Source organism: Leucopleurus acutus (assembly GCF_964270905.1).
Source record: "Leucopleurus acutus genome assembly, chromosome: 1".
In the NCBI taxonomy this organism is placed as follows: Eukaryota; Metazoa; Chordata; class Mammalia; order Artiodactyla; family Delphinidae; genus Leucopleurus; species Leucopleurus acutus.
In genome coordinates this window covers 110,258,028-110,330,116 of record NC_139142.1, presented here as the reverse complement: position 1 = coordinate 110,330,116, position 72,089 = coordinate 110,258,028, and positions in this window count along the sequence as shown.

Sequence of the window (72,089 nt, the reverse complement as noted above, 5' to 3'; positions counted from 1 at the left end):
TTGCAAACTGGGCCAAACAGGAGGTTAAAGGCACTGACTCTCCAAGTGGAAAGAGTGTTAGTAAAGCGTCTGGAGTTTGCACCCGAGTACCAGGGGACGAAAACTGAGACACATTTGAACACGTTTCCCGATCACACGGTGGATCATACTCTGGGTTCCACATGCATGTTTTAGCTGAAGGAAGAATCCCTTAAACCTGGAGAGTTGAGACCCATGGAATGGGTACCATGCAATATAACTTCAAAGGGTCTGCATTTGCTCACCGAACCTCACCAATCCTATCACTGCTGCGTTTATGCCGCTGTACACACGCTTGATTGTCTTTCGGAGACATATAAATCCGTAGGTTTTAAGATTATTTCTAGTCAGGTATATTCTTAGGCGTTTAATATGGGGTGTTGAGTCCACTTCGTTGAGCAAGGAGTAGCTCTTGTCTATTACATATTTGGCTTATGGAACGGTATCTGTGCTAATTTCAATCTCTGGTTTCATGCAGCACCCCAACTCACCTTTCCCCTTAAGCTAGCGTAAGTTGGTTTTCTACATTTGAGACCCTGTTCTGTTTTGTAATTCAGTTCCTGTGTAGCCAAGTTTACATTCCGTGTAGTAGTGATATCTTATGATGTTTCTTTTTCTGTGTGACTTATTTCACTTACAATCATCGTACCTTAATCCACTCATTATGCTGCTACGGGCCTGATGACATAGATTTCATTGCTGAGTGATATTGCATTGAACGTAAGTACCACAACTTCTTTATCCATTTTTCGCTTTCTGTGATATTGAACTTGTACCGTAAACAAGGTTCTTGTAAACAGAGCCGAACCCAAACTTTGGGGTGGCTGTGTCTTTTTGATTTTAATTTCCCTATGCTATAGGAACATAAGTGGAAGTGCCCTAGGCTCTGTTGCTTTGTTTTTTAGATGTTTCAGGAAACAGCATACACTTCTCCAGAGTGGCTGTTGGCAATTTACATCCCGCCCATCAGCATAACAAGGCTCCCAATTCTCCATGTCCTGTCTTGCCTTTCTGGATTTTACACTTTTTCAGATGGCCCTTTTGACCGGGGGGCAGTGAGACTTCATTGTAGTGCAGATTTCCTTTGCAAGCTTGCTTGGTTGGCCAAAAAGGGCGTATGCGTTTTTTCCTGAATATATTCAGGAAAAAACGCATACGCCCTTTTTGGCCAAGTGCATCATTGTGGACGTTCTGCCTCTTTTCCTATGCTTTACATGCAATTCCCGTCTACCTCCTGAAATCGGTTTCCTGCAATTCTGCCCCGCTTTCAAGTCCTCTTGGCAGCCTTACTTCAATATATTTATGGACGATAGCTGTCATTTATAACTCTGCAGGTTTGTGAATTACAGTGCCCCTGAGCTCCTTTCTTCAACTCGCTTTCTTGTGAGCTGGCCGCAACACCACAGGATTGCTTCAGGCCCTAGTGTGGTTCCGGCACGGCACGCTGAACCTTTGGTTAATTCCTCTTCCTGGTGGGAAATGAGAGTTAAATTTGCCCGTCCAGACACCTCCAGCTAGTCTCTCATTGGTTCTCCCTATTCCTGTACATTTTCCGCAGAAATTGCAAACTGGGCCAAACAGGAGTTTAAAGGCACTGACTCTCCAAGTGGGGAGAGTGTTAGTAAAGCGTCTTGAATGTTGCACCCGAGTACCAGGGGACGAAAACTGAGACACATTTGAACATGTTTCCCGATCACACGGTGGATCATACTCTGTGTTCCACATGCATGTTTTAGCTGAAGGAAGAATCCCTTAAACCTGGAGAGTTGAGACCCATGGAATGGGTACCATGCAATATGACTTCAAAGGGTCTGCATTTGCTCACCGAACCTCACCAATCCTATCACTGCTGCGTTTATGCCACCGTACACACGCTTGATTCTCTTTCGGAGACATATAAATCCACAGGTTTTAAGATTCTTACTAGTCAGGTGTATTCTTAGGCGTTTAATATGGGGTGTTGTGTACACTTCGTTTAGCAAGGAGTTGCTCTTGTCTATTACATATTTGGCTTATGGCACGGTATCTGTGCTAATTTCAATCTCTGGTTTCATGCAGCACCCCAACTCACCTTTCCCCTTAAGCTAGCGTAAGTTGGTTTTCTACATTTGAGACCCTGTTCTGTTTTGTAATTCAGTTCCTGTGTAGCCAAGTTTACATTCCGTGTAGTACTGATATCTTATGATGTTTCTTTTTCTGTGTGACGTATTTCACGTAGAATCATCGTACCTGAATCCACTCATTATGCTGCGACGGGCCTGATGACATAGATTTCATTGCTGAGTGATATTGCATTGTACGTAAGTACCACAACTTCTTTATCCATTTTTCGCTTTCTGTGATATTGAACTTGTACCGTAAACGAGGTTCTTGTAAACAGAGCCTGCCGAAACTTTGGGGTGGCTGTGTCTTTTTGATTTTAATATCCCTAAGCTATAGGACCATAAGTGGAAGTGCCCTAGGCTCTGTTGCTTTGTTTTTCAGATGTTTCAGGAAACAGCATACACTTCTCCAGAGTGGCTGTTGGCAATTTACATCCCGCCCATCAGCATAACAAGGCTCCCAATTCTCCATGTCCTGTCTTGCCTTTCTGGATTTTACACTTTTTTCAGATGGCCCTTTTGACCGGGGGGCAGTGAGACTTCATTGTAGTGCAGATTTCCTTTGCAAGCTTGCTTGGTTGGCCAAAAAGGGCGTATGCGTTTTTTCCTGAATATATTCAGGAAAAAACGCATACGCCCTTTTTGGCCAAGTGCATCATTGTGGACGTTCTGCCTCTTTTCCTATGCTTTACATGCAATTCCCGTCTACCTCCTGAAATCGGTTTCCTGCAATTCTGCCCCGCTTTCAAGTCCTCTTGGCAGCCTTACTTCAATATATTTTTGGACGATAGCTGTCATTTATAACTCTGCAGGTTTGTGAATTACAGTGCCCCTGAGCTCGTTTCTTAAACTCGCTTTCTTGTGAGCTGGCCGCAACACCGCAGGATTGCTTCAGGCCCTAGTGTGGTTCCGGCACGGCACGCTGAGCCTTTGGTTAATTCCTCTTCCTGGTGGGAAATGAGAGTTAAATTTGCCCGTCCAGACACCCCCAGCTAGTCTCTCATTGGTTCTCCCCATTCCTGTACATTTTCCGCAGAAATTGCAAACTGGGCCAAACAGGAGGTTAAAGGCACTGACTCTCCAAGTGGGGAGAGTGTTAGTAAAGCGTCTGGAGTTTGCACCCGAGTACCAGGGGACGAAAACTGAGACACATTTGAACACGTTTCCCGATCACACGGTGGATCATACTCTGGGTTCCACATGCATGTTTTAGCTGAAGGAAGAATCCCTTAAACCTGGAGAGTTGAGACCCATGGAATGGGTACCATGCAATATGACTTCAAAGGGTCTGCATTTGCTCACCGAACCTCACCAATCCTATCACTGCTGCGTTTATGCCGCTGTACACACGCTTGATTGTCTTTCGGAGACATATAAATCCGTAGGTTTTAAGATTATTTCTAGTCAGGTATATTCTTAGGCGTTTAATATGGGGTGTTGAGTCCACTTCGTTGAGCAAGGAGTAGCTCTTGTCTATTACATATTTGGCTTATGGAACGGTATCTGTGCTAATTTCAATCTCTGGTTTCATGCAGCACCCCAACTCACCTTTCCCCTTAAGCTAGCGTAAGTTGGTTTTCTACATTTGAGACCCTGTTCTGTTTTGTAATTCAGTTCCTGTGTAGCCAAGTTTACATTCCGTGTAGTAGTGATATCTTATGATGTTTCTTTTTCTGTGTGACTTATTTCACTTACAATCATCGTACCTTAATCCACTCATTATGCTGCTACGGGCCTGATGACATAGATTTCATTGCTGAGTGATATTGCATTGTACGTAAGTACCACAACTTCTTTATCCATTTTTCGCTTTCTGTGATATTGAACTTGTACCGTAAACGAGGTTCTTGTAAACAGAGCCGTCCCAAACTTTGGGGTGGCTGTGTCTTTTTGATTTTAATTTCCCTAAGCTATAGGACCATAAGTGGAAGTGCCCTAGGCTCTGTTGCTTTGTTTTTTAGATGTTTCAGGAAACAGCATACACTTCTCCAGAGTGGCTGTTGGCAATTTACATCCCGCCCATCAGCATAACAAGGCTCCCAATTCTCCATGTCCTGTCTTGCCTTTCTGGATTTTACACTTTTTTCAGATGGCCCTTTTGACCGGGGGGCAGTGAGACTTCATTGTAGTGCAGATTTCCTTTGCAAGCTTGCTTGGTTGGCCAAAAAGGGCGTATGCGTTTTTTCCTGAATATATTCAGGAAAAAACGCATACGCCCTTTTTGGCCAAGTGCATCATTGTGGACGTTCTGCCTCTTTTCCTATGCTTTACATGCAATTCCCGTCTACCTCCTGAAATCGGTTTCCTGCAATTCTGCCCCGCTTTCAAGTCCTCTTGGCAGCCTTACTTCAATATATTTTTGGACGATAGCTGTCATTTATAACTCTGCAGGTTTGTGAATTACAGTGCCCCTGAGCTCCTTTCTTCAACTCGCTTTCTTGTGAGCTGGCCGCAACACCGCAGGATTGCTTCAGGCCCTAGTGTGGTTCCGGCACGGCACGCTGAGCCTTTGGTTAATTCCTCTTCCTGGTGGGAAATGAGAGTTAAATTTGCCCGTCCAGACACCCCCAGCTAGTCTCTCATTGGTTCTCCCCATTCCTGTACATTTTCCGCAGAAATTGCAAACTGGGCCAAACAGGAGGTTAAAGACACTGACTCTCCAAGTGGGGAGAGTGTTAGTAAAGCGTCTGGAGTTTGCACCCGAGTACCAGGGGACAAAAACTGAGACACATTTGAACACGTTTCCCGATCACACGGTGGATCATACTCTGGGTTCCACATGCATGTTTTAGCTGAAGGAAGAATCCCTTAAACCTGGAGAGTTGAGACCCATGGAATGGGTACCATGCAATATGACTTCAAAGGGTCTGCATTTGCTCACCGAACCTCACCAATCCTATCACTGCTGCGTTTATGCCGCTGTACACACGCTTGATTGTCTTTCGGAGACATATAAATCCGTAGGTTTTAAGATTATTTCTAGTCAGGTATATTCTTAGGCGTTTAATATGGGGTGTTGAGTCCACTTCGTTGAGCAAGGAGTAGCTCTTGTCTATTACATATTTGGCTTATGGAACGGTATCTGTGCTAATTTCAATCTCTGGTTTCATGCAGCACCCCAACTCACCTTTCCCCTTAAGCTAGCGTAAGTTGGTTTTCTACATTTGAGACCCTGTTCTGTTTTGTAATTCAGTTCCTGTGTAGCCAAGTTTACATTCCGTGTAGTAGTGATATCTTATGATGTTTCTTTTTCTGTGTGACTTATTTCACTTACAATCATCGTACCTTAATCCACTCATTATGCTGCTACGGGCCTGATGACATAGATTTCATTGCTGAGTGATATTGCATTGTACGTAAGTACCACAACTTCTTTATCCATTTTTCGCTTTCTGTGATATTGAACTTGTACCGTAAACGAGGTTCTTGTAAACAGAGCCGTCCCAAACTTTGGGGTGGCTGTGTCTTTTTGATTTTAATTTCCCTAAGCTATAGGACCATAAGTGGAAGTGCCCTAGGCTCTGTTGCTTTGTTTTTTAGATGTTTCAGGAAACAGCATACACTTCTCCAGAGTGGCTGTTGGCAATTTACATCCCGCCCATCAGCATAACAAGGCTCCCAATTCTCCATGTCCTGTCTTGCCTTTCTGGATTTTACACTTTTTTCAGATGGCCCTTTTGACCGGGGGGCAGTGAGACTTCATTGTAGTGCAGATTTCCTTTGCAAGCTTGCTTGGTTGGCCAAAAAGGGCGTATGCGTTTTTTCCTGAATATATTCAGGAAAAAACGCATACGCCCTTTTTGGCCAAGTGCATCATTGTGGACGTTCTGCCTCTTTTCCTATGCTTTACATGCAATTCCCGTCTACCTCCTGAAATCGGTTTCCTGCAATTCTGCCCCGCTTTCAAGTCCTCTTGGCAGCTTTACTTCAATATATTTTTGGACGATAGCTGTCATTTATAACTCTGCAGGTTTGTGAATTACAGTGCCCCTGAGCTCCTTTCTTCAACTCGCTTTCTTGTGAGCTGGCCGCAACACCGCAGGATTGCTTCAGGCCCTAGTGTGGTTCCGGCACGGCACGCTGAGCCTTTGGTTAATTCCTCTTCCTGGTGGGAAATGAGAGTTAAATTTGCCCGTCCAGACACCCCCAGCTAGTCTCTCATTGGTTCTCCCCATTCCTGTACATTTTCCGCAGGAATTGCAAACTGGGCCAAACAGGAGGTTAAAGGCACTGACTCTCCAAGTGGGGAGAGTGTTAGTAAAGCGTCTGGAGTTTGCACCCGAGTACCAGGGGACGAAAACTGAGACACATTTGAACACGTTTCCCGATCACACGGTGGATCATACTCTGGGTTCCACATGCATGTTTTAGCTGAAGGAAGAATCCCTTAAACCTGGAGAGTTGAGACCCATGGAATGGGTACCATGCAATATGACTTCAAAGGGTCTGCATTTGCTCACCGAACCTCACCAATCCTATCACTGCTGCGTTTATGCTGCTGTACACACGCTTGATTGTCTTTCGGAGACATATAAATCCGTAGGTTTTAAGATTATTTCTAGTCAGGTATATTCTTAGGCGTTTAATATGGGGTGTTGAGTCCACTTCGTTGAGCAAGGAGTAGCTCTTGTCTATTACATATTTGGCTTATGGAACGGTATCTGTGCTAATTTCAATCTCTGGTTTCATGCAGCACCCCAACTCACCTTTCCCCTTAAGCTAGTGTAAGTTGGTTTTCTACATTTGAGACCCTGTTCTGTTTTGTAATTCAGTTCCTGTGTAGCCAAGTTTACATTCCGTGTAGTAGTGATATCTTATGATGTTTCTTTTTCTGTGTGACTTATTTCACTTACAATCATCGTACCTTAATCCACTCATTATGCTGCTACGGGCCTGATGACATAGATTTCATTGCTGAGTGATATTGCATTGTACGTAAGTACCACAACTTCTTTATCCATTTTTCGCTTTCTGTGATATTGAACTTGTACCGTAAACGAGGTTCTTGTAAACAGAGCCGTCCCAACCTTTGGGGTGGCTGTGTCTTTTTGATTTTAATTTCCCTAAGCTATAGGACCATAAGTGGAAGTGCCCTAGGCTCTGTTGCTTTGTTTTTTAGATGTTTCAGGAAACAGCATACACTTCTCCAGAGTGGCTGTTGGCAATTTACATCCCGCCCATCAGCATAACAAGGCTCCCAATTCTCCATGTCCTGTCTTGCCTTTCTGGATTTTACACTTTTTTCAGATGGCCCTTTTGACCGGGGGGCAGTGAGACTTCATTGTAGTGCAGATTTCCTTTGCAAGCTTGCTTGGTTGGCCAAAAAGGGCGTATGCGTTTTTTCCTGAATATATTCAGGAAAAAACGCATACGCCCTTTTTGGCCAAGTGCATCATTGTGGACGTTCTGCCTCTTTTCCTATGCTTTACATGCAATTCCCGTCTACCTCCTGAAATCGGTTTCCTGCAATTCTGCCCCGCTTTCAAGTCCTCTTGGCAGCCTTACTTCAATATATTTTTGGACGATAGCTGTCATTTATAACTCTGCAGGTTTGTGAATTACAGTGCCCCTGAGCTCCTTTCTTCAACTCGCTTTCTTGTGAGCTGGCCGCAACACCGCAGGATTGCTTCAGGCCCTAGTGTGGTTCCGGCACGGCACGCTGAGCCTTTGGTTAATTCCTCTTCCTGGTGGGAAATGAGAGTTAAATTTGCCCGTCCAGACACCCCCAGCTAGTCTCTCATTGGTTCTCCCTATTCCTGTACATTTTCCGCAGAAATTGCAAACTGGGCCAAACAGGAGGTTAAAGGCACTGACTCTCCAAGTGGGGAGAGTGTTAGTAAAGCGTCTGGAGTTTGCACCCGAGTACCAGGGGACGAAAACTGAGACACATTTGAACACGTTTCCCGATCACACGGTGGATCATACTCTGGGTTCCACATGCATGTTTTAGCTGAAGGAAGAATCCCTTAAACCTGGAGAGTTGAGACCCATGGAATGGGTACCATGCAATATGACTTCAAAGGGTCTGCATTTGCTCACCGAACCTCACCAATCCTATCACTGCTGCGTTTATGCTGCTGTACACACGCTTGATTGTCTTTCGGAGACATATAAATCCGTAGGTTTTAAGATTATTTCTAGTCAGGTATATTCTTAGGCGTTTAATATGGGGTGTTGAGTCCACTTCGTTGAGCAAGGAGTAGCTCTTGTCTATTACATATTTGGCTTATGGAACGGTATCTGTGCTAATTTCAATCTCTGGTTTCATGCAGCACCCCAACTCACCTTTCTCCTTAAGCTAGCGTAAGTTGGTTTTCTACATTTGAGACCCTGTTCTGTTTTGTAATTCAGTTCCTGTGTAGCCAAGTTTACATTCCGTGTAGTAGTGATATCTTATGATGTTTCTTTTTCTGTGTGACTTATTTCACTTACAATCATCGTACCTTAATCCACTCATTATGCTGCTACGGGCCTGATGACATAGATTTCATTGCTGAGTGATATTGCATTGTACGTAAGTACCACAACTTCTTTATCCATTTTTCGCTTTCTGTGATATTGAACTTGTACCGTAAACGAGGTTCTTGTAAACAGAGCCGTCCCAAACTTTGGGGTGGCTGTGTCTTTTTGATTTTAATTTCCCTAAGCTATAGGACCATAAGTGGAAGTGCCCTAGGCTCTGTTGCTTTGTTTTTTAGATGTTTCAGGAAACAGCATACACTTCTCCAGAGTGGCTGTTGGCAATTTACATCCCGCCCATCAGCATAACAAGGCTCCCAATTCTCCATGTCCTGTCTTGCCTTTCTGGATTTTACACTTTTTTCAGATGGCCCTTTTGACCGGGGGGCAGTGAGACTTCATTGTAGTGCAGATTTCCTTTGCAAGCTTGCTTGGTTGGCCAAAAAGGGCGTATGCGTTTTTTCCTGAATATATTCAGGAAAAAACGCATACGCCCTTTTTGGCCAAGTGCATCATTGTGGACGTTCTGCCTCTTTTCCTATGCTTTACATGCAATTCCCGTCTACCTCCTGAAATCGGTTTCCTGCAATTCTGCCCCGCTTTCAAGTCCTCTTGGCAGCCTTACTTCAATATATTTTTGGACGATAGCTGTCATTTATAACTCTGCAGGTTTGTGAATTACAGTGCCCCTGAGCTCCTTTCTTCAACTCGCTTTCTTGTGAGCTGGCCGCAACACCGCAGGATTGCTTCAGGCCCTAGTGTGGTTCCGGCACGGCACGCTGAGCCTTTGGTTAATTCCTCTTCCTGGTGGGAAATGAGAGTTAAATTTGCCCGTCCAGACACCCCCAGCTAGTCTCTCATTGGTTCTCCCTATTCCTGTACATTTTCCGCAGAAATTGCAAACTGGGCCAAACAGGAGGTTAAAGGCACTGACTCTCCAAGTGGGGAGAGTGTTAGTAAAGCGTCTGGAGTTTGCACCCGAGTACCAGGGGACGAAAACTGAGACACATTTGAACACGTTTCCCGATCACACGGTGGATCATACTCTGGGTTCCACATGCATGTTTTAGCTGAAGGAAGAATCCCTTAAACCTGGAGAGTTGAGACCCATGGAATGGGTACCATGCAATATGACTTCAAAGGGTCTGCATTTGCTCACCGAACCTCACCAATCCTATCACTGCTGCGTTTATGCTGCTGTACACACGCTTGATTGTCTTTCGGAGACATATAAATCCGTAGGTTTTAAGATTATTTCTAGTCAGGTATATTCTTAGGCGTTTAATATGGGGTGTTGAGTCCACTTCGTTGAGCAAGGAGTAGCTCTTGTCTATTACATATTTGGCTTATGGAACGGTATCTGTGCTAATTTCAATCTCTGGTTTCATGCAGCACCCCAACTCACCTTTCTCCTTAAGCTAGCGTAAGTTGGTTTTCTACATTTGAGACCCTGTTCTGTTTTGTAATTCAGTTCCTGTGTAGCCAAGTTTACATTCCGTGTAGTAGTGATATCTTATGATGTTTCTTTTTCTGTGTGACTTATTTCACTTACAATCATCGTACCTTAATCCACTCATTATGCTGCTACGGGCCTGATGACATAGATTTCATTGCTGAGTGATATTGCATTGTACGTAAGTACCACAACTTCTTTATCCATTTTTCGCTTTCTGTGATATTGAACTTGTACCGTAAACGAGGTTCTCGTAAACAGAGCCGTCCCAAACTTTGGGGTGGCTGTGTCTTTTTGATTTTAATTTCCCTAAGCTATAGGACCATAAGTGGAAGTGCCCTAGGCTCTGTTGCTTTGTTTTTTAGATGTTTCAGGAAACAGCATACACTTCTCCAGAGTGGCTGTTGGCAATTTACATCCCGCCCATCAGCATAACAAGGCTCCCAATTCTCCATGTCCTGTCTTGCCTTTCTGGATTTTACACTTTTTTCAGATGGCCCTTTTGACCGGGGGGCAGTGAGACTTCATTGTAGTGCAGATTTCCTTTGCAAGCTTGCTTGGTTGGCCAAAAAGGGCGTATGCGTTTTTTCCTGAATATATTCAGGAAAAAACGCATACGCCCTTTTTGGCCAAGTGCATCATTGTGGACGTTCTGCCTCTTTTCCTATGCTTTACATGCAATTCCCGTCTACCTCCTGAAATCGGTTTCCTGCAATTCTGCCCCGCTTTCAAGTCCTCTTGGCAGCCTTACTTCAATATATTTTTGGACGATAGCTGTCATTTATAACTCTGCAGGTTTGTGAATTACAGTGCCCCTGAGCTCCTTTCTTCAACTCGCTTTCTTGTGAGCTGGCCGCAACACCGCAGGATTGCTTCAGGCCCTAGTGTGGTTCCGGCACGGCACGCTGAGCCTTTGGTTAATTCCTCTTCCTGGTGGGAAATGAGAGTTAAATTTGCCCGTCCAGACACCCCCAGCTAGTCTCTCATTGGTTCTCCCTATTCCTGTACATTTTCCGCAGAAATTGCAAACTGGGCCAAACAGGAGGTTAAAGGCACTGACTCTCCAAGTGGGGAGAGTGTTAGTAAAGCGTCTGGAGTTTGCACCCGAGTACCAGGGGACGAAAACTGAGACACATTTGAACACGTTTCCCGATCACACGGTGGATCATACTCTGGGTTCCACATGCATGTTTTAGCTGAAGGAAGAATCCCTTAAACCTGGAGAGTTGAGACCCATGGAATGGGTACCATGCAATATGACTTCAAAGGGTCTGCATTTGCTCACCGAACCTCACCAATCCTATCACTGCTGCGTTTATGCCGCTGTACACACGCTTGATTGTCTTTCGGAGACATATAAATCCGTAGGTTTTAAGATTATTTCTAGTCAGGTATATTCTTAGGCGTTTAATATGGGGTGTTGAGTCCACTTCGTTGAGCAAGGAGTAGCTCTTGTCTATTACATATTTGGCTTATGGAACGGTATCTGTGCTAATTTCAATCTCTGGTTTCATGCAGCACCCCAACTCACCTTTCCCCTTAAGCTAGCGTAAGTTGGTTTTCTACATTTGAGACCCTGTTCTGTTTTGTAATTCAGTTCCTGTGTAGCCAAGTTTACATTCCGTGTAGTAGTGATATCTTATGATGTTTCTTTTTCTGTGTGACTTATTTCACTTACAATCATCGTACCTTAATCCACTCATTATGCTGCTACGGGCCTGATGACATAGATTTCATTGCTGAGTGATATTGCATTGTACGTAAGTACCACAACTTCTTTATCCATTTTTCGCTTTCTGTGATATTGAACTTGTACCGTAAACGAGGTTCTTGTAAACAGAGCCGTCCCAAACTTTGGGGTGGCTGTGTCTTTTTGATTTTAATTTCCCTAAGCTATAGGACCATAAGTGGAAGTGCCCTAGGCTCTGTTGCTTTGTTTTTTAGATGTTTCAGGAAACAGCATACACTTCTCCAGAGTGGCTGTTGGCAATTTACATCCCGCCCATCAGCATAACAAGGCTCCCAATTCTCCATGTCCTGTCTTGCCTTTCTGGATTTTACACTGTTTTCAGATGGCCCTTTTGACCGGGGGACAGTGAGACTTCATTGTAGTGCAGATTTCCTTTGCAAGCTTGCTTGGTTGGCCAAAAAGGGCGTATGCGTTTTTTCCTGAATATATTCAGGAAAAAACGCATACGCCCTTTTTGGCCAAGTGCATCATTGTGGACGTTCTGCCTCTTTTCCTATGCTTTACATGCAATTCCCGTCTACCTCCTGAAATCGGTTTCCTGCAATTCTGCCCCGCTTTCAAGTCCTCTTGGCAGCCTTACTTCAATATATTTTTGGACGATAGCTGTCATTTATAACTCTGCAGGTTTGTGAATTACAGTGCCCCTGAGCTCGTTTCTTCAACTCGCTTTCTTGTGAGCTGGCCGCAACACCGCAGGATTGCTTCAGGCCCTAGTGTGGTTCCGGCACGGCACGCTGAGCCTTTGGTTAATTCCTCTTCCTGGTGGGAAATGAGAGTTAAATTTGCCCGTCCAGACACCCCCAGCTAGTCTCTCATTGGTTCTCCCCATTCCTGTACATTTTCCGCAGAAATTGCAAACTGGGCCAAACAGGAGGTTAAAGGCACTGACTCTCCAAGTGGGGAGAGTGTTAGTAAAGCGTCTGGAGTTTGCACCCGAGTACCAGGGGACGAAAACTGAGACACATTTGAACACGTTTCCCGATCACACGGTGGATCATACTCTGGGTTCCACATGCATGTTTTAGCTGAAGGAAGAATCCCTTAAACCTGGAGAGTTGAGACCCATGGAATGGGTACCATGCAATATGACTTCAAAGGGTCTGCATTTGCTCACCGAACCTCACCAATCCTATCACTGCTGCGTTTATGCCGCTGTACACACGCTTGATTGTCTTTCGGAGACATATAAATCCGTAGGTTTTAAGATTATTTCTAGTCAGGTATATTCTTAAGCGTTTAATATGGGGTGTTGAGTCCACTTCGTTGAGCAAGGAGTAGCTCTTGTCTATTACATATTTGGCTTATGGAACGGTATCTGTGCTAATTTCAATCTCTGGTTTCATGCAGCACCCCAACTCACCTTTCTCCTTAAGCTAGCGTAAGTTGGTTTTCTACATTTGAGACCCTGTTCTGTTTTGTAATTCAGTTCCTGTGTAGCCAAGTTTACATTCCGTGTAGTAGTGATATCTTATGATGTTTCTTTTTCTGTGTGACTTATTTCACTTACAATCATCGTACCTTAATCCACTCATTATGCTGCTACGGGCCTGATGACATAGATTTCATTGCTGAGTGATATTGCATTGTACGTAAGTACCACAACTTCTTTATCCATTTTTCGCTTTCTGTGATATTGAACTTGTACCGTAAACGAGGTTCTCGTAAACAGAGCCGTCCCAAACTTTGGGGTGGCTGTGTCTTTTTGATTTTAATTTCCCTAAGCTATAGGACCATAAGTGGAAGTGCCCTAGGCTCTGTTGCTTTGTTTTTTAGATGTTTCAGGAAACAGCATACACTTCTCCAGAGTGGCTGTTGGCAATTTACATCCCGCCCATCAGCATAACAAGGCTCCCAATTCTCCATGTCCTGTCTTGCCTTTCTGGATTTTACACTTTTTTCAGATGGCCCTTTTGACCGGGGGGCAGTGAGACTTCATTGTAGTGCAGATTTCCTTTGCAAGCTTGCTTGGTTGGCCAAAAAGGGCGTATGCGTTTTTTCCTGAATATATTCAGGAAAAAACGCATACGCCCTTTTTGGCCAAGTGCATCATTGTGGACGTTCTGCCTCTTTTCCTATGCTTTACATGCAATTCCCGTCTACCTCCTGAAATCGGTTTCCTGCAATTCTGCCCCGCTTTCAAGTCCTCTTGGCAGCCTTACTTCAATATATTTTTGGACGATAGCTGTCATTTATAACTCTGCAGGTTTGTGAATTACAGTGCCCCTGAGCTCCTTTCTTCAACTCGCTTTCTTGTGAGCTGGCCGCAACACCGCAGGATTGCTTCAGGCCCTAGTGTGGTTCCGGCACGGCACGCTGAGCCTTTGGTTAATTCCTCTTCCTGGTGGGAAATGAGAGTTAAATTTGCCCGTCCAGACACCCCCAGCTAGTCTCTCATTGGTTCTCCCTATTCCTGTACATTTTCCGCAGAAATTGCAAACTGGGCCAAACAGGAGGTTAAAGGCACTGACTCTCCAAGTGGGGAGAGTGTTAGTAAAGCGTCTGGAGTTTGCACCCGAGTACCAGGGGACGAAAACTGAGACACATTTGAACACGTTTCCCGATCACACGGTGGATCATACTCTGGGTTCCACATGCATGTTTTAGCTGAAGGAAGAATCCCTTAAACCTGGAGAGTTGAGACCCATGGAATGGGTACCATGCAATATGACTTCAAAGGGTCTGCATTTGCTCACCGAACCTCACCAATCCTATCACTGCTGCGTTTATGCCGCTGTACACACGCTTGATTGTCTTTCGGAGACATATAAATCCGTAGGTTTTAAGATTATTTCTAGTCAGGTATATTCTTAGGCGTTTAATATGGGGTGTTGAGTCCACTTCGTTGAGCAAGGAGTAGCTCTTGTCTATTACATATTTGGCTTATGGAACGGTATCTGTGCTAATTTCAATCTCTGGTTTCATGCAGCACCCCAACTCACCTTTCCCCTTAAGCTAGCGTAAGTTGGTTTTCTACATTTGAGACCCTGTTCTGTTTTGTAATTCAGTTCCTGTGTAGCCAAGTTTACATTCCGTGTAGTAGTGATATCTTATGATGTTTCTTTTTCTGTGTGACTTATTTCACTTACAATCATCGTACCTTAATCCACTCATTATGCTGCTACGGGCCTGATGACATAGATTTCATTGCTGAGTGATATTGCATTGTACGTAAGTACCACAACTTCTTTATCCATTTTTCGCTTTCTGTGATATTGAACTTGTACCGTAAACGAGGTTCTTGTAAACAGAGCCGTCCCAAACTTTGGGGTGGCTGTGTCTTTTTGATTTTAATTTCCCTAAGCTATAGGACCATAAGTGGAAGTGCCCTAGGCTCTGTTGCTTTGTTTTTTAGATGTTTCAGGAAACAGCATACACTTCTCCAGAGTGGCTGTTGGCAATTTACATCCCGCCCATCAGCATAACAAGGCTCCCAATTCTCCATGTCCTGTCTTGCCTTTCTGGATTTTACACTGTTTTCAGATGGCCCTTTTGACCGGGGGACAGTGAGACTTCATTGTAGTGCAGATTTCCTTTGCAAGCTTGCTTGGTTGGCCAAAAAGGGCGTATGCGTTTTTTCCTGAATATATTCAGGAAAAAACGCATACGCCCTTTTTGGCCAAGTGCATCATTGTGGACGTTCTGCCTCTTTTCCTATGCTTTACATGCAATTCCCGTCTACCTCCTGAAATCGGTTTCCTGCAATTCTGCCCCGCTTTCAAGTCCTCTTGGCAGCCTTACTTCAATATATTTTTGGACGATAGCTGTCATTTATAACTCTGCAGGTTTGTGAATTACAGTGCCCCTGAGCTCGTTTCTTCAACTCGCTTTCTTGTGAGCTGGCCGCAACACCGCAGGATTGCTTCAGGCCCTAGTGTGGTTCCGGCACGGCACGCTGAGCCTTTGGTTAATTCCTCTTCCTGGTGGGAAATGAGAGTTAAATTTGCCCGTCCAGACACCCCCAGCTAGTCTCTCATTGGTTCTCCCCATTCCTGTACATTTTCCGCAGAAATTGCAAACTGGGCCAAACAGGAGGTTAAAGGCACTGACTCTCCAAGTGGGGAGAGTGTTAGTAAAGCGTCTGGAGTTTGCACCCGAGTACCAGGGGACGAAAACTGAGACACATTTGAACACGTTTCCCGATCACACGGTGGATCATACTCTGGGTTCCACATGCATGTTTTAGCTGAAGGAAGAATCCCTTAAACCTGGAGAGTTGAGACCCATGGAATGGGTACCATGTAATATGACTTCAAAGGGTTTGCATTTGCTCACCGAACCTCACCAATCCTATCACTGCTGCGTTTATGCCGCTGTACACACGCTTGATTGTCTTTCGGAGACATATAAATCCGTAGGTTTTAAGATTATTTCTAGTCAGGTATATTCTTAGGCGTTTAATATGGGGTGTTGAGTCCACTTCGTTGAGCAAGGAGTAGCTCTTGTCTATTACATATTTGGCTTATGGAACGGTATCTGTGTTAATTTCAATCTCTGGTTTCATGCAGCACCCCAACTCACCTTTCCCCTTAAGCTAGCGTAAGTTGGTTTTCTACATTTGAGACCCTGTTCTGTTTTGTAATTCAGTTCCTGTGTAGCCAAGTTTACATTCCGTGTAGTAGTGATATCTTATGATGTTTCTTTTTCTGTGTGACTTATTTCACTTACAATCATCGTACCTTAATCCACTCATTATGCTGCTACGGGCCTGATGACATAGATTTCATTGCTGAGTGATATTGCATTGTACGTAAGTACCACAACTTCTTTATCCATTTTTCGCTTTCTGTGATATTGAACTTGTACCGTAAACGAGGTTCTTGTAAACAGAGCCGTCCCAAACTTTGGGGTGGCTGTGTCTTTTTGATTTTAATTTCCCTAAGCTATAGGACCATAAGTGGAAGTGCCCTAGGCTCTGTTGCTTTGTTTTTTAGATGTTTCAGGAAACAGCATACACTTCTCCAGAGTGGCTGTTGGCAATTTACATCCCGCCCATCAGCATAACAAGGCTCCCAATTCTCCATGTCCTGTCTTGCCTTTCTGGATTTTACACTTTTTTCAGATGGCCCTTTTGACCGGGGGGCAGTGAGACTTCATTGTAGTGCAGATTTCCTTTGCAAGCTTGCTTGGTTGGCCAAAAAGGGCGTATGCGTTTTTTCCTGAATATATTCAGGAAAAAACGCATACGCCCTTTTTGGCCAAGTGCATCATTGTGGACGTTCTGCCTCTTTTCCTATGCTTTACATGCAATTCCCGTCTACCTCCTGAAATCGGTTTCCTGCAATTCTGCCCCGCTTTCAAGTCCTCTTGGCAGCCTTACTTCAATATATTTTTGGACGATAGCTGTCATTTATAACTCTGCAGGTTTGTGAATTACAGTGCCCCTGAGCTCCTTTCTTCAACTCGCTTTCTTGTGAGCTGGCCGCAACACCGCAGGATTGCTTCAGGCCCTAGTGTGGTTCCGGCACGGCACGCTGAGCCTTTGGTTAATTCCTCTTCCTGGTGGGAAATGAGAGTTAAATTTGCCCGTCCAGACACCCCCAGCTAGTCTCTCATTGGTTCTCCCCATTCCTGTACATTTTCCGCAGAAATTGCAAACTGGGCCAAACAGGAGGTTAAAGGCACTGACTCTCCAAGTGGGGAGAGTGTTAGTAAAGCGTCTGGAGTTTGCACCCGAGTACCAGGGGACGAAAACTGAGACACATTTGAACACGTTTCCCGATCACACGGTGGATCATACTCTGGGTTCCACATGCATGTTTTAGCTGAAGGAAGAATCCCTTAAACCTGGAGAGTTGAGACCCATGGAATGGGTACCATGCAATATGACTTCAAAGGGTCTGCATTTGCTCACCGAACCTCACCAATCCTATCACTGCTGCGTTTATGCCGCTGTACACACGCTTGATTGTCTTTCGGAGACATATAAATCCGTAGGTTTTAAGATTATTTCTAGTCAGGTATATTCTTAGGCGTTTAATATGGGGTGTTGAGTCCACTTCGTTGAGCAAGGAGTAGCTCTTGTCTATTACATATTTGGCTTATGGAACGGTATCTGTGCTAATTTCAATCTCTGGTTTCATGCAGCACCCCAACTCACCTTTCCCCTTAAGCTAGCGTAAGTTGGTTTTCTACATTTGAGACCCTGTTCTGTTTTGTAATTCAGTTCCTGTGTAGCCAAGTTTACATTCCGTGTAGTAGTGATATCTTATGATGTTTCTTTTTCTGTGTGACTTATTTCACTTACAATCATCGTACCTTAATCCACTCATTATGCTGCTATGGGCCTGATGACATAGATTTCATTGCTGAGTGATATTGCATTGTACGTAAGTACCACAACTTCTTTATCCATTTTTCGCTTTCTGTGATATTGAACTTGTACCGTAAACGAGGTTCTTGTAAACAGAGCCGTCCCAACCTTTGGGGTGGCTGTGTCTTTTTGATTTTAATTTCCCTAAGCTATAGGACCATAAGTGGAAGTGCCCTAGGCTCTGTTGCTTTGTTTTTTAGATGTTTCAGGAAACAGCATACACTTCTCCAGAGTGGCTGTTGGCAATTTACATCCCGCCCATCAGCATAACAAGGCTCCCAATTCTCCATGTCCTGTCTTGCCTTTCTGGATTTTACACTTTTTTCAGATGGCCCTTTTGACCGGGGGGCAGTGAGACTTCATTGTAGTGCAGATTTCCTTTGCAAGCTTGCTTGGTTGGCCAAAAAGGGCGTATGCGTTTTTTCCTGAATATATTCAGGAAAAAACGCATACGCCCTTTTTGGCCAAGTGCATCATTGTGGACGTTCTGCCTCTTTTCCTATGCTTTACATGCAATTCCCGTCTACCTCCTGAAATCGGTTTCCTGCAATTCTGCCCCGCTTTCAAGTCCTCTTGGCAGCCTTACTTCAATATATTTTTGGACGATAGCTGTCATTTATAACTCTGCAGGTTTGTGAATTACAGTGCCCCTGAGCTCGTTTCTTCAACTCGCTTTCTTGTGAGCTGGCCGCAACACCGCAGGATTGCTTCAGGCCCTAGTGTGGTTCCGGCACGGCACGCTGAGCCTTTGGTTAATTCCTCTTCCTGGTGGGAAATGAGAGTTAAATTTGCCCGTCCAGACACCCCCAGCTAGTCTCTCATTGGTTCTCCCCATTCCTGTACATTTTCCGCAGAAATTGCAAACTGGGCCAAACAGGAGGTTAAAGGCACTGACTCTCCAAGTGGGGAGAGTGTTAGTAAAGCGTCTGGAGTTTGCACCCGAGTACCAGGGGACGAAAACTGAGACACATTTGAACACGTTTCCCGATCACACGGTGGATCATACTCTGGGTTCCACATGCATGTTTTAGCTGAAGGAAGAATCCCTTAAACCTGGAGAGTTGAGACCCATGGAATGGGTACCATGCAATATGACTTCAAAGGGTCTGCATTTGCTCACCGAACCTCACCAATCCTATCACTGCTGCGTTTATGCCGCTGTACACACGCTTGATTGTCTTTCGGAGACATATAAATCCGTAGGTTTTAAGATTATTTCTAGTCAGGTATATTCTTAGGCGTTTAATATGGGGTGTTGAGTCCACTTCGTTGAGCAAGGAGTAGCTCTTGTCTATTACATATTTGGCTTATGGAACGGTATCTGTGCTAATTTCAATCTCTGGTTTCATGCAGCACCCCAACTCACCTTTCCCCTTAAGCTAGCGTAAGTTGGTTTTCTACATTTGAGACCCTGTTCTGTTTTGTAATTCAGTTCCTGTGTAGCCAAGTTTACATTCCGTGTAGTAGTGATATCTTATGATGTTTCTTTTTCTGTGTGACTTATTTCACTTACAATCATCGTACCTTAATCCACTCATTATGCTGCTACGGGCCTGATGACATAGATTTCATTGCTGAGTGATATTGCATTGTACGTAAGTACCACAACTTCTTTATCCATTTTTCGCTTTCTGTGATATTGAACTTGTACCGTAAACGAGGTTCTTGTAAACAGAGCCGTCCCAACCTTTGGGGTGGCTGTGTCTTTTTGATTTTAATTTCCCTAAGCTATAGGACCATAAGTGGAAGTGCCCTAGGCTCTGTTGCTTTGTTTTTTAGATGTTTCAGGAAACAGCATACACTTCTCCAGAGTGGCTGTTGGCAATTTACATCCCGCCCATCAGCATAACAAGGCTCCCAATTCTCCATGTCCTGTCTTGCCTTTCTGGATTTTACACTTTTTTCAGATGGCCCTTTTGACCGGGGGGCAGTGAGACTTCATTGTAGTGCAGATTTCCTTTGCAAGCTTGCTTGGTTGGCCAAAAAGGGCGTATGCGTTTTTTCCTGAATATATTCAGGAAAAAACGCATACGCCCTTTTTGGCCAAGTGCATCATTGTGGACGTTCTGCCTCTTTTCCTATGCTTTACATGCAATTCCCGTCTACCTCCTGAAATCGGTTTCCTGCAATTCTGCCCCGCTTTCAAGTCCTCTTGGCAGCCTTACTTCAATATATTTTTGGACGATAGCTGTCATTTATAACTCTGCAGGTTTGTGAATTACAGTGCCCCTGAGCTCCTTTCTTCAACTCGCTTTCTTGTGAGCTGGCCGCAACACCGCAGGATTGCTTCAGGCCCTAGTGTGGTTCCGGCACGGCACGCTGAGCCTTTGGTTAATTCCTCTTCCTGGTGGGAAATGAGAGTTAAATTTGCCCGTCCAGACACCCCCAGCTAGTCTCTCATTGGTTCTCCCCATTCCTGTACATTTTCCGCAGAAATTGCAAACTGGGCCAAACAGGAGGTTAAAGGCACTGACTCTCCAAGTGGGGAGAGTGTTAGTAAAGCGTCTGGAGTTTGCACCCGAGTACCAGGGGACGAAAACTGAGACACATTTGAACACGTTTCCCGATCACACGGTGGATCATACTCTGGGTTCCACATGCATGTTTTAGCTGAAGGAAGAATCCCTTAAACCTGGAGAGTTGAGACCCATGGAATGGGTACCATGCAATATGACTTCAAAGGGTCTGCATTTGCTCACCGAACCTCACCAATCCTATCACTGCTGCGTTTATGCCGCTGTACACACGCTTGATTGTCTTTCGGAGACATATAAATCCGTAGGTTTTAAGATTATTTCTAGTCAGGTATATTCTTAGGCGTTTAATATGGGGTGTTGAGTCCACTTCGTTGAGCAAGGAGTAGCTCTTGTCTATTACATATTTGGCTTATGGAACGGTATCTGTGCTAATTTCAATCTCTGGTTTCATGCAGCACCCCAACTCACCTTTCCCCTTAAGCTAGCGTAAGTTGGTTTTCTACATTTGAGACCCTGTTCTGTTTTGTAATTCAGTTCCTGTGTAGCCAAGTTTACATTCCGTGTAGTAGTGATATCTTATGATGTTTCTTTTTCTGTGTGACTTATTTCACTTACAATCATCGTACCTTAATCCACTCATTATGCTGCTATGGGCCTGATGACATAGATTTCATTGCTGAGTGATATTGCATTGTACGTAAGTACCACAACTTCTTTATCCATTTTTCGCTTTCTGTGATATTGAACTTGTACCGTAAACGAGGTTCTTGTAAACAGAGCCGTCCCAACCTTTGGGGTGGCTGTGTCTTTTTGATTTTAATTTCCCTAAGCTATAGGACCATAAGTGGAAGTGCCCTAGGCTCTGTTGTTTTGTTTTTTAGATGTTTCAGGAAACAGCATACACTTCTCCAGAGTGGCTGTTGGCAATTTACATCCCGCCCATCAGCATAACAAGGCTCCCAATTCTCCATGTCCTGTCTTGCCTTTCTGGATTTTACACTTTTTTCAGATGGCCCTTTTGACCGGGGGGCAGTGAGACTTCATTGTAGTGCAGATTTCCTTTGCAAGCTTGCTTGGTTGGCCAAAAAGGGCGTATGCGTTTTTTCCTGAATATATTCAGGAAAAAACGCATACGCCCTTTTTGGCCAAGTGCATCATTGTGGACGTTCTGCCTCTTTTCCTATGCTTTACATGCAATTCCCGTCTACCTCCTGAAATCGGTTTCCTGCAATTCTGCCCCGCTTTCAAGTCCTCTTGGCAGCCTTACTTCAATATATTTTTGGACGATAGCTGTCATTTATAACTCTGCAGGTTTGTGAATTACAGTGCCCCTGAGCTCCTTTCTTCAACTCGCTTTCTTGTGAGCTGGCCGCAACACCGCAGGATTGCTTCAGGCCCTAGTGTGGTTCCGGCACGGCACGCTGAGCCTTTGGTTAATTCCTCTTCCTGGTGGGAAATGAGAGTTAAATTTGCCCGTCCAGACACCCCCAGCTAGTCTCTCATTGGTTCTCCCCATTCCTGTACATTTTCCGCAGAAATTGCAAACTGGGCCAAACAGGAGGTTAAAGGCACTGACTCTCCAAGTGGGGAGAGTGTTAGTAAAGCGTCTGGAGTTTGCACCCGAGTACCAGGGGACGAAAACTGAGACACATTTGAACACGTTTCCCGATCACACGGTGGATCATACTCTGGGTTCCACATGCATGTTTTAGCTGAAGGAAGAATCCCTTAAACCTGGAGAGTTGAGACCCATGGAATGGGTACCATGCAATATGACTTCAAAGGGTCTGCATTTGCTCACCGAACCTCACCAATCCTATCACTGCTGCGTTTATGCCGCTGTACACACGCTTGATTGTCTTTCGGAGACATATAAATCCGTAGGTTTTAAGATTATTTCTAGTCAGGTATATTCTTAGGCGTTTAATATGGGGTGTTGAGTCCACTTCGTTGAGCAAGGAGTAGCTCTTGTCTATTACATATTTGGCTTATGGAACGGTATCTGTGCTAATTTCAATCTCTGGTTTCATGCAGCACCCCAACTCACCTTTCCCCTTAAGCTAGCGTAAGTTGGTTTTCTACATTTGAGACCCTGTTCTGTTTTGTAATTCAGTTCCTGTGTAGCCAAGTTTACATTCCGTGTAGTAGTGATATCTTATGATGTTTCTTTTTCTGTGTGACTTATTTCACTTACAATCATTGTACCTTAATCCACTCATTATGCTGCTACGGGCCTGATGACATAGATTTCATTGCTGAGTGATATTGCATTGTACGTAAGTACCACAACTTCTTTATCCATTTTTCGCTTTCTGTGATATTGAACTTGTACCGTAAACGAGGTTCTTGTAAACAGAGCCGTCCCAACCTTTGGGGTGGCTGTGTCTTTTTGATTTTAATTTCCCTAAGCTATAGGACCATAAGTGGAAGTGCCCTAGGCTCTGTTGCTTTGTTTTTTAGATGTTTCAGGAAACAGCATACACTTCTCCAGAGTGGCTGTTGGCAATTTACATCCCGCCCATCAGCATAACAAGGCTCCCAATTCTCCATGTCCTGTCTTGCCTTTCTGGATTTTACACTTTTTTCAGATGGCCCTTTTGACCGGGGGGCAGTGAGACTTCATTGTAGTGCAGATTTCCTTTGCAAGCTTGCTTGGTTGGCCAAAAAGGGCGTATGCGTTTTTTCCTGAATATATTCAGGAAAAAACGCATACGCCCTTTTTGGCCAAGTGCATCATTGTGGACGTTCTGCCTCTTTTCCTATGCTTTACATGCAATTCCCGTCTACCTCCTGAAATCGGTTTCCTGCAATTCTGCCCCGCTTTCAAGTCCTCTTGGCAGCCTTACTTCAATATATTTTTGGACGATAGCTGTCATTTATAACTCTGCAGGTTTGTGAATTACAGTGCCCCTGAGCTCCTTTCTTCAACTCGCTTTCTTGTGAGCTGGCCGCAACACCGCAGGATTGCTTCAGGCCCTAGTGTGGTTCCGGCACGGCACGCTGAGCCTTTGGTTAATTCCTCTTCCTGGTGGGAAATGAGAGTTAAATTTGCCCGTCCAGACACCCCCAGCTAGTCTCTCATTGGTTCTCCCCATTCCTGTACATTTTCCGCAGAAATTGCAAACTGGGCCAAACAGGAGGTTAAAGGCACTGACTCTCCAAGTGGGGAGAGTGTTAGTAAAGCGTCTGGAGTTTGCACCCGAGTACCAGGGGACGAAAACTGAGACACATTTGAACACGTTTCCCGATCACACGGTGGATCATACTCTGGGTTCCACATGCATGTTTTAGCTGAAGGAAGAATCCCTTAAACCTGGAGAGTTGAGACCCATGGAATGGGTACCATGCAATATGACTTCAAAGGGTCTGCATTTGCTCACCGAACCTCACCAATCCTATCACTGCTGCGTTTATGCCGCTGTACACACGCTTGATTGTCTTTCGGAGACATATAAATCCGTAGGTTTTAAGATTATTTCTAGTCAGGTATATTCTTAGGCGTTTAATATGGGGTGTTGAGTCCACTTCGTTGAGCAAGGAGTAGCTCTTGTCTATTACATATTTGGCTTATGGAACGGTATCTGTGCTAATTTCAATCTCTGGTTTCATGCAGCACCCCAACTCACCTTTCCCCTTAAGCTAGCGTAAGTTGGTTTTCTACATTTGAGACCCTGTTCTGTTTTGTAATTCAGTTCCTGTGTAGCCAAGTTTACATTCCGTGTAGTAGTGATATCTTATGATGTTTCTTTTTCTGTGTGACTTATTTCACTTACAATCATCGTACCTTAATCCACTCATTATGCTGCTACGGGCCTGATGACATAGATTTCATTGCTGAGTGATATTGCATTGTACGTAAGTACCACAACTTCTTTATCCATTTTTCGCTTTCTGTGATATTGAACTTGTACCGTAAACGAGGTTCTTGTAAACAGAGCCGTCCCAACCTTTGGGGTGGCTGTGTCTTTTTGATTTTAATTTCCCTAAGCTATAGGACCATAAGTGGAAGTGCCCTAGGCTCTGTTGCTTTGTTTTTTAGATGTTTCAGGAAACAGCATACACTTCTCCAGAGTGGCTGTTGGCAATTTACATCCCGCCCATCAGCATAACAAGGCTCCCAATTCTCCATGTCCTGTCTTGCCTTTCTGGATTTTACACTTTTTTCAGATGGCCCTTTTGACCGGGGGGCAGTGAGACTTCATTGTAGTGCAGATTTCCTTTGCAAGCTTGCTTGGTTGGCCAAAAAGGGCGTATGCGTTTTTTCCTGAATATATTCAGGAAAAAACGCATACGCCCTTTTTGGCCAAGTGCATCATTGTGGACGTTCTGCCTCTTTTCCTATGCTTTACATGCAATTCCCGTCTACCTCCTGAAATCGGTTTCCTGCAATTCTGCCCCGCTTTCAAGTCCTCTTGGCAGCCTTACTTCAATATATTTTTGGACGATAGCTGTCATTTATAACTCTGCAGGTTTGTGAATTACAGTGCCCCTGAGCTCCTTTCTTCAACTCGCTTTCTTGTGAGCTGGCCGCAACACCGCAGGATTGCTTCAGGCCCTAGTGTGGTTCCGGCACGGCACGCTGAGCCTTTGGTTAATTCCTCTTCCTGGTGGGAAATGAGAGTTAAATTTGCCCGTCCAGACACCCCCAGCTAGTCTCTCATTGGTTCTCCCCATTCCTGTACATTTTCCGCAGAAATTGCAAACTGGGCCAAACAGGAGGTTAAAGGCACTGACTCTCCAAGTGGGGAGAGTGTTAGTAAAGCGTCTGGAGTTTGCACCCGAGTACCAGGGGACGAAAACTGAGACACATTTGAACACGTTTCCCGATCACACGGTGGATCATACTCTGGGTTCCACATGCATGTTTTAGCTGAAGGAAGAATCCCTTAAACCTGGAGAGTTGAGACCCATGGAATGGGTACCATGCAATATGACTTCAAAGGGTCTGCATTTGCTCACCGAACCTCACCAATCCTATCACTGCTGCGTTTATGCCGCTGTACACACGCTTGATTGTCTTTCGGAGACATATAAATCCGTAGGTTTTAAGATTATTTCTAGTCAGGTATATTCTTAGGCGTTTAATATGGGGTGTTGAGTCCACTTCGTTGAGCAAGGAGTAGCTCTTGTCTATTACATATTTGGCTTATGGAACGGTATCTGTGCTAATTTCAATCTCTGGTTTCATGCAGCACCCCAACTCACCTTTCCCCTTAAGCTAGCGTAAGTTGGTTTTCTACATTTGAGACCCTGTTCTGTTTTGTAATTCAGTTCCTGTGTAGCCAAGTTTACATTCCGTGTAGTAGTGATATCTTATGATGTTTCTTTTTCTGTGTGACTTATTTCACTTACAATCATCGTACCTTAATCCACTCATTATGCTGCTACGGGCCTGATGACATAGATTTCATTGCTGAGTGATATTGCATTGTACGTAAGTACCACAACTTCTTTATCCATTTTTCGCTTTCTGTGATATTGAACTTGTACCGTAAACGAGGTTCTTGTAAACAGAGCCGTCCCAAACTTTGGGGTGGCTGTGTCTTTTTGATTTTAATTTCCCTAAGCTATAGGACCATAAGTGGAAGTGCCCTAGGCTCTGTTGCTTTGTTTTTTAGATGTTTCAGGAAACAGCATACACTTCTCCAGAGTGGCTGTTGGCAATTTACATCCCGCCCATCAGCATAACAAGGCTCCCAATTCTCCATGTCCTGTCTTGCCTTTCTGGATTTTACACTTTTTTCAGATGGCCCTTTTGACCGGGGGGCAGTGAGACTTCATTGTAGTGCAGATTTCCTTTGCAAGCTTGCTTGGTTGGCCAAAAAGGGCGTATGCGTTTTTTCCTGAATATATTCAGGAAAAAACGCATACGCCCTTTTTGGCCAAGTGCATCATTGTGGACGTTCTGCCTCTTTTCCTATGCTTTACATGCAATTCCCGTCTACCTCCTGAAATCGGTTTCCTGCAATTCTGCCCCGCTTTCAAGTCCTCTTGGCAGCCTTACTTCAATATATTTTTGGACGATAGCTGTCATTTATAACTCTGCAGGTTTGTGAATTACAGTGCCCCTGAGCTCCTTTCTTCAACTCGCTTTCTTGTGAGCTGGCCGCAACACCGCAGGATTGCTTCAGGCCCTAGTGTGGTTCCGGCACGGCACGCTGAGCCTTTGGTTAATTCCTCTTCCTGGTGGGAAATGAGAGTTAAATTTGCCCGTCCAGACACCCCCAGCTAGTCTCTCATTGGTTCTCCCTATTCCTGTACATTTTCCGCAGAAATTGCAAACTGGGCCAAACAGGAGGTTAAAGGCACTGACTCTCCAAGTGGGGAGAGTGTTAGTAAAGCGTCTGGAGTTTGCACCCGAGTACCAGGGGACGAAAACTGAGACACATTTGAACACGTTTCCCGATCACACGGTGGATCATACTCTGGGTTCCACATGCATGTTTTAGCTGAAGGAAGAATCCCTTAAACCTGGAGAGTTGAGACCCATGGAATGGGTACCATGCAATATGACTTCAAAGGGTCTGCATTTGCTCACCGAACCTCACCAATCCTATCACTGCTGCGTTTATGCCGCTGTACACACGCTTGATTGTCTTTCGGAGACATATAAATCCGTAGGTTTTAAGATTATTTCTAGTCAGGTATATTCTTAGGCGTTTAATATGGGGTGTTGAGTCCACTTCGTTGAGCAAGGAGTAGCTCTTGTCTATTACATATTTGGCTTATGGAACGGTATCTGTGCTAATTTCAGTCTCTGGTTTCATGCAGCACCCCAACTCACCTTTCCCCTTAAGCTAGCGTAAGTTGGTTTTCTACATTTGAGACCCTGTTCTGTTTTGTAATTCAGTTCCTGTGTAGCCAAGTTTACATTCCGTGTAGTAGTGATATCTTATGATGTTTCTTTTTCTGTGTGACTTATTTCACTTACAATCATCGTACCTTAATCCACTCATTATGCTGCTACGGGCCTGATGACATAGATTTCATTGCTGAGTGATATTGCATTGTACGTAAGTACCACAACTTCTTTATCCATTTTTCGCTTTCTGTGATATTGAACTTGTACCGTAAACGAGGTTCTTGTAAACAGAGCCGTCCCAACCTTTGGGGTGGCTGTGTCTTTTTGATTTTAATTTCCCTAAGCTATAGGACCATAAGTGGAAGTGCCCTAGGCTCTGTTGCTTTGTTTTTTAGATGTTTCAGGAAACAGCATACACTTCTCCAGAGTGGCTGTTGGCAATTTACATCCCGCCCATCAGCATACCAAGGCTCCCAATTCTCCATGTCCTGTCTTGCCTTTCTGGATTTTACACTTTTTTCAGATGGCCCTTTTGACCGGGGGGCAGTGAGACTTCATTGTAGTGCAGATTTCCTTTGCAAGCTTGCTTGGTTGGCCAAAAAGGGCGTATGCGTTTTTTCCTGAATATATTCAGGAAAAAACGCATACGCCCTTTTTGGCCAAGTGCATCATTGTGGACGTTCTGCCTCTTTTCCTATGCTTTACATGCAATTCCCGTCTACCTCCTGAAATCGGTTTCCTGCAATTCTGCCCCGCTTTCAACTCCTCTTGGCTGCCTTACTTCAATATATTTTTGGACGATAGCTGTCATTTATAACTCTGCAGGTTTGTGAATTACAGTGCCCCTGAGCTCCTTTCTTCAACTCGCTTTCTTGTGAGCTGGCCGCAACACCGCAGGATTGCTTCAGGCCCTAGTGTGGTTCCGGCACGGCACGCTGAGCCTTTGGTTAATTCCTCTTCCTGGTGGGAAATGAGAGTTAAATTTGCCCGTCCAGACACCCCCAGCTAGTCTCTCATTGGTTCTCCCTATTCCTGTACATTTTCCGCAGAAATTGCAAACTGGGCCAAACAGGAGGTTAAAGGCACTGACTCTCCAAGTGGGGAGAGTGTTAGTAAAGCGTCTGGAGTTTGCACCCGAGTACCAGGGGACGAAAACTGAGACACATTTGAACACGTTTCCCGATCACACGGTGGATCATACTCTGGGTTCCACATGCATGTTTTAGCTGAAGGAAGAATCCCTTAAACCTGGAGAGTTGAGACCCATGGAATGGGTACCATGCAATATGACTTCAAAGGGTCTGCATTTGCTCACCGAACCTCACCAATCCTATCACTGCTGCGTTTATGCCGCTGTACACACGCTTGATTGTCTTTCGGAGACATATAAATCCGTAGGTTTTAAGATTATTTCTAGTCAGGTATATTCTTAGGCGTTTAATATGGGGTGTTGAGTCCACTTCGTTGAGCAAGGAGTAGCTCTTGTCTATTACATATTTGGCTTATGGAACGGTATCTGTGCTAATTTCAATCTCTGGTTTCATGCAGCACCCCAACTCACCTTTCCCCTTAAGCTAGCGTAAGTTGGTTTTCTACATTTGAGACCCTGTTCTGTTTTGTAATTCAGTTCCTGTGTAGCCAAGTTTACATTCCGTGTAGTAGTGATATCTTATGATGTTTCTTTTTCTGTGTGACTTATTTCACTTACAATCATCGTACCTTAATCCACTCATTATGCTGCTACGGGCCTGATGACATAGATTTCATTGCTGAGTGATATTGCATTGTACGTAAGTACCACAACTTCTTTATCCATTTTTCGCTTTCTGTGATATTGAACTTGTACCGTAAACGAGGTTCTTGTAAACAGAGCCGTCCCAACCTTTGGGGTTGCTGTGTCTTTTTGATTTTAATTTCCCTAAGCTATAGGACCATAAGTGGAAGTGCCCTAGGCTCTGTTGCTTTGTTTTTTAGATGTTTCAGGAAACAGCATACACTTCTCCAGAGTGGCTGTTGGCAATTTACATCCCGCCCATCAGCATAACAAGGCTCCCAATTCTCCATGTCCTGTCTTGCCTTTCTGGATTTTACACTTTTTTCAGATGGCCCTTTTGACCGGGGGGCAGTGAGACTTCATTGTAGTGCAGATTTCCTTTGCAAGCTTGCTTGGTTGGCCAAAAAGGGCGTATGCGTTTTTTCCTGAATATATTCAGGAAAAAACGCATACGCCCTTTTTGGCCAAGTGCATCATTGTGGACGTTCTGCCTCTTTTCCTATGCTTTACATGCAATTCCCGTCTACCTCCTGAAATCGGTTTCCTGCAATTCTGCCCCGCTTTCAAGTCCTCTTGGCAGCCTTACTTCAATATATTTTTGGACGATAGCTGTCATTTATAACTCTGCAGGTTTGTGAATTACAGTGCCCCTGAGCTCGTTTCTTCAACTCGCTTTCTTGTGAGCTGGCCGCAACACCGCAGGATTGCTTCAGGCCCTAGTGTGGTTCCGGCACGGCACGCTGAGCCTTTGGTTAATTCCTCTTCCTGGTGGGAAATGAGAGTTAAATTTGCCCGTCCAGACACCCCCAGCTAGTCTCTCATTGGTTCTCCCCATTCCTGTACATTTTCCGCAGAAATTGCAAACTGGGCCAAACAGGAGGTTAAAGGCACTGACTCTCCAAGTGGGGAGAGTGTTAGTAAAGCGTCTGGAGTTTGCACCCGAGTACCAGGGGACGAAAACTGAGACACATTTGAACACGTTTCCCGATCACACGGTGGATCATACTCTGGGTTCCACATGCATGTTTTAGCTGAAGGAAGAATCCCTTAAACCTGGAGAGTTGAGACCCATGGAATGGGTACCATGCAATATGACTTCAAAGGGTCTGCATTTGCTCACCGAACCTCACCAATCCTATCACTGCTGCGTTTATGCCGCTGTACACACGCTTGATTGTCTTTCGGAGACATATAAATCCGTAGGTTTTAAGATTATTTCTAGTCAGGTATATTCTTAGGCGTTTAATATGGGGTGTTGAGTCCACTTCGTTGAGCAAGGAGTAGCTCTTGTCTATTACATATTTGGCTTATGGAACGGTATCTGTGCTAATTTCAATCTCTGGTTTCATGCAGCACCCCAACTCACCTTTCCCCTTAAGCTAGCATAAGTTGGTTTTCTACATTTGAGACCCTGTTCTGTTTTGTAATTCAGTTCCTGTGTAGCCAAGTTTACATTCCGTGTAGTAGTGATATCTTATGATGTTTCTTTTTCTGTGTGACTTATTTCACTTACAATCATCGTACCTTAATCCACTCATTATGCTGCTACGGGCCTGATGACATAGATTTCATTGCTGAGTGATATTGCATTGTACGTAAGTACCACAACTTCTTTATCCATTTTTCGCTTTCTGTGATATTGAACTTGTACCGTAAACGAGGTTCTTGTAAACAGAGCCGTCCCAAACTTTGGGGTGGCTGTGTCTTTTTGATTTTAATTTCCCTAAGCTATAGGACCATAAGTGGAAGTGCCCTAGGCTCTGTTGCTTTGTTTTTTAGATGTTTCAGGAAACAGCATACACTTCTCCAGAGTGGCTGTTGGCAATTTACATCCCGCCCATCAGCATAACAAGGTTCCCAATTCTCCATGTCCTGTCTTGCCTTTCTGGATTTTACACTTTTTTCAGATGGCCCTTTTGACCGGGGGGCAGTGAGACTTCATTGTAGTGCAGATTTCCTTTGCAAGCTTGCTTGGTTGGCCAAAAAGGGCGTATGCGTTTTTTCCTGAATATATTCAGGAAAAAACGCATACGCCCTTTTTGGCCAAGTGCATCATTGTGGACGTTCTGCCTCTTTTCCTATGCTTTACATGCAATTCCCGTCTACCTCCTGAAATCGGTTTCCTGCAATTCTGCCCCGCTTTCAAGTCCTCTTGGCAGCCTTACTTCAATATATTTTTGGACGATAGCTGTCATTTATAACTCTGCAGGTTTGTGAATTACAGTGCCCCTGAGCTCGTTTCTTCAACTCGCTTTCTTGTGAGCTGGCCGCAACACCGCAGGATTGCTTCAGGCCCTAGTGTGGTTCCGGCACGGCACGCTGAGCCTTTGGTTAATTCCTCTTCCTGGTGGGAAATGAGAGTTAAATTTGCCCGTCCAGACACCCCCAGCTAGTCTCTCATTGGTTCTCCCCATTCCTGTACATTTTCCGCAGAAATTGCAAACTGGGCCAAACAGGAGGTTAAAGGCACTGACTCTCCAAGTGGGGAGAGTGTTAGTAAAGCGTCTGGAGTTTGCACCCGAGTACCAGGGGACGAAAACTGAGACACATTTGAACACGTTTCCCGATCACACGGTGGATCATACTCTGGGTTCCACATGCATGTTTTAGCTGAAGGAAGAATCCCTTAAACCTGGAGAGTTGAGACCCATGGAATGGGTACCATGCAATATGACTTCAAAGGGTCTGCATTTGCTCACCGAACCTCACCAATCCTATCACTGCTGCGTTTATGCCGCTGTACACACGCTTGATTGTCTTTCGGAGACATATAAATCCGTAGGTTTTAAGATTATTTCTAGTCAGGTATATTCTTAGGCGTTTAATATGGGGTGTTGAGTCCACTTCGTTGAGCAAGGAGTAGCTCTTGTCTATTACATATTTGGCTTATGGAACGGTATCTGTGCTAATTTCAATCTCTGGTTTCATGCAGCACCCCAACTCACCTTTCCCCTTAAGCTAGCGTAAGTTGGTTTTCTACATTTGAGACCCTGTTCTGTTTTGTAATTCAGTTCCTGTGTAGCCAAGTTTACATTCCGTGTAGTAGTGATATCTTATGATGTTTCTTTTTCTGTGTGACTTATTTCACTTACAATCATCGTACCTTAATCCACTCATTATGCTGCTACGGGCCTGATGACATAGATTTCATTGCTGAGTGATATTGCATTGTACGTAAGTACCACAACTTCTTTATCCATTTTTCGCTTTCTGTGATATTGAACTTGTACCGTAAACGAGGTTCTTGTAAACAGAGCCGTCCCAACCTTTGGGGTGGCTGTGTCTTTTTGATTTTAATTTCCCTAAGCTATAGGACCATAAGTGGAAGTGCCCTAGGCTCTGTTGCTTTGTTTTTTAGATGTTTCAGGAAACAGCATACACTTCTCCAGAGTGGCTGTTGGCAATTTACATCCCGCCCATCAGCATAACAAGGCTCCCAATTCTCCATGTCCTGTCTTGCCTTTCTGGATTTTACACTTTTTTCAGATGGCCCTTTTGACCGGGGGGCAGTGAGACTTCATTGTAGTGCAGATTTCCTTTGCAAGCTTGCTTGGTTGGCCAAAAAGGGCGTATGCGTTTTTTCCTGAATATATTCAGGAAAAAACGCATACGCCCTTTTTGGCCAAGTGCATCATTGTGGACGTTCTGCCTCTTTTCCTATGCTTTACATGCAATTCCCGTCTACCTCCTGAAATCGGTTTCCTGCAATTCTGCCCCGCTTTCAAGTCCTCTTGGCAGCCTTACTTCAATATATTTTTGGACGATAGCTGTCATTTATAACTCTGCAGGTTTGTGAATTACAGTGCCCCTGAGCTCCTTTCTTCAACTCGCTTTCTTGTGAGCTGGCCGCAACACCGCAGGATTGCTTCAGGCCCTAGTGTGGTTCCGGCACGGCACGCTGAGCCTTTGGTTAATTCCTCTTCCTGGTGGGAAATGAGAGTTAAATTTGCCCGTCCAGACACCCCCAGCTAGTCTCTCATTGGTTCTCCCTATTCCTGTACATTTTCCGCAGAAATTGCAAACTGGGCCAAACAGGAGGTTAAAGGCACTGACTCTCCAAGTGGGGAGAGTGTTAGTAAAGCGTCTGGAGTTTGCACCCGAGTACCAGGGGACGAAAACTGAGACACATTTGAACACGTTTCCCGATCACACGGTGGATCATACTCTGGGTTCCACATGCATGTTTTAGCTGAAGGAAGAATCCCTTAAACCTGGAGAGTTGAGACCCATGGAATGGGTACCATGCAATATGACTTCAAAGGGTCTGCATTTGCTCACCGAACCTCACCAATCCTATCACTGCTGCGTTTATGCCGCTGTACACACGCTTGATTGTCTTTCGGAGACATATAAATCCGTAGGTTTTAAGATTATTTCTAGTCAGGTATATTCTTAGGCGTTTAATATGGGGTGTTGAGTCCACTTCGTTGAGCAAGGAGTAGCTCTTGTCTATTACATATTTGGCTTATGGAACGGTATCTGTGCTAATTTCAATCTCTGGTTTCATGCAGCACCCCAACTCACCTTTCCCCTTAAGCTAGCGTAAGTTGGTTTTCTACATTTGAGACCCTGTTCTGTTTTGTAATTCAGTTCCTGTGTAGCCAAGTTTACATTCCGTGTAGTAGTGATATCTTATGATGTTTCTTTTTCTGTGTGACTTATTTCACTTACAATCATCGTACCTTAATCCACTCATTATGCTGCTACGGGCCTGATGACATAGATTTCATTGCTGAGTGATATTGCATTGTACGTAAGTACCACAACTTCTTTATCCATTTTTCGCTTTCTGTGATATTGAACTTGTACCGTAAACGAGGTTCTTGTAAACAGAGCCGTCCCAAACTTTGGGGTGGCTGTGTCTTTTTGATTTTAATTTCCCTAAGCTATAGGACCATAAGTGGAAGTGCCCTAGGCTCTGTTGCTTTGTTTTTTAGATGTTTCAGGAAACAGCATACACTTCTCCAGAGTGGCTGTTGGCAATTTACATCCCGCCCATCAGCATAACAAGGCTCCCAATTCTCCATGTCCTGTCTTGCCTTTCTGGATTTTACACTTTTTTCAGATGGCCCTTTTGACCGGGGGGCAGTGAGACTTCATTGTAGTGCAGATTTCCTTTGCAAGCTTGCTTGGTTGGCCAAAAAGGGCGTATGCGTTTTTTCCTGAATATATTCAGGAAAAAACGCATACGCCCTTTTTGGCCAAGTGCATCATTGTGGACGTTCTGCCTCTTTTCCTATGCTTTACATGCAATTCCCGTCTACCTCCTGAAATCGGTTTCCTGCAATTCTGCCCCGCTTTCAAGTCCTCTTGGCAGCCTTACTTCAATATATTTTTGGACGATAGCTGTCATTTATAACTCTGCAGGTTTGTGAATTACAGTGCCCCTGAGCTCCTTTCTTCAACTCGCTTTCTTGTGAGCTGGCCGCAACACCGCAGGATTGCTTCAGGCCCTAGTGTGGTTCCGGCACGGCACGCTGAGCCTTTGGTTAATTCCTCTTCCTGGTGGGAAATGAGAGTTAAATTTGCCCGTCCAGACACCCCCAGCTAGTCTCTCATTGGTTCTCCCCATTCCTGTACATTTTCCGCAGAAATTGCAAACTGGGCCAAACAGGAGGTTAAAGGCACTGACTCTCCAAGTGGGGAGAGTGTTAGTAAAGCGTCTGGAGTTTGCACCCGAGTACCAGGGGACGAAAACTGAGACACATTTGAACACGTTTCCCGATCACACGGTGGATCATACTCTGGGTTCCACATGCATGTTTTAGCTGAAGGAAGAATCCCTTAAACCTGGAGAGTTGAGACCCATGGAATGGGTACCATGCAATATGACTTCAAAGGGTCTGCATTTGCTCACCGAACCTCACCAATCCTATCACTGCTGCGTTTATGCCGCTGTACACACGCTTGATTGTCTTTCGGAGACATATAAATCCGTAGGTTTTAAGATTATTTCTAGTCAGGTATATTCTTAGGCGTTTAATATGGGGTGTTGAGTCCACTTCGTTGAGCAAGGAGTAGCTCTTGTCTATTACATATTTGGCTTATGGAACGGTATCTGTGCTAATTTCAATCTCTGGTTTCATGCAGCACCCCAACTCACCTTTCCCCTTAAGCTAGCGTAAGTTGGTTTTCTACATTTGAGACCCTGTTCTGTTTTGTAATTCAGTTCCTGTGTAGCCAAGTTTACATTCCGTGTAGTAGTGATATCTTATGATGTTTCTTTTTCTGTGTGACTTATTTCACTTACAATCATCGTACCTTAATCCACTCATTATGCTGCTACGGGCCTGATGACATAGATTTCATTGCTGAGTGATATTGCATTGTACGTAAGTACCACAACTTCTTTATCCATTTTTCGCTTTCTGTGATATTGAACTTGTACCGTAAACGAGGTTCTTGTAAACAGAGCCGTCCCAACCTTTGGGGTGGCTGTGTCTTTTTGATTTTAATTTCCCTAAGCTATAGGACCATAAGTGGAAGTGCCCTAGGCTCTGTTGCTTTGTTTTTTAGATGTTTCAGGAAACAGCATACACTTCTCCAGAGTGGCTGTTGGCAATTTACATCCCGCCCATCAGCATAACAAGGCTCCCAATTCTCCATGTCCTGTCTTGCCTTTCTGGATTTTACACTTTTTTCAGATGGCCCTTTTGACCGGGGGGCAGTGAGACTTCATTGTAGTGCAGATTTCCTTTGCAAGCTTGCTTGGTTGGCCAAAAAGGGCGTATGCGTTTTTTCCTGAATATATTCAGGAAAAAACGCATACGCCCTTTTTGGCCAAGTGCATCATTGTGGACGTTCTGCCTCTTTTCCTATGCTTTACATGCAATTCCCGTCTACCTCCTGAAATCGGTTTCCTGCAATTCTGCCCCGCTTTCAAGTCCTCTTGGCAGCCTTACTTCAATATATTTTTGGACGATAGCTGTCATTTATAACTCTGCAGGTTTGTGAATTACAGTGCCCCTGAGCTCCTTTCTTCAACTCGCTTTCTTGTGAGCTGGCCGCAACACCGCAGGATTGCTTCAGGCCCTAGTGTGGTTCCGGCACGGCACGCTGAGCCTTTGGTTAATTCCTCTTCCTGGTGGGAAATGAGAGTTAAATTTGCCCGTCCAGACACCCCCAGCTAGTCTCTCATTGGTTCTCCCTATTCCTGTACATTTTCCTCAGAAATTGCAAACTGGGCCAAACAGGAGGTTAAAGGCACTGACTCTCCAAGTGGGGAGAGTGTTAGTAAAGCGTCTGGAGTTTGCACCCGAGTACCAGGGGACGAAAACTGAGACACATTTGAACATGTTTCCCGATCACACGGTGGATCATACTCTGGGTTCCACATGCATGTTTTAGCTGAAGGAAGAATCCCTTAAACCTGGAGAGTTGAGACCCATGGAATGGGTACCATGCAATATGACTTCAAAGGGTCTGCATTTGCTCACCGAACCTCACCAATCCTATCACTGCTGAGTTTATGCCGCTGTACACACGCTTGATTGTCTTTCGGAGACATATAAATCCGTAGGTTTTAAGATTATTTCTAGTCAGGTATATTCTTAGGCGTTTAATATGGGGTGTTGAGTCCACTTCGTTGAGCAAGGAGTAGCTCTTGTCTATTACATATTTGGCTTATGGAACGGTATCTGTGCTAATTTCAATCTCTGGTTTCATGCAGCACCCCAACTCACCTTTCCCCTTAAGCTAGCGTAAGTTGGTTTTCTACATTTGAGACCCTGTTCTGTTTTGTAATTCAGTTCCTGTGTAGCCAAGTTTACATTCCGTGTAGTAGTGATATCTTATGATGTTTCTTTTTCTGTGTGACTTATTTCACTTACAATCATCGTACCTTAATCCACTCATTATGCTGCTACGGGCCTGATGACATAGATTTCATTGCTGAGTGATATTGCATTGTACGTAAGTACCACAACTTCTTTATCCATTTTTCGCTTTCTGTGATATTGAACTTGTACCGTAAACGAGGTTCTTGTAAACAGAGCCGTCCCAAACTTTGGGGTGGCTGTGTCTTTTTGATTTTAATTTCCCTAAGCTATAGGACCATAAGTGGAAGTGCCCTAGGCTCTGTTGCTTTGTTTTTTAGATGTTTCAGGAAACAGCATACACTTCTCCAGAGTGGCTGTTGGCAATTTACATCCCGCCCATCAGCATAACAAGGCTCCCAATTCTCCATGTCCTGTCTTGCCTTTCTGGATTTTACACTTTTTTCAGATGGCCCTTTTGACCGGGGGGCAGTGAGACTTCATTGTAGTGCAGATTTCCTTTGCAAGCTTGCTTGGTTGGCCAAAAAGGGCGTATGCGTTTTTTCCTGAATATATTCAGGAAAAAACGCATACGCCCTTTTTGGCCAAGTGCATCATTGTGGACGTTCTGCCTCTTTTCCTATGCTTTACATGCAATTCCCGTCTACCTCCTGAAATCGGTTTCCTGCAATTCTGCCCCGCTTTCAAGTCCTCTTGGCAGCCTTACTTCAATATATTTTTGGACGATAGCTGTCATTTATAACTCTGCAGGTTTGTGAATTACAGTGCCCCTGAGCTCCTTTCTTCAACTCGCTTTCTTGTGAGCTGGCCGCAACACCGCAGGATTGCTTCAGGCCCTAGTGTGGTTCCGGCACGGCACGCTGAGCCTTTGGTTAATTCCTCTTCCTGGTGGGAAATGAGAGTTAAATTTGCCCGTCCAGACACCCCCAGCTAGTCTCTCATTGGTTCTCCCTATTCCTGTACATTTTCCGCAGAAATTGCAAACTGGGCCAAACAGGAGGTTAAAGGCACTGACTCTCCAAGTGGGGAGAGTGTTAGTAAAGCGTCTGGAGTTTGCACCCGAGTACCAGGGGACGAAAACTGAGACACATTTGAACACGTTTCCCGATCACACGGTGGATCATACTCTGGGTTCCACATGCATGTTTTAGCTGAAGGAAGAATCCCTTAAACCTGGAGAGTTGAGACCCATGGAATGGGTACCATGCAATATGACTTCAAAGGGTCTGCATTTGCTCACCGAACCTCACCAATCCTATCACTGCTGCGTTTATGCCGCTGTACACACGCTTGATTGTCTTTCGGAGACATATAAATCCGTAGGTTTTAAGATTATTTCTAGTCAGGTATATTCTTAGGCGTTTAATATGGGGTGTTGAGTCCACTTCGTTGAGCAAGGAGTAGCTCTTGTCTATTACATATTTGGCTTATGGAACGGTATCTGTGCTAATTTCAATCTCTGGTTTCATGCAGCACCCCAACTCACCTTTCCCCTTAAGCTAGCGTAAGTTGGTTTTCTACATTTGAGACCCTGTTCTGTTTTGTAATTCAGTTCCTGTGTAGCCAAGTTTACATTCCGTGTAGTAGTGATATCTTATGATGTTTCTTTTTCTGTGTGACTTATTTCACTTACAATCATCGTACCTTAATCCACTCATTATGCTGCTACGGGCCTGATGACATAGATTTCATTGCTGAGTGATATTGCATTGTACGTAAGTACCACAACTTCTTTATCCATTTTTCGCTTTCTGTGATATTGAACTTGTACCGTAAACGAGGTTCTTGTAAACAGAGCCGTCCCAAACTTTGGGGTGGCTGTGTCTTTTTGATTTTAATTTCCCTAAGCTATAGGACCATAAGTGGAAGTGCCCTAGGCTCTGTTGCTTTGTTTTTTAGATGTTTCAGGAAACAGCATACACTTCTCCAGAGTGGCTGTTGGCAATTTACATCCCGCCCATCAGCATAACAAGGCTCCCAATTCTCCATGTCCTGTCTTGCCTTTCTGGATTTTACACTTTTTTCAGATGGCCCTTTTGACCGGGGGGCAGTGAGACTTCATTGTAGTGCAGATTTCCTTTGCAAGCTTGCTTGGTTGGCCAAAAAGGGCGTATGCGTTTTTTCCTGAATATATTCAGGAAAAAACGCATACGCCCTTTTTGGCCAAGTGCATCATTGTGGACGTTCTGCCTCTTTTCCTATGCTTTACATGCAATTCCCGTCTACCTCCTGAAATCGGTTTCCTGCAATTCTGCCCCGCTTTCAAGTCCTCTTGGCAGCCTTACTTCAATATATTTTTGGACGATAGCTGTCATTTATAACTCTGCAGGTTTGTGAATTACAGTGCCCCTGAGCTCCTTTCTTCAACTCGCTTTCTTGTGAGCTGGCCGCAACACCGCAGGATTGCTTCAGGCCCTAGTGTGGTTCCGGCACGGCACGCTGAGCCTTTGGTTAATTCCTCTTCCTGGTGGGAAATGAGAGTTAAATTTGCCCGTCCAGACACCCCCAGCTAGTCTCTCATTGGTTCTCCCCATTCCTGTACATTTTCCGCAGAAATTGCAAACTGGGCCAAACAGGAGGTTAAAGGCACTGACTCTCCAAGTGGGGAGAGTGTTAGTAAAGCGTCTGGAGTTTGCACCCGAGTACCAGGGGACGAAAACTGAGACACATTTGAACACGTTTCCCGATCACACGGTGGATCATACTCTGGGTTCCACATGCATGTTTTAGCTGAAGGAAGAATCCCTTAAACCTGGAGAGTTGAGACCCATGGAATGGGTACCATGCAATATGACTTCAAAGGGTCTGCATTTGCTCACCGAACCTCACCAATCCTATCACTGCTGCGTTTATGCCGCTGTACACACGCTTGATTGTCTTTCGGAGACATATAAATCCGTAGGTTTTAAGATTATTTCTAGTCAGGTATATTCTTAGGCGTTTAATATGGGGTGTTGAGTCCACTTCGTTGAGCAAGGAGTAGCTCTTGTCTATTACATATTTGGCTTATGGAACGGTATCTGTGCTAATTTCAATCTCTGGTTTCATGCAGCACCCCAACTCACCTTTCCCCTTAAGCTAGCGTAAGTTGGTTTTCTACATTTGAGACCCTGTTCTGTTTTGTAATTCAGTTCCTGTGTAGCCAAGTTTACATTCCGTGTAGTAGTGATATCTTATGATGTTTCTTTTTCTGTGTGACTTATTTCACTTACAATCATCGTACCTTAATCCACTCATTATGCTGCTACGGGCCTGATGACATAGATTTCATTGCTGAGTGATATTGCATTGTACGTAAGTACCACAACTTCTTTATCCATTTTTCGCTTTCTGTGATATTGAACTTGTACCGTAAACGAGGTTCTTGTAAACAGAGCCGTCCCAACCTTTGGGGTGGCTGTGTCTTTTTGATTTTAATTTCCCTAAGCTATAGGACCATAAGTGGAAGTGCCCTAGGCTCTGTTGCTTTGTTTTTTAGATGTTTCAGGAAACAGCATACACTTCTCCAGAGTGGCTGTTGGCAATTTACATCCCGCCCATCAGCATAACAAGGCTCCCAATTCTCCATGTCCTGTCTTGCCTTTCTGGATTTTACACTTTTTTCAGATGGCCCTTTTGACCGGGGGGCAGTGAGACTTCATTGTAGTGCAGATTTCCTTTGCAAGCTTGCTTGGTTGGCCAAAAAGGGCGTATGCGTTTTTTCCTGAATATATTCAGGAAAAAACGCATACGCCCTTTTTGGCCAAGTGCATCATTGTGGACGTTCTGCCTCTTTTCCTATGCTTTACATGCAATTCCCGTCTACCTCCTGAAATCGGTTTCCTGCAATTCTGCCCCGCTTTCAAGTCCTCTTGGCAGCCTTACTTCAATATATTTTTGGACGATAGCTGTCATTTATAACTCTGCAGGTTTGTGAATTACAGTGCCCCTGAGCTCCTTTCTTCAACTCGCTTTCTTGTGAGCTGGCCGCAACACCGCAGGATTGCTTCAGGCCCTAGTGTGGTTCCGGCACGGCACGCTGAGCCTTTGGTTAATTCCTCTTCCTGGTGGGAAATGAGAGTTAAATTTGCCCGTCCAGACACTCCCAGCTAGTCTCTCATTGGTTCTCCCCATTCCTGTACATTTTCCGCAGAAATTGCAAACTGGGCCAAACAGGAGGTTAAAGGCACTGACTCTCCAAGTGGGGAGAGTGTTAGTAAAGCGTCTGGAGTTTGCACCCGAGTACCAGGGGACGAAAACTGAGACACATTTGAACACGTTTCCCGATCACACGGTGGATCATACTCTGGGTTCCACATGCATGTTTTAGCTGAAGGAAGAATCCCTTAAACCTGGAGAGTTGAGACCCATGGAATGGGTACCATGCAATATGACTTCAAAGGGTCTGCATTTGCTCACCGAACCTCACCAATCCTATCACTGCTGCGTTTATGCCGCTGTACACACGCTTGATTGTCTTTCGGAGACATATAAATCCGTAGGTTTTAAGATTATTTCTAGTCAGGTATATTCTTAGGCGTTTAATATGGGGTGTTGAGTCCACTTCGTTGAGCAAGGAGTAGCTCTTGTCTATTACATATTTGGCTTATGGAACGGTATCTGTGCTAATTTCAATCTCTGGTTTCATGCAGCACCCCAACTCACCTTTCCCCTTAAGCTAGCGTAAGTTGGTTTTCTACATTTGAGACCCTGTTCTGTTTTGTAATTCAGTTCCTGTGTAGCCAAGTTTACATTCCGTGTAGTAGTGATATCTTATGATGTTTCTTTTTCTGTGTGACTTATTTCACTTACAATCATCGTACCTTAATCCACTCATTATGCTGCTACGGGCCTGATGACATAGATTTCATTGCTGAGTGATATTGCATTGTACGTAAGTACCACAACTTCTTTATCCATTTTTCGCTTTCTGTGATATTGAACTTGTACCGTAAACGAGGTTCTTGTAAACAGAGCCGTCCCAACCTTTGGGGTTGCTGTGTCTTTTTGATTTTAATTTCCCTAAGCTATAGGACCATAAGTGGAAGTGCCCTAGGCTCTGTTGCTTTGTTTTTTAGATGTTTCAGGAAACAGCATACACTTCTCCAGAGTGGCTGTTGGCAATTTACATCCCGCCCATCAGCATAACAAGGCTCCCAATTCTCCATGTCCTGTCTTGCCTTTCTGGATTTTACACTTTTTTCAGATGGCCCTTTTGACCGGGGGGCAGTGAGACTTCATTGTAGTGCAGATTTCCTTTGCAAGCTTGCTTGGTTGGCCAAAAAGGGCGTATGCGTTTTTTCCTGAATATATTCAGGAAAAAACGCATACGCCCTTTTTGGCCAAGTGCATCATTGTGGACGTTCTGCCTCTTTTCCTATGCTTTACATGCAATTCCCGTCTACCTCCTGAAATCGGTTTCCTGCAATTCTGCCCCGCTTTCAAGTCCTCTTGGCAGCCTTACTTCAATATATTTTTGGACGATAGCTGTCATTTATAACTCTGCAGGTTTGTGAATTACAGTGCCCCTGAGCTCCTTTCTTCAACTCGCTTTCTTGTGAGCTGGCCGCAACACCGCAGGATTGCTTCAGGCCCTAGTGTGGTTCCGGCACGGCACGCTGAGCCTTTGGTTAATTCCTCTTCCTGGTGGGAAATGAGAGTTAAATTTGCCCGTCCAGACACCCCCAGCTAGTCTCTCATTGGTTCTCCCCATTCCTGTACATTTTCCGCAGAAATTGCAAACTGGGCCAAACAGGAGGTTAAAGGCACTGACTCTCCAAGTGGGGAGAGTGTTAGTAAAGCGTCTGGAGTTTGCACCCGAGTACCAGGGGACGAAAACTGAGACACATTTGAACACGTTTCCCGATCACACGGTGGATCATACTCTGGGTTCCACATGCATGTTTTAGCTGAAGGAAGAATCCCTTAAACCTGGAGAGTTGAGACCCATGGAATGGGTACCATGCAATATGACTTCAAAGGGTCTGCATTTGCTCACCGAACCTCACCAATCCTATCACTGCTGCGTTTATGCCGCTGTACACACGCTTGATTGTCTTTCGGAGACATATAAATCCGTAGGTTTTAAGATTATTTCTAGTCAGGTATATTCTTAGGCGTTTAATATGGGGTGTTGAGTCCACTTCGTTGAGCAAGGAGTAGCTCTTGTCTATTACATATTTGGCTTATGGAACGGTATCTGTGCTAATTTCAATCTCTGGTTTCATGCAGCACCCCAACCCACCTTTCCCCTTAAGCTAGCGTAAGTTGGTTTTCTACATTTGAGATCCTGTTCTGTTTTGTAATTCAGTTCCTGTGTAGCCAAGTTTACATTCCGTGTAGTAGTGATATCTTATGATGTTTCTTTTTCTGTGTGACTTATTTCACTTACAATCATCGTACCTTAATCCACTCATTATGCTGCTACGGGCCTGATGACATAGATTTCATTGCTGAGTGATATTGCATTGTACGTAAGTACCACAACTTCTTTATCCATTTTTCGCTTTCTGTGATATTGAACTTGTACCGTAAACGAGGTTCTTTTAAACAGAGCCGTCCCAAACTTTGGGGTGGCTGTGTCTTTTTGATTTTAATTTCCCTAAGCTATAGGACCATAAGTGGAAGTGCCCTAGGCTCTGTTGCTTTGTTTTTTAGATGTTTCAGGAAACAGCATACACTTCTCCAGAGTGGCTGTTGGCAATTTACATCCCGCCCATCAGCATAACAAGGCTCCCAATTCTCCATGTCCTGTCTTGCCTTTCTGGATTTTACACTTTTTTCAGATGGCCCTTTTGACCGGGGGGCAGTGAGACTTCATTGTAGTGCAGATTTCCTTTGCAAGCTTGCTTGGTTGGCCAAAAAGGGCGTATGCGTTTTTTCCTGAATATATTCAGGAAAAAACGCATACGCCCTTTTTGGCCAAGTGCATCATTGTGGACGTTCTGCCTCTTTTCCTATGCTTTACATGCAATTCCCGTCTACCTCCTGAAATCGGTTTCCTGCAATTCTGCCCCGCTTTCAAGTCCTCTTGGCAGCCTTACTTCAATATATTTTTGGACGATAGCTGTCATTTATAACTCTGCAGGTTTGTGAATTACAGTGCCCCTGAGCTCCTTTCTTCAACTCGCTTTCTTGTGAGCTGGCCGCAACACCGCAGGATTGCTTCAGGCCCTAGTGTGGTTCCGGCACGGCACGCTGAGCCTTTGGTTAATTCCTCTTCCTGGTGGGAAATGAGAGTTAAATTTGCCCGTCCAGACACCCCCAGCTAGTCTCTCATTGGTTCTCCCCATTCCTGTACATTTTCCGCAGAAATTGCAAACTGGGCCAAACAGGAGGTTAAAGGCACTGACTCTCCAAGTGGGGAGAGTGTTAGTAAAGCGTCTGGAGTTTGCACCCGAGTACCAGGGGACGAAAACTGAGACACATTTGAACACGTTTCCCGATCACACGGTGGATCATACTCTGGGTTCCACATGCATGTTTTAGCTGAAGGAAGAATCCCTTAAACCTGGAGAGTTGAGACCCATGGAATGGGTACCATGCAATATGACTTCAAAGGGTCTGCATTTGCTCACCGAACCTCACCAATCCTATCACTGCTGCGTTTATGCCGCTGTACACACGCTTGATTGTCTTTCGGAGACATATAAATCCGTAGGTTTTAAGATTATTTCTAGTCAGGTATATTCTTAGGCGTTTAATATGGGGTGTTGAGTCCACTTCGTTGAGCAAGGAGTAGCTCTTGTCTATTACATATTTGGCTTATGGAACGGTATCTGTGCTAATTTCAATCTCTGGTTTCATGCAGCACCCCAACTCACCTTTCCCCTTAAGCTAGCGTAAGTTGGTTTTCTACATTTGAGACCCTGTTCTGTTTTGTAATTCAGTTCCTGTGTAGCCAAGTTTACATTCCGTGTAGTAGTGATATCTTATGATGTTTCTTTTTCTGTGTGACTTATTTCACTTACAATCATCGTACCTTAATCCACTCATTATGCTGCTACGGGCCTGATGACATAGATTTCATTGCTGAGTGATATTGCATTGTACGTAAGTACCACAACTTCTTTATCCATTTTTCGCTTTCTGTGATATTGAACTTGTACCGTAAACGAGGTTCTTGTAAACAGAGCCGTCCCAACCTTTGGGGTGGCTGTGTCTTTTTGATTTTAATTTCCCTAAGCTATAGGACCATAAGTGGAAGTGCCCTAGGCTCTGTTGCTTTGTTTTTTAGATGTTTCAGGAAACAGCATACACTTCTCCAGAGTGGCTGTTGGCAATTTACATCCCGCCCATCAGCATAACAAGGCTCCCAATTCTCCATGTCCTGTCTTGCCTTTCTGGATTTTACACTTTTTTCAGATGGCCCTTTTGACCGGGGGGCAGTGAGACTTCATTGTAGTGCAGATTTCCTTTGCAAGCTTGCTTGGTTGGCCAAAAAGGGCGTATGCGTTTTTTCCTGAATATATTCAGGAAAAAACGCATACGCCCTTTTTGGCCAAGTGCATCATTGTGGACGTTCTGCCTCTTTTCCTATGCTTTACATGCAATTCCCGTCTACCTCCTGAAATCGGTTTCCTGCAATTCTGCCCCGCTTTCAAGTCCTCTTGGCAGCCTTACTTCAATATATTTTTGGACGATAGCTGTCATTTATAACTCTGCAGGTTTGTGAATTACAGTGCCCCTGAGCTCGTTTCTTCAACTCGCTTTCTTGTGAGCTGGCCGCAACACCGCAGGATTGCTTCAGGCCCTAGTGTGGTTCCGGCACGGCACGCTGAGCCTTTGGTTAATTCCTCTTCCTGGTGGGAAATGAGAGTTAAATTTGCCCGTCCAGACACCCCCAGCTAGTCTCTCATTGGTTCTCCCCATTCCTGTACATTTTCCGCAGAAATTGCAAACTGGGCCAAACAGGAGGTTAAAGGCACTGACTCTCCAAGTGGGGAGAGTGTTAGTAAAGCGTCTGGAGTTTGCACCCGAGTACCAGGGGACGAAAACTGAGACACATTTGAACACGTTTCCCGATCACACGGTGGATCATACTCTGGGTTCCACATGCATGTTTTAGCTGAAGGAAGAATCCCTTAAACCTGGAGAGTTGAGACCCATGGAATGGGTACCATGCAATATGACTTCAAAGGGTCTGCATTTGCTCACCGAACCTCACCAATCCTATCACTGCTGCGTTTATGCCGCTGTACACACGCTTGATTGTCTTTCGGAGACATATAAATCCGTAGGTTTTAAGATTATTTCTAGTCAGGTATATTCTTAGGCGTTTAATATGGGGTGTTGAGTCCACTTCGTTGAGCAAGGAGTAGCTCTTGTCTATTACATATTTGGCTTATGGAACGGTATCTGTGCTAATTTCAATCTCTGGTTTCATGCAGCACCCCAACTCACCTTTCCCCTTAAGCTAGCGTAAGTTGGTTTTCTACATTTGAGACCCTGTTCTGTTTTGTAATTCAGTTCCTGTGTAGCCAAGTTTACATTCCGTGTAGTAGTGATATCTTATGATGTTTCTTTTTCTGTGTGACTTATTTCACTTACAATCATCGTACCTTAATCCACTCATTATGCTGCTACGGGCCTGATGACATAGATTTCATTGCTGAGTGATATTGCATTGTACGTAAGTACCACAACTTCTTTATCCATTTTTCGCTTTCTGTGATATTGAACTTGTACCGTAAACGAGGTTCTTGTAAACAGAGCCGTCCCAACCTTTGGGGTGGCTGTGTCTTTTTGATTTTAATTTCCCTAAGCTATAGGACCATAAGTGGAAGTGCCCTAGGCTCTGTTGCTTTGTTTTTTAGATGTTTCAGGAAACAGCATACACTTCTCCAGAGTGGCTGTTGGCAATTTACATCCCGCCCATCAGCATAACAAGGCTCCCAATTCTCCATGTCCTGTCTTGCCTTTCTGGATTTTACACTTTTTTCAGATGGCCCTTTTGACCGGGGGGCAGTGAGACTTCATTGTAGTGCAGATTTCCTTTGCAAGCTTGCTTGGTTGGCCAAAAAGGGCGTATGCGTTTTTTCCTGAATATATTCAGGAAAAAACGCATACGCCCTTTTTGGCCAAGTGCATCATTGTGGACGTTCTGCCTCTTTTCCTATGCTTTACATGCAATTCCCGTCTACCTCCTGAAATCGGTTTCCTGCAATTCTGCCCCGCTTTCAAGTCCTCTTGGCAGCCTTACTTCAATATATTTTTGGACGATAGCTGTCATTTATAACTCTGCAGGTTTGTGAATTACAGTGCCCCTGAGCTCCTTTCTTCAACTCGCTTTCTTGTGAGCTGGCCGCAACACCGCAGGATTGCTTCAGGCCCTAGTGTGGTTCCGGCACGGCACGCTGAGCCTTTGGTTAATTCCTCTTCCTGGTGGGAAATGAGAGTTAAATTTGCCCGTCCAGACACCCCCAGCTAGTCTCTCATTGGTTCTCTCCATTCCTGTACATTTTCCGCAGAAATTGCAAACTGGGCCAAACAGGAGGTTAAAGGCACTGACTCTCCAAGTGGGGAGAGTGTTAGTAAAGCGTCTGGAGTTTGCACCCGAGTACCAGGGGACGAAAACTGAGACACATTTGAACACGTTTCCCGATCACACGGTGGATCATACTCTGGGTTCCACATGCATGTTTTAGCTGAAGGAAGAATCCCTTAAACCTGGAGAGTTGAGACCCATGGAATGGGTACCATGCAATATGACTTCAAAGGGTCTGCATTTGCTCACCGAACCTCACCAATCCTATCACTGCTGCGTTTATGCCGCTGTACACACGCTTGATTGTCTTTCGGAGACATATAAATCCGTAGGTTTTAAGATTATTTCTAGTCAGGTATATTCTTAGGCGTTTAATATGGGGTGTTGAGTCCACTTCGTTGAGCAAGGAGTAGCTCTTGTCTATTACATATTTGGCTTATGGAACGGTATCTGTGCTAATTTCAATCTCTGGTTTCATGCAGCACCCCAACTCACCTTTCCCCTTAAGCTAGCGTAAGTTGGTTTTCTACATTTGAGACCCTGTTCTGTTTTGTAATTCAGTTCCTGTGTAGCCAAGTTTACATTCCGTGTAGTAGTGATATCTTATGATGTTTCTTTTTCTGTGTGACTTATTTCACTTACAATCATCGTACCTTAATCCACTCATTATGCTGCTACGGGCCTGATGACATAGATTTCATTGCTGAGTGATATTGCATTGTACGTAAGTACCACAACTTCTTTATCCATTTTTCGCTTTCTGTGATATTGAACTTGTACCGTAAACGAGGTTCTTGTAAACAGAGCCGTCCCAACCTTTGGGGTGGCTGTGTCTTTTTGATTTTAATTTCCCTAAGCTATAGGACCATAAGTGGAAGTGCCCTAGGCTCTGTTGCTTTGTTTTTTAGATGTTTCAGGAAACAGCATACACTTCTCCAGAGTGGCTGTTGGCAATTTACATCCCGCCCATCAGCATAACAAGGCTCCCAATTCTCCATGTCCTGTCTTGCCTTTCTGGATTTTACACTTTTTTCAGATGGCCCTTTTGACCGGGGGGCAGTGAGACTTCATTGTAGTGCAGATTTCCTTTGCAAGCTTGCTTGGTTGGCCAAAAAGGGCGTATGCGTTTTTTCCTGAATATATTCAGGAAAAAACGCATACGCCCTTTTTGGCCAAGTGCATCATTGTGGACGTTCTGCCTCTTTTCCTATGCTTTACATGCAATTCCCGTCTACCTCCTGAAATCGGTTTCCTGCAATTCTGCCCCGCTTTCAAGTCCTCTTGGCAGCCTTACTTCAATATATTTTTGGACGATAGCTGTCATTTATAACTCTGCAGGTTTGTGAATTACAGTGCCCCTGAGCTCCTTTCTTCAACTCGCTTTCTTGTGAGCTGGCCGCAACACCGCAGGATTGCTTCAGGCCCTAGTGTGGTTCCGGCACGGCACGCTGAGCCTTTGGTTAATTCCTGTTCCTGGTGGGAAATGAGAGTTAAATTTGCCCGTCCAGACACCCCCAGCTAGTCTCTCATTGGTTCTCCCTATTCCTGTACATTTTCCGCAGAAATTGCAAACTGGGCCAAACAGGAGGTTAAAGGCACTGACTCTCCAAGTGGGGAGAGTGTTAGTAAAGCGTCTGGAGTTTGCACCCGAGTACCAGGGGACGAAAACTGAGACACATTTGAACACGTTTCCCGATCACACGGTGGATCATACTCTGGGTTCCACATGCATGTTTTAGCTGAAGGAAGAATCCCTTAAACCTGGAGAGTTGAGACCCATGGAATGGGTACCATGCAATATGACTTCAAAGGGTCTGCATTTGCTCACCGAACCTCACCAATCCTATCACTGCTGCGTTTATGCCGCTGTACACACGCTTGATTGTCTTTCGGAGACATATAAATCCGTAGGTTTTAAGATTATTTCTAGTCAGGTATATTCTTAGGCGTTTAATATGGGGTGTTGAGTCCACTTCGTTGAGCAAGGAGTAGCTCTTGTCTATTACATATTTGGCTTATGGAACGGTATCTGTGCTAATTTCAATCTCTGGTTTCATGCAGCACCCCAACTCACCTTTCCCCTTAAGCTAGCGTAAGTTGGTTTTCTACATTTGAGACCCTGTTCTGTTTTGTAATTCAGTTCCTGTGTAGCCAAGTTTACATTCCGTGTAGTAGTGATATCTTATGATGTTTCTTTTTCTGTGTGACTTATTTCACTTACAATCATCGTACCTTAATCCACTCATTATGCTGCTACGGGCCTGATGACATAGATTTCATTGCTGAGTGATATTGCATTGTACGTAAGTACCACAACTTCTTTATCCATTTTTCGCTTTCTGTGATATTGAACTTGTACCGTAAACGAGGTTCTTGTAAACAGAGCCGTCCCAACCTTTGGGGTGGCTGTGTCTTTTTGATTTTAATTTCCCTAAGCTATAGGACCATAAGTGGAAGTGCCCTAGGCTCTGTTGCTTTGTTTTTTAGATGTTTCAGGAAACAGCATACACTTCTCCAGAGTGGCTGTTGGCAATTTACATCCCGCCCATCAGCATAACAAGGCTCCCAATTCTCCATGTCCTGTCTTGCCTTTCTGGATTTTACACTTTTTTCAGATGGCCCTTTTGACCGGGGGGCAGTGAGACTTCATTGTAGTGCAGATTTCCTTTGCAAGCTTGCTTGGTTGGCCAAAAAGGGCGTATGCGTTTTTTCCTGAATATATTCAGGAAAAAACGCATACGCCCTTTTTGGCCAAGTGCATCATTGTGGACGTTCTGCCTCTTTTCCTATGCTTTACATGCAATTCCCGTCTACCTCCTGAAATCGGTTTCCTGCAATTCTGCCCCGCTTTCAAGTCCTCTTGGCAGCCTTACTTCAATATATTTTTGGACGATAGCTGTCATTTATAACTCTGCAGGTTTGTGAATTACAGTGCCCCTGAGCTCGTTTCTTCAACTCGCTTTCTTGTGAGCTGGCCGCAACACCGCAGGATTGCTTCAGGCCCTAGTGTGGTTCCGGCACGGCACGCTGAGCCTTTGGTTAATTCCTCTTCCTGGTGGGAAATGAGAGTTAAATTTGCCCGTCCAGACACCCCCAGCTAGTCTCTCATTGGTTCTCTCCATTCCTGTACATTTTCCGCAGAAATTGCAAACTGGGCCAAACAGGAGGTTAAAGGCACTGACTCTCCAAGTGGGGAGAGTGTTAGTAAAGCGTCTGGAGTTTGCACCCGAGTACCAGGGGACGAAAACTGAGACACATTTGAACACGTTTCCCGATCACACGGTGGATCATACTCTGGGTTCCACATGCATGTTTTAGCTGAAGGAAGAATCCCTTAAACCTGGAGAGTTGAGACCCATGGAATGGGTACCATGCAATATGACTTCAAAGGGTCTGCATTTGCTCACCGAACCTCACCAATCCTATCACTGCTGCGTTTATGCCGCTGTACACACGCTTGATTGTCTTTCGGAGACATATAAATCCGTAGGTTTTAAGATTATTTCTAGTCAGGTATATTCTTAGGCGTTTAATATGGGGTGTTGAGTCCACTTCGTTGAGCAAGGAGTAGCTCTTGTCTATTACATATTTGGCTTATGGAACGGTATCTGTGCTAATTTCAATCTCTGGTTTCATGCAGCACCCCAACTCACCTTTCCCCTTAAGCTAGCGTAAGTTGGTTTTCTACATTTGAGACCCTGTTCTGTTTTGTAATTCAGTTCCTGTGTAGCCAAGTTTACATTCCGTGTAGTAGTGATATCTTATGATGTTTCTTTTTCTGTGTGACTTATTTCACTTACAATCATCGTACCTTAATCCACTCATTATGCTGCTACGGGCCTGATGACATAGATTTCATTGCTGAGTGATATTGCATTGTACGTAAGTACCACAACTTCTTTATCCATTTTTCGCTTTCTGTGATATTGAACTTGTACCGTAAACGAGGTTCTTGTAAACAGAGCCGTCCCAACCTTTGGGGTGGCTGTGTCTTTTTGATTTTAATTTCCCTAAGCTATAGGACCATAAGTGGAAGTGCCCTAGGCTCTGTTGCTTTGTTTTTTAGATGTTTCAGGAAACAGCATACACTTCTCCAGAGTGGCTGTTGGCAATTTACATCCCGCCCATCAGCATAACAAGGCTCCCAATTCTCCATGTCCTGTCTTGCCTTTCTGGATTTTACACTTTTTTCAGATGGCCCTTTTGACCGGGGGGCAGTGAGACTTCATTGTAGTGCAGATTTCCTTTGCAAGCTTGCTTGGTTGGCCAAAAAGGGCGTATGCGTTTTTTCCTGAATATATTCAGGAAAAAACGCATACGCCCTTTTTGGCCAAGTGCATCATTGTGGACGTTCTGCCTCTTTTCCTATGCTTTACATGCAATTCCCGTCTACCTCCTGAAATCGGTTTCCTGCAATTCTGCCCCGCTTTCAAGTCCTCTTGGCAGCCTTACTTCAATATATTTTTGGACGATAGCTGTCATTTATAACTCTGCAGGTTTGTGAATTACAGTGCCCCTGAGCTCCTTTCTTCAACTCGCTTTCTTGTGAGCTGGCCGCAACACCGCAGGATTGCTTCAGGCCCTAGTGTGGTTCCGGCACGGCACGCTGAGCCTTTGGTTAATTCCTCTTCCTGGTGGGAAATGAGAGTTAAATTTGCCCGTCCAGACACCCCCAGCTAGTCTCTCATTGGTTCTCCCTATTCCTGTACATTTTCCGCAGAAATTGCAAACTGGGCCAAACAGGAGGTTAAAGGCACTGACTCTCCAAGTGGGGAGAGTGTTAGTAAAGCGTCTGGAGTTTGCACCCGAGTACCAGGGGACGAAAACTGAGACACATTTGAACACGTTTCCCGATCACACGGTGGATCATACTCTGGGTTCCACATGCATGTTTTAGCTGAAGGAAGAATCCCTTAAACCTGGAGAGTTGAGACCCATGGAATGGGTACCATGCAATATGACTTCAAAGGGTCTGCATTTGCTCACCGAACCTCACCAATCCTATCACTGCTGCGTTTATGCCGCTGTACACACGCTTGATTGTCTTTCGGAGACATATAAATCCGTAGGTTTTAAGATTATTTCTAGTCAGGTATATTCTTAGGCGTTTAATATGGGGTGTTGAGTCCACTTCGTTGAGCAAGGAGTAGCTCTTGTCTATTACATATTTGGCTTATGGAACGGTATCTGTGCTAATTTCAATCTCTGGTTTCATGCAGCACCCCAACTCACCTTTCCCCTTAAGCTAGCGTAAGTTGGTTTTCTACATTTGAGACCCTGTTCTGTTTTGTAATTCAGTTCCTGTGTAGCCAAGTTTACATTCCGTGTAGTAGTGATATCTTATGATGTTTCTTTTTCTGTGTGACTTATTTCACTTACAATCATCGTACCTTAATCCACTCATTATGCTGCTACGTGCCTGATGACATAGATTTCATTGCTGAGTGATATTGCATTGTACGTAAGTACCACAACTTCTTTATCCATTTTTCGCTTTCTGTGATATTGAACTTGTACCGTAAACGAGGTTCTTGTAAACAGAGCCGTCCCAAACTTTGGGGTGGCTGTGTCTTTTTGATTTTAATTTCCCTAAGCTATAGGACCATAAGTGGAAGTGCCCTAGGCTCTGTTGCTTTGTTTTTTAGATGTTTCAGGAAACAGCATACACTTCTCCAGAGTGGCTGTTGGCAATTTACATCCCGCCCATCAGCATAACAAGGCTCCCAATTCTCCATGTCCTGTCTTGCCTTTCTGGATTTTACACTTTTTTCAGATGGCCCTTTTGACCGGGGGGCAGTGAGACTTCATTGTAGTGCAGATTTCCTTTGCAAGCTTGCTTGGTTGGCCAAAAAGGGCGTATGCGTTTTTTCCTGAATATATTCAGGAAAAAACGCATACGCCCTTTTTGGCCAAGTGCATCATTGTGGACGTTCTGCCTCTTTTCCTATGCTTTACATGCAATTCCCGTCTACCTCCTGAAATCGGTTTCCTGCAATTCTGCCCCGCTTTCAAGTCCTCTTGGCAGCCTTACTTCAATATATTTTTGGACGATAGCTGTCATTTATAACTCTGCAGGTTTGTGAATTACAGTGCCCCTGAGCTCCTTTCTTCAACTCGCTTTCTTGTGAGCTGGCCGCAACACCGCAGGATTGCTTCAGGCCCTAGTGTGGTTCCGGCACGGCACGCTGAGCCTTTGGTTAATTCCTCTTCCTGGTGGGAAATGAGAGTTAAATTTGCCCGTCCAGACACCCCCAGCTAGTCTCTCATTGGTTCTCCCTATTCCTGTACATTTTCCGCAGAAATTGCAAACTGGGCCAAACAGGAGGTTAAAGGCACTGACTCTCCAAGTGGGGAGAGTGTTAGTAAAGCGTCTGGAGTTTGCACCCGAGTACCAGGGGACGAAAACTGAGACACATTTGAACACGTTTCCCGATCACACGGTGGATCATACTCTGGGTTCCACATGCATGTTTTAGCTGAAGGAAGAATCCCTTAAACCTGGAGAGTTGAGACCCATGGAATGGGTACCATGCAATATGACTTCAAAGGGTCTGCATTTGCTCACCGAACCTCACCAATCCTATCACTGCTGCGTTTATGCCGCTGTACACACGCTTGATTGTCTTTCGGAGACATATAAATCCGTAGGTTTTAAGATTATTTCTAGTCAGGTATATTCTTAGGCGTTTAATATGGGGTGTTGAGTCCACTTCGTTGAGCAAGGAGTAGCTCTTGTCTATTACATATTTGGCTTATGGAACGGTATCTGTGCTAATTTCAATCTCTGGTTTCATGCAGCACCCCAACTCACCTTTCCCCTTAAGCTAGCGTAAGTTGGTTTTCTACATTTGAGACCCTGTTCTGTTTTGTAATTCAGTTCCTGTGTAGCCAAGTTTACATTCCGTGTAGTAGTGATATCTTATGATGTTTCTTTTTCTGTGTGACTTATTTCACTTACAATCATCGTACCTTAATCCACTCATTATGCTGCTACGGGCCTGATGACATAGATTTCATTGCTGAGTGATATTGCATTGTACGTAAGTACCACAACTTCTTTATCCATTTTTCGCTTTCTGTGATATTGAACTTGTACCGTAAACGAGGTTCTTGTAAACAGAGCCGTCCCAACCTTTGGGGTGGCTGTGTCTTTTTGATTTTAATTTCCCTAAGCTATAGGACCATAAGTGGAAGTGCCCTAGGCTCTGTTGCTTTGTTTTTTAGATGTTTCAGGAAACAGCATACACTTCTCCAGAGTGGCTGTTGGCAATTTACATCCCGCCCATCAGCATAACAAGGCTCCCAATTCTCCATGTCCTGTCTTGCCTTTCTGGATTTTACACTTTTTTCAGATGGCCCTTTTGACTGGGGGGCAGTGAGACTTCATTGTAGTGCAGATTTCCTTTGCAAGCTTGCTTGGTTGGCCAAAAAGGGCGTATGCGTTTTTTCCTGAATATATTCAGGAAAAAACGCATACGCCCTTTTTGGCCAAGTGCATCATTGTGGACGTTCTGCCTCTTTTCCTATGCTTTACATGCAATTCCCGTCTACCTCCTGAAATCGGTTTCCTGCAATTCTGCCCCGCTTTCAAGTCCTCTTGGCAGCCTTACTTCAATATATTTTTGGACGATAGCTGTCATTTATAACTCTGCAGGTTTGTGAATTACAGTGCCCCTGAGCTCCTTTCTTCAACTCGCTTTCTTGTGAGCTGGCCGCAACACCGCAGGATTGCTTCAGGCCCTAGTGTGGTTCCGGCACGGCACGCTGAGCCTTTGGTTAATTCCTCTTCCTGGTGGGAAATGAGAGTTAAATTTGCCCGTCCAGACACCCCCAGCTAGTCTCTCATTGGTTCTCTCCATTCCTGTACATTTTCCGCAGAAATTGCAAACTGGGCCAAACAGGAGGTTAAAGGCACTGACTCTCCAAGTGGGGAGAGTGTTAGTAAAGCGTCTGGAGTTTGCACCCGAGTACCAGGGGACGAAAACTGAGACACATTTGAACACGTTTCCCGATCACACGGTGGATCATACTCTGGGTTCCACATGCATGTTTTAGCTGAAGGAAGAATCCCTTAAACCTGGAGAGTTGAGACCCATGGAATGGGTACCATGCAATATGACTTCAAAGGGTCTGCATTTGCTCACCGAACCTCACCAATCCTATCACTGCTGCGTTTATGCCGCTGTACACACGCTTGATTGTCTTTCGGAGACATATAAATCCGTAGGTTTTAAGATTATTTCTAGTCAGGTATATTCTTAGGCGTTTAATATGGGGTGTTGAGTCCACTTCGTTGAGCAAGGAGTAGCTCTTGTCTATTACATATTTGGCTTATGGAACGGTATCTGTGCTAATTTCAATCTCTGGTTTCATGCAGCACCCCAACTCACCTTTCCCCTTAAGCTAGCGTAAGTTGGTTTTCTACATTTGAGACCCTGTTCTGTTTTGTAATTCAGTTCCTGTGTAGCCAAGTTTACATTCCGTGTAGTAGTGATATCTTATGATGTTTCTTTTTCTGTGTGACTTATTTCACTTACAATCATCGTACCTTAATCCACTCATTATGCTGCTACGGGCCTGATGACATAGATTTCATTGCTGAGTGATATTGCATTGTACGTAAGTACCACAACTTCTTTATCCATTTTTCGCTTTCTGTGATATTGAACTTGTACCGTAAACGAGGTTCTTGTAAACAGAGCCGTCCCAACCTTTGGGGTGGCTGTGTCTTTTTGATTTTAATTTCCCTAAGCTATAGGACCATAAGTGGAAGTGCCCTAGGCTCTGTTGCTTTGTTTTTTAGATGTTTCAGGAAACAGCATACACTTCTCCAGAGTGGCTGTTGGCAATTTACATCCCGCCCATCAGCATAACAAGGCTCCCAATTCTCCATGTCCTGTCTTGCCTTTCTGGATTTTACACTTTTTTCAGATGGCCCTTTTGACCGGGGGGCAGTGAGACTTCATTGTAGTGCAGATTTCCTTTGCAAGCTTGCTTGGTTGGCCAAAAAGGGCGTATGCGTTTTTTCCTGAATATATTCAGGAAAAAACGCATACGCCCTTTTTGGCCAAGTGCATCATTGTGGACGTTCTGCCTCTTTTCCTATGCTTTACATGCAATTCCCGTCTACCTCCTGAAATCGGTTTCCTGCAATTCTGCCCCGCTTTCAAGTCCTCTTGGCAGCCTTACTTCAATATATTTTTGGACGATAGCTGTCATTTATAACTCTGCAGGTTTGTGAATTACAGTGCCCCTGAGCTCCTTTCTTCAACTCGCTTTCTTGTGAGCTGGCCGCAACACCGCAGGATTGCTTCAGGCCCTAGTGTGGTTCCGGCACGGCACGCTGAGCCTTTGGTTAATTCCTCTTCCTGGTGGGAAATGAGAGTTAAATTTGCCCGTCCAGACACCCCCAGCTAGTCTCTCATTGGTTCTCTCCATTCCTGTACATTTTCCGCAGAAATTGCAAACTGGGCCAAACAGGAGGTTAAAGGCACTGACTCTCCAAGTGGGGAGAGTGTTAGTAAAGCGTCTGGAGTTTGCACCCGAGTACCAGGGGACGAAAACTGAGACACATTTGAACACGTTTCCCGATCACACGGTGGATCATACTCTGGGTTCCACATGCATGTTTTAGCTGAAGGAAGAATCCCTTAAACCTGGAGAGTTGAGACCCATGGAATGGGTACCATGCAATATGACTTCAAAGGGTCTGCATTTGCTCACCGAACCTCACCAATCCTATCACTGCTGCGTTTATGCCGCTGTACACACGCTTGATTGTCTTTCGGAGACATATAAATCCGTAGGTTTTAAGATTATTTCTAGTCAGGTATATTCTTAGGCGTTTAATATGGGGTGTTGAGTCCACTTCGTTGAGCAAGGAGTAGCTCTTGTCTATTACATATTTGGCTTATGGAACGGTATCTGTGCTAATTTCAATCTCTGGTTTCATGCAGCACCCCAACTCACCTTTCCCCTTAAGCTAGCGTAAGTTGGTTTTCTACATTTGAGACCCTGTTCTGTTTTGTAATTCAGTTCCTGTGTAGCCAAGTTTACATTCCGTGTAGTAGTGATATCTTATGATGTTTCTTTTTCTGTGTGACTTATTTCACTTACAATCATCGTACCTTAATCCACTCATTATGCTGCTACGGGCCTGATGACATAGATTTCATTGCTGAGTGATATTGCATTGTACGTAAGTACCACAACTTCTTTATCCATTTTTCGCTTTCTGTGATATTGAACTTGTACCGTAAACGAGGTTCTTGTAAACAGAGCCGTCCCAAACTTTGGGGTGGCTGTGTCTTTTTGATTTTAATTTCCCTAAGCTATAGGACCATAAGTGGAAGTGCCCTAGGCTCTGTTGCTTTGTTTTTTAGATGTTTCAGGAAACAGCATACACTTCTCCAGAGTGGCTGTTGGCAATTTACATCCCGCCCATCAGCATAACAAGGCTCCCAATTCTCCATGTCCTGTCTTGCCTTTCTGGATTTTACACTTTTTTCAGATGGCCCTTTTGACCGGGGGGCAGTGAGACTTCATTGTAGTGCAGATTTCCTTTGCAAGCTTGCTTGGTTGGCCAAAAAGGGCGTATGCGTTTTTTCCTGAATATATTCAGGAAAAAACGCATACGCCCTTTTTGGCCAAGTGCATCATTGTGGACGTTCTGCCTCTTTTCCTATGCTTTACATGCAATTCCCGTCTACCTCCTGAAATCGGTTTCCTGCAATTCTGCCCCGCTTTCAAGTCCTCTTGGCAGCCTTACTTCAATATATTTTTGGACGATAGCTGTCATTTATAACTCTGCAGGTTTGTGAATTACAGTGCCCCTGAGCTCCTTTCTTCAACTCGCTTTCTTGTGAGCTGGCCGCAACACCGCAGGATTGCTTCAGGCCCTAGTGTGGTTCCGGCACGGCACGCTGAGCCTTTGGTTAATTCCTCTTCCTGGTGGGAAATGAGAGTTAAATTTGCCCGTCCAGACACCCCCAGCTAGTCTCTCATTGGTTCTCCCTATTCCTGTACATTTTCCGCAGAAATTGCAAACTGGGCCAAACAGGAGGTTAAAGGCACTGACTCTCCAAGTGGGGAGAGTGTTAGTAAAGCGTCTGGAGTTTGCACCCGAGTACCAGGGGACGAAAACTGAGACACATTTGAACACGTTTCCCGATCACACGGTGGATCATACTCTGGGTTCCACATGCATGTTTTAGCTGAAGGAAGAATCCCTTAAACCTGGAGAGTTGAGACCCATGGAATGGGTACCATGCAATATGACTTCAAAGGGTCTGCATTTGCTCACCGAACCTCACCAATCCTATCACTGCTGCGTTTATGCCGCTGTACACACGCTTGATTGTCTTTCGGAGACATATAAATCCGTAGGTTTTAAGATTATTTCTAGTCAGGTATATTCTTAGGCGTTTAATATGGGGTGTTGAGTCCACTTCGTTGAGCAAGGAGTAGCTCTTGTCTATTACATATTTGGCTTATGGAACGGTATCTGTGCTAATTTCAATCTCTGGTTTCATGCAGCACCCCAACTCACCTTTCCCCTTAAGCTAGCGTAAGTTGGTTTTCTACATTTGAGACCCTGTTCTGTTTTGTAATTCAGTTCCTGTGTAGCCAAGTTTACATTCCGTGTAGTAGTGATATCTTATGATGTTTCTTTTTCTGTGTGACTTATTTCACTTACAATCATCGTACCTTAATCCACTCATTATGCTGCTACGGGCCTGATGACATAGATTTCATTGCTGAGTGATATTGCATTGTACGTAAGTACCACAACTTCTTTATCCATTTTTCGCTTTCTGTGATATTGAACTTGTACCGTAAACGAGGTTCTTGTAAACAGAGCCGTCCCAAACTTTGGGGTGGCTGTGTCTTTTTGATTTTAATTTCCCTAAGCTATAGGACCATAAGTGGAAGTGCCCTAGGCTCTGTTGCTTTGTTTTTTAGATGTTTCAGGAAACAGCATACACTTCTCCAGAGTGGCTGTTGGCAATTTACATCCCGCCCATCAGCATAACAAGGCTCCCAATTCTCCATGTCCTGTCTTGCCTTTCTGGATTTTACACTTTTTTCAGATGGCCCTTTTGACCGGGGGGCAGTGAGACTTCATTGTAGTGCAGATTTCCTTTGCAAGCTTGCTTGGTTGGCCAAAAAGGGCGTATGCGTTTTTTCCTGATTCAGGAAAAAACGCATACGCCCTTTTTGGCCAAGTGCATCATTGTGGACGTTCTGCCTCTTTTCCTATGCTTTACATGCAATTCCCGTCTACCTCCTGAAATCGGTTTCCTGCAATTCTGCCCCGCTTTCAAGTCCTCTTGGCAGCCTTACTTCAATATATTTTTGGACGATAGCTGTCATTTATAACTCTGCAGGTTTGTGAATTACAGTGCCCCTGAGCTCCTTTCTTCAACTCGCTTTCTTGTGAGCTGGCCGCAACACCGCAGGATTGCTTCAGGCCCTAGTGTGGTTCCGGCACGGCACGCTGAGCCTTTGGTTAATTCCTCTTCCTGGTGGGAAATGAGAGTTAAATTTGCCCGTCCAGACACCCCCAGCTAGTCTCTCATTGGTTCTCCCTATTCCTGTACATTTTCCGCAGAAATTGCAAACTGGGCCAAACAGGAGGTTAAAGGCACTGACTCTCCAAGTGGGGAGAGTGTTAGTAAAGCGTCTGGAGTTTGCACCCGAGTACCAGGGGACGAAAACTGAGACACATTTGAACACGTTTCCCGATCACACGGTGGATCATACTCTGGGTTCCACATGCATGTTTTAGCTGAAGGAAGAATCCCTTAAACCTGGAGAGTTGAGACCCATGGAATGGGTACCATGCAATATGACTTCAAAGGGTCTGCATTTGCTCACCGAACCTCACCAATCCTATCACTGCTGCGTTTATGCCGCTGTACACACGCTTGATTGTCTTTCGGAGACATATAAATCCGTAGGTTTTAAGATTATTTCTAGTCAGGTATATTCTTAGGCGTTTAATATGGGGTGTTGAGTCCACTTCGTTGAGCAAGGAGTAGCTCTTGTCTATTACATATTTGGCTTATGGAACGGTATCTGTGCTAATTTCAATCTCTGGTTTCATGCAGCACCCCAACTCACCTTTCCCCTTAAGCTAGCGTAAGTTGGTTTTCTACATTTGAGACCCTGTTCTGTTTTGTAATTCAGTTCCTGTGTAGCCAAGTTTACATTCCGTGTAGTAGTGATATCTTATGATGTTTCTTTTTCTGTGTGACTTATTTCACTTACAATCATCGTACCTTAATCCACTCATTATGCTGCTACGGGCCTGATGACATAGATTTCATTGCTGAGTGATATTGCATTGTACGTAAGTACCACAACTTCTTTATCCATTTTTCGCTTTCTGTGATATTGAACTTGTACCGTAAACGAGGTTCTTGTAAACAGAGCCGTCCCAACCTTTGGGGTGGCTGTGTCTTTTTGATTTTAATTTCCCTAAGCTATAGGACCATAAGTGGAAGTGCCCTAGGCTCTGTTGCTTTGTTTTTTAGATGTTTCAGGAAACAGCATACACTTCTCCAGAGTGGCTGTTGGCAATTTACATCCCGCCCATCAGCATAACAAGGCTCCCAATTCTCCATGTCCTGTCTTGCCTTTCTGGATTTTACACTTTTTTCAGATGGCCCTTTTGACCGGGGGGCAGTGAGACTTCATTGTAGTGCAGATTTCCTTTGCAAGCTTGCTTGGTTGGCCAAAAAGGGCGTATGCGTTTTTTCCTGAATATATTCAGGAAAAAACGCATACGCCCTTTTTGGCCAAGTGCATCATTGTGGACGTTCTGCCTCTTTTCCTATGCTTTACATGCAATTCCCGTCTACCTCCTGAAATCGGTTTCCTGCAATTCTGCCCCGCTTTCAAGTCCTCTTGGCAGCCTTACTTCAATATATTTTTGGACGATAGCTGTCATTTATAACTCTGCAGGTTTGTGAATTACAGTGCCCCTGAGCTCCTTTCTTCAACTCGCTTTCTTGTGAGCTGGCCGCAACACCGCAGGATTGCTTCAGGCCCTAGTGTGGTTCCGGCACGGCACGCTGAGCCTTTGGTTAATTCCTCTTCCTGGTGGGAAATGAGAGTTAAATTTGCCCGTCCAGACACCCCCAGCTAGTCTCTCATTGGTTCTCCCCATTCCTGTACATTTTCCGCAGAAATTGCAAACTGGGCCAAACAGGAGGTTAAAGGCACTGACTCTCCAAGTGGGGAGAGTGTTAGTAAAGCGTCTGGAGTTTGCACCCGAGTACCAGGGGACGAAAACTGAGACACATTTGAACACGTTTCCCGATCACACGGTGGATCATACTCTGGGTTCCACATGCATGTTTTAGCTGAAGGAAGAATCCCTTAAACCTGGAGAGTTGAGACCCATGGAATGGGTACCATGCAATATGACTTCAAAGGGTCTGCATTTGCTCACCGAACCTCACCAATCCTATCACTGCTGCGTTTATGCCGCTGTACACACGCTTGATTGTCTTTCGGAGACATATAAATCCGTAGGTTTTAAGATTATTTCTAGTCAGGTATATTCTTAGGCGTTTAATATGGGGTGTTGAGTCCACTTCGTTGAGCAAGGAGTAGCTCTTGTCTATTACATATTTGGCTTATGGAACGGTATCTGTGCTAATTTCAATCTCTGGTTTCATGCAGCACCCCAACTCACCTTTCCCCTTAAGCTAGCGTAAGTTGGTTTTCTACATTTGAGACCCTGTTCTGTTTTGTAATTCAGTTCCTGTGTAGCCAAGTTTACATTCCGTGTAGTAGTGATATCTTATGATGTTTCTTTTTCTGTGTGACTTATTTCACTTACAATCATCGTACCTTAATCCACTCATTATGCTGCTACGGGCCTGATGACATAGATTTCATTGCTGAGTGATATTGCATTGTACGTAAGTACCACAACTTCTTTATCCATTTTTCGCTTTCTGTGATATTGAACTTGTACCGTAAACGAGGTTCTTGTAAACAGAGCCGTCCCAACCTTTGGGGTGGCTGTGTCTTTTTGATTTTAATTTCCCTAAGCTATAGGACCATAAGTGGAAGTGCCCTAGGCTCTGTTGCTTTGTTTTTTAGATGTTTCAGGAAACAGCATACACTTCTCCAGAGTGGCTGTTGGCAATTTACATCCCGCCCATCAGCATAACAAGGCTCCCAATTCTCCATGTCCTGTCTTGCCTTTCTGGATTTTACACTTTTTTCAGATGGCCCTTTTGACCGGGGGGCAGTGAGACTTCATTGTAGTGCAGATTTCCTTTGCAAGCTTGCTTGGTTGGCCAAAAAGGGCGTATGCGTTTTTTCCTGAATATATTCAGGAAAAAACGCATACGCCCTTTTTGGCCAAGTGCATCATTGTGGACGTTCTGCCTCTTTTCCTATGCTTTACATGCAATTCCCGTCTACCTCCTGAAATCGGTTTCCTGCAATTCTGCCCCGCTTTCAAGTCCTCTTGGCAGCCTTACTTCAATATATTTTTGGACGATAGCTGTCATTTATAACTCTGCAGGTTTGTGAATTACAGTGCCCCTGAGCTCCTTTCTTCAACTCGCTTTCTTGTGAGCTGGCCGCAACACCGCAGGATTGCTTCAGGCCCTAGTGTGGTTCCGGCACGGCACGCTGAGCCTTTGGTTAATTCCTCTTCCTGGTGGGAAATGAGAGTTAAATTTGCCCGTCCAGACACCCCCAGCTAGTCTCTCATTGGTTCTCCCCATTCCTGTACATTTTCCGCAGAAATTGCAAACTGGGCCAAACAGGAGGTTAAAGGCACTGACTCTCCAAGTGGGGAGAGTGTTAGTAAAGCGTCTGGAGTTTGCACCCGAGTACCAGGGGACGAAAACTGAGACACATTTGAACACGTTTCCCGATCACACGGTGGATCATACTCTGGGTTCCACATGCATGTTTTAGCTGAAGGAAGAATCCCTTAAACCTGGAGAGTTGAGACCCATGGAATGGGTACCATGCAATATGACTTCAAAGGGTCTGCATTTGCTCACCGAACCTCACCAATCCTATCACTGCTGCGTTTATGCCGCTGTACACACGCTTGATTGTCTTTCGGAGACATATAAATCCGTAGGTTTTAAGATTATTTCTAGTCAGGTATATTCTTAGGCGTTTAATATGGGGTGTTGAGTCCACTTCGTTGAGCAAGGAGTAGCTCTTGTCTATTACATATTTGGCTTATGGAACGGTATCTGTGCTAATTTCAATCTCTGGTTTCATGCAGCACCCCAACTCACCTTTCCCCTTAAGCTAGCGTAAGTTGGTTTTCTACATTTGAGACCCTGTTCTGTTTTGTAATTCAGTTCCTGTGTAGCCAAGTTTACATTCCGTGTAGTAGTGATATCTTATGATGTTTCTTTTTCTGTGTGACTTATTTCACTTACAATCATCGTACCTTAATCCACTCATTATGCTGCTACGGGCCTGATGACATAGATTTCATTGCTGAGTGATATTGCATTGTACGTAAGTACCACAACTTCTTTATCCATTTTTCGCTTTCTGTGATATTGAACTTGTACCGTAAACGAGGTTCTTGTAAACAGAGCCGTCCCAAACTTTGGGGTGGCTGTGTCTTTTTGATTTTAATTTCCCTAAGCTATAGGACCATAAGTGGAAGTGCCCTAGGCTCTGTTGCTTTGTTTTTTAGATGTTTCAGGAAACAGCATACACTTCTCCAGAGTGGCTGTTGGCAATTTACATCCCGCCCATCAGCATAACAAGGCTCCCAATTCTCCATGTCCTGTCTTGCCTTTCTGGATTTTACACTTTTTTCAGATGGCCCTTTTGACCGGGGGGCAGTGAGACTTCATTGTAGTGCAGATTTCCTTTGCAAGCTTGCTTGGTTGGCCAAAAAGGGCGTATGCGTTTTTTCCTGAATATATTCAGGAAAAAACGCATACGCCCTTTTTGGCCAAGTGCATCATTGTGGACGTTCTGCCTCTTTTCCTATGCTTTACATGCAATTCCCGTCTACCTCCTGAAATCGGTTTCCTGCAATTCTGCCCCGCTTTCAAGTCCTCTTGGCAGCCTTACTTCAATATATTTTTGGACGATAGCTGTCATTTATAACTCTGCAGGTTTGTGAATTACAGTGCCCCTGAGCTCCTTTCTTCAACTCGCTTTCTTGTGAGCTGGCCGCAACACCGCAGGATTGCTTCAGGCCCTAGTGTGGTTCCGGCACGGCACGCTGAGCCTTTGGTTAATTCCTCTTCCTGGTGGGAAATGAGAGTTAAATTTGCCCGTCCAGACACCCCCAGCTAGTCTCTCATTGGTTCTCCCCATTCCTGTACATTTTCCGCAGAAATTGCAAACTGGGCCAAACAGGAGGTTAAAGGCACTGACTCTCCAAGTGGGGAGAGTGTTAGTAAAGCGTCTGGAGTTTGCACCCGAGTACCAGGGGACGAAAACTGAGACACATTTGAACACGTTTCCCGATCACACGGTGGATCATACTCTGGGTTCCACATGCATGTTTTAGCTGAAGGAAGAATCCCTTAAACCTGGAGAGTTGAGACCCATGGAATGGGTACCATGCAATATGACTTCAAAGGGTCTGCATTTGCTCACCGAACCTCACCAATCCTATCACTGCTGCGTTTATGCCGCTGTACACACGCTTGATTGTCTTTCGGAGACATATAAATCCGTAGGTTTTAAGATTATTTCTAGTCAGGTATATTCTTAGGCGTTTAATATGGGGTGTTGAGTCCACTTCGTTGAGCAAGGAGTAGCTCTTGTCTATTACATATTTGGCTTATGGAACGGTATCTGTGCTAATTTCAATCTCTGGTTTCATGCAGCACCCCAACTCACCTTTCCCCTTAAGCTAGCGTAAGTTGGTTTTCTACATTTGAGACCCTGTTCTGTTTTGTAATTCAGTTCCTGTGTAGCCAAGTTTACATTCCGTGTAGTAGTGATATCTTATGATGTTTCTTTTTCTGTGTGACTTATTTCACTTACAATCATCGTACCTTAATCCACTCATTATGCTGCTACGGGCCTGATGACATAGATTTCATTGCTGAGTGATATTGCATTGTACGTAAGTACCACAACTTCTTTATCCATTTTTCGCTTTCTGTGATATTGAACTTGTACCGTAAACGAGGTTCTTGTAAACAGAGCCGTCCCAAACTTTGGGGTGGCTGTGTCTTTTTGATTTTAATTTCCCTAAGCTATAGGACCATAAGTGGAAGTGCCCTAGGCTCTGTTGCTTTGTTTTTTAGATGTTTCAGGAAACAGCATACACTTCTCCAGAGTGGCTGTTGGCAATTTACATCCCGCCCATCAGCATAACAAGGCTCCCAATTCTCCATGTCCTGTCTTGCCTTTCTGGATTTTACACTTTTTTCAGATGGCCCTTTTGACCGGGGGGCAGTGAGACTTCATTGTAGTGCAGATTTCCTTTGCAAGCTTGCTTGGTTGGCCAAAAAGGGCGTATGCGTTTTTTCCTGAATATATTCAGGAAAAAACGCATACGCCCTTTTTGGCCAAGTGCATCATTGTGGACGTTCTGCCTCTTTTCCTATGCTTTACATGCAATTCCCGTCTACCTCCTGAAATCGGTTTCCTGCAATTCTGCCCCGCTTTCAAGTCCTCTTGGCAGCCTTACTTCAATATATTTTTGGACGATAGCTGTCATTTATAACTCTGCAGGTTTGTGAATTACAGTGCCCCTGAGCTCCTTTCTTCAACTCGCTTTCTTGTGAGCTGGCCGCAACACCGCAGGATTGCTTCAGGCCCTAGTGTGGTTCCGGCATGGCACGCTGAGCCTTTGGTTAATTCCTCTTCCTGGTGGGAAATGAGAGTTAAATTTGCCCGTCCAGACACCCCCAGCTAGTCTCTCATTGGTTCTCCCCATTCCTGTACATTTTCCGCAGAAATTGCAAACTGGGCCAAACAGGAGGTTAAAGGCACTGACTCTCCAAGTGGGGAGAGTGTTAGTAAAGCGTCTGGAGTTTGCACCCGAGTACCAGGGGACGAAAACTGAGACACATTTGAACACGTTTCCCGATCACACGGTGGATCATACTCTGGGTTCCACATGCATGTTTTAGCTGAAGGAAGAATCCCTTAAACCTGGAGAGTTGAGACCCATGGAATGGGTACCATGCAATATGACTTCAAAGGGTCTGCATTTGCTCACCGAACCTCACCAATCCTATCACTGCTGCGTTTATGCCGCTGTACACACGCTTGATTGTCTTTCGGAGACATATAAATCCGTAGGTTTTAAGATTATTTCTAGTCAGGTATATTCTTAGGCGTTTAATATGGGGTGTTGAGTCCACTTCGTTGAGCAAGGAGTAGCTCTTGTCTATTACATATTTGGCTTATGGAACGGTATCTGTGCTAATTTCAATCTCTGGTTTCATGCAGCACCCCAACTCACCTTTCCCCTTAAGCTAGCGTAAGTTGGTTTTCTACATTTGAGACCCTGTTCTGTTTTGTAATTCAGTTCCTGTGTAGCCAAGTTTACATTCCGTGTAGTAGTGATATCTTATGATGTTTCTTTTTCTGTGTGACTTATTTCACTTACAATCATCGTACCTTAATCCACTCATTATGCTGCTACGGGCCTGATGACATAGATTTCATTGCTGAGTGATATTGCATTGTACGTAAGTACCACAACTTCTTTATCCATTTTTCGCTTTCTGTGATATTGAACTTGTACCGTAAACGAGGTTCTTGTAAACAGAGCCGTCCCAACCTTTGGGGTGGCTGTGTCTTTTTGATTTTAATTTCCCTAAGCTATAGGACCATAAGTGGAAGTGCCCTAGGCTCTGTTGCTTTGTTTTTTAGATGTTTCAGGAAACAGCATACACTTCTCCAGAGTGGCTGTTGGCAATTTACATCCCGCCCATCAGCATAACAAGGCTCCCAATTCTCCATGTCCTGTCTTGCCTTTCTGGATTTTACACTTTTTTCAGATGGCCCTTTTGACCGGGGGGCAGTGAGACTTCATTGTAGTGCAGATTTCCTTTGCAAGCTTGCTTGGTTGGCCAAAAAGGGCGTATGCGTTTTTTCCTGAGGAAAAAACGCATACGCCCTTTTTGGCCAAGTGCATCATTGTGGACGTTCTGCCTCTTTTCCTATGCTTTACATGCAATTCCCGTCTACCTCCTGAAATCGGTTTCCTGCAATTCTGCCCCGCTTTCAAGTCCTCTTGGCAGCCTTACTTCAATATATTTTTGGACGATAGCTGTCATTTATAACTCTGCAGGTTTGTGAATTACAGTGCCCCTGAGCTCGTTTCTTCAACTCGCTTTCTTGTGAGCTGGCCGCAACACCGCAGGATTGCTTCAGGCCCTAGTGTGGTTCCGGCACGGCACGCTGAGCCTTTGGTTAATTCCTCTTCCTGGTGGGAAATGAGAGTTAAATTTGCCCGTCCAGACACCCCCAGCTAGTCTCTCATTGGTTCTCCCCATTCCTGTACATTTTCCGCAGAAATTGCAAACTGGGCCAAACAGGAGGTTAAAGGCACTGACTCTCCAAGTGGGGAGAGTGTTAGTAAAGCGTCTGGAGTTTGCACCCGAGTACCAGGGGACGAAAACTGAGACACATTTGAACACGTTTCCCGATCACACGGTGGATCATACTCTGGGTTCCACATGCATGTTTTAGCTGAAGGAAGAATCCCTTAAACCTGGAGAGTTGAGACCCATGGAATGGGTACCATGCAATATGACTTCAAAGGGTCTGCATTTGCTCACCGAACCTCACCAATCCTATCACTGCTGCGTTTATGCCGCTGTACACACGCTTGATTGTCTTTCGGAGACATATAAATCCGTAGGTTTTAAGATTATTTCTAGTCAGGTATATTCTTAGGCGTTTAATATGGGGTGTTGAGTCCACTTCGTTGAGCAAGGAGTAGCTCTTGTCTATTACATATTTGGCTTATGGAACGGTATCTGTGCTAATTTCAATCTCTGGTTTCATGCAGCACCCCAACTCACCTTTCCCCTTAAGCTAGCGTAAGTTAGTTTTCTACATTTGAGACCCTGTTCTGTTTTGTAATTCAGTTCCTGTGTAGCCAAGTTTACATTCCGTGTAGTAGTGATATCTTATGATGTTTCTTTTTCTGTGTGACTTATTTCACTTACAATCATCGTACCTTAATCCACTCATTATGCTGCTACGGGCCTGATGACATAGATTTCATTGCTGAGTGATATTGCATTGTACGTAAGTACCACAACTTCTTTATCCATTTTTCGCTTTCTGTGATATTGAACTTGTACCGTAAACGAGGTTCTTGTAAACAGAGCCGTCCCAACCTTTGGGGTGGCTGTGTCTTTTTGATTTTAATTTCCCTAAGCTATAGGACCATAAGTGGAAGTGCCCTAGGCTCTGTTGCTTTGTTTTTTAGATGTTTCAGGAAACAGCATACACTTCTCCAGAGTGGCTGTTGGCAATTTACATCCCGCCCATCAGCATAACAAGGCTCCCAATTCTCCATGTCCTGTCTTGCCTTTCTGGATTTTACACTTTTTTCAGATGGCCCTTTTGACCGGGGGGCAGTGAGACTTCATTGTAGTGCAGATTTCCTTTGCAAGCTTGCTTGGTTGGCCAAAAAGGGCGTATGCGTTTTTTCCTGAATATATTCAGGAAAAAACGCATACGCCCTTTTTGGCCAAGTGCATCATTGTGGACGTTCTGCCTCTTTTCCTATGCTTTACATGCAATTCCCGTCTACCTCCTGAAATCGGTTTCCTGCAATTCTGCCCCGCTTTCAAGTCCTCTTGGCAGCCTTACTTCAATATATTTTTGGACGATAGCTGTCATTTATAACTCTGCAGGTTTGTGAATTACAGTGCCCCTGAGCTCCTTTCTTCAACTCGCTTTCTTGTGAGCTGGCCGCAACACCGCAGGATTGCTTCAGGCCCTAGTGTGGTTCCGGCACGGCACGCTGAGCCTTTGGTTAATTCCTCTTCCTGGTGGGAAATGAGAGTTAAATTTGCCCGTCCAGACACCCCCAGCTAGTCTCTCATTGGTTCTCCCCATTCCTGTACATTTTCCGCAGAAATTGCAAACTGGGCCAAACAGGAGGTTAAAGGCACTGACTCTCCAAGTGGGGAGAGTGTTAGTAAAGCGTCTGGAGTTTGCACCCGAGTACCAGGGGACGAAAACTGAGACACATTTGAACACGTTTCCCGATCACACGGTGGATCATACTCTGGGTTCCACATGCATGTTTTAGCTGAAGGAAGAATCCCTTAAACCTGGAGAGTTGAGACCCATGGAATGGGTACCATGCAATATGACTTCAAAGGGTCTGCATTTGCTCACCGAACCTCACCAATCCTATCACTGCTGCGTTTATGCCGCTGTACACACGCTTGATTGTCTTTCGGAGACATATAAATCCGTAGGTTTTAAGATTATTTCTAGTCAGGTATATTCTTAGGCGTTTAATATGGGGTGTTGAGTCCACTTCGTTGAGCAAGGAGTAGCTCTTGTCTATTACATATTTGGCTTATGGAACGGTATCTGTGCTAATTTCAATCTCTGGTTTCATGCAGCACCCCAACTCACCTTTCCCCTTAAGCTAGCGTAAGTTAGTTTTCTACATTTGAGACCCTGTTCTGTTTTGTAATTCAGTTCCTGTGTAGCCAAGTTTACATTCCGTGTAGTAGTGATATCTTATGATGTTTCTTTTTCTGTGTGACTTATTTCACTTACAATCATCGTACCTTAATCCACTCATTATGCTGCTACGGGCCTGATGACATAGATTTCATTGCTGAGTGATATTGCATTGTACGTAAGTACCACAACTTCTTTATCCATTTTTCGCTTTCTGTGATATTGAACTTGTACCGTAAACGAGGTTCTTGTAAACAGAGCCGTCCCAACCTTTGGGGTGGCTGTGTCTTTTTGATTTTAATTTCCCTAAGCTATAGGACCATAAGTGGAAGTGCCCTAGGCTCTGTTGCTTTGTTTTTTAGATGTTTCAGGAAACAGCATACACTTCTCCAGAGTGGCTGTTGGCAATTTACATCCCGCCCATCAGCATAACAAGGCTCCCAATTCTCCATGTCCTGTCTTGCCTTTCTGGATTTTACACTTTTTTCAGATGGCCCTTTTGACCGGGGGGCAGTGAGACTTCATTGTAGTGCAGATTTCCTTTGCAAGCTTGCTTGGTTGGCCAAAAAGGGCGTATGCGTTTTTTCCTGAGGAAAAAACGCATACGCCCTTTTTGGCCAAGTGCATCATTGTGGACGTTCTGCCTCTTTTCCTATGCTTTACATGCAATTCCCGTCTACCTCCTGAAATCGGTTTCCTGCAATTCTGCCCCGCTTTCAAGTCCTCTTGGCAGCCTTACTTCAATATATTTTTGGACGATAGCTGTCATTTATAACTCTGCAGGTTTGTGAATTACAGTGCCCCTGAGCTCGTTTCTTCAACTCGCTTTCTTGTGAGCTGGCCGCAACACCGCAGGATTGCTTCAGGCCCTAGTGTGGTTCCGGCACGGCACGCTGAGCCTTTGGTTAATTCCTCTTCCTGGTGGGAAATGAGAGTTAAATTTGCCCGTCCAGACACCCCCAGCTAGTCTCTCATTGGTTCTCCCCATTCCTGTACATTTTCCGCAGAAATTGCAAACTGGGCCAAACAGGAGGTTAAAGGCACTGACTCTCCAAGTGGGGAGAGTGTTAGTAAAGCGTCTGGAGTTTGCACCCGAGTACCAGGGGACGAAAACTGAGACACATTTGAACACGTTTCCCGATCACACGGTGGATCATACTCTGGGTTCCACATGCATGTTTTAGCTGAAGGAAGAATCCCTTAAACCTGGAGAGTTGAGACCCATGGAATGGGTACCATGCAATATGACTTCAAAGGGTCTGCATTTGCTCACCGAACCTCACCAATCCTATCACTGCTGCGTTTATGCCGCTGTACACACGCTTGATTGTCTTTCGGAGACATATAAATCCGTAGGTTTTAAGATTATTTCTAGTCAGGTATATTCTTAGGCGTTTAATATGGGGTGTTGAGTCCACTTCGTTGAGCAAGGAGTAGCTCTTGTCTATTACATATTTGGCTTATGGAACGGTATCTGTGCTAATTTCAATCTCTGGTTTCATGCAGCACCCCAACTCACCTTTCCCCTTAAGCTAGCGTAAGTTGGTTTTCTACATTTGAGACCCTGTTCTGTTTTGTAATTCAGTTCCTGTGTAGCCAAGTTTACATTCCGTGTAGTAGTGATATCTTATGATGTTTCTTTTTCTGTGTGACTTATTTCACTTACAATCATCGTACCTTAATCCACTCATTATGCTGCTACGGGCCTGATGACATAGATTTCATTGCTGAGTGATATTGCATTGTACGTAAGTACCACAACTTCTTTATCCATTTTTCGCTTTCTGTGATATTGAACTTGTACCGTAAACGAGGTTCTTGTAAACAGAGCCGTCCCAACCTTTGGGGTGGCTGTGTCTTTTTGATTTTAATTTCCCTAAGCTATAGGACCATAAGTGGAAGTGCCCTAGGCTCTGTTGCTTTGTTTTTTAGATGTTTCAGGAAACAGCATACACTTCTCCAGAGTGGCTGTTGGCAATTTACATCCCGCCCATCAGCATAACAAGGCTCCCAATTCTCCATGTCCTGTCTTGCCTTTCTGGATTTTACACTTTTTTCAGATGGCC